The sequence below is a fragment of the Scyliorhinus canicula genome, chromosome 9 (assembly GCF_902713615.1).
Source record: "Scyliorhinus canicula chromosome 9, sScyCan1.1, whole genome shotgun sequence".
NCBI classification, from domain to species: domain Eukaryota; kingdom Metazoa; phylum Chordata; class Chondrichthyes; order Carcharhiniformes; family Scyliorhinidae; genus Scyliorhinus; species Scyliorhinus canicula.
Genome location: NC_052154.1, coordinates 177,348,866 through 177,420,954, shown reverse-complemented (window position 1 = coordinate 177,420,954; position 72,089 = coordinate 177,348,866). Strand labels below are relative to the sequence as shown.

At 47.0% G+C, this 72,089-nt stretch overlaps 1 long non-coding RNA gene across 1 annotated transcript; it reads left to right on the top strand.

The window, feature by feature from the left end:
- Positions 1-16,559: 16,559 nt before the first annotated feature.
- LOC119971022 lies at positions 16,560-61,332 on the top strand. The gene is made up of 5 exons (XR_005461722.1): positions 16,560-16,687; positions 28,868-29,033; positions 48,686-48,855; positions 53,769-53,889; positions 61,115-61,332. It is a non-coding gene; the product is annotated as an uncharacterized LOC119971022 (long non-coding RNA).
- Positions 61,333-72,089: the final 10,757 nt, after the last annotated feature.

Genomic DNA, 72,089 nt, shown 5'->3' with positions numbered 1-72,089 from the left:
AAGCCCGCGGGCCAAGGGTCACGGCAGCTGACGCGCACGATGACGTCAGCCGCGCATGCGCGGATTGGACGGCTCCAACCCGCGCATGCGCGACATCATCGCGCAGATGACGTCATCACGCATATGCGTCAAACCCACGCATGCGCGGGCCGTCATGCCCCTCAGCCGCCCCGTGGACTGATCCTGCAGGGCGGCAGAGGAACAAAGAGTGCGCGGGTTTCAGACCCGCTGCCCGCGATCGGTGGGCACCGATTGCGGGCCCATGCCACCCTTGGCACGGCCTGGTGCGGCTGTGCCAATCGGTGCCATGGTTGTCGGGAACAGCACTTTGCGGCCGTTTTCACGAACGGTGAGAGCAGGTGTGTTTGCGTTCGTGAAAACAGCCGTAAAGGCCTGGGAACCCGGCCCATCGGCTAGGGGAGAATCGCTGTTCGCCGTAAAAAATGGCGAGCAGCGATTCGTGTCGTGGGGCGGCCGTGGGGTGGGGGGGGAGAATAGCGGGAGGTCGGGAAAAATGTCGGGAAGGCCCTCCCGCTATTCTCCGACCCGTCGTGGGCAGCGGAGAATCGTGCCCAAGATCTCTGTTGCATAACACCTGGAAAGTGGGCCCTTGTGCTCCCCATAACCAAAATCTATTAAACCCTGGCCCATACCAATGACAACTGCCAAACAAATAGCCATGAATGACCTAAAGCCAAGGGGAGCCACGAGAATAAGTAATGACATAGCATGAACAAGATTGCACCATTCTATCCCGAATCAATTGGGCAGAGTCACTGCTCTGACTCAAATCATTTTCACATTTAAAGGCCAGGGACAAAGCTCTATGGTCCCCATCGTTCTGGATCGGGTGAGAGAATCTTTCAAATGATTCCACATTACTCTGCCCCAATCACCTAAACAAATATCACCCATGCGATTAAGTAGCCTAACACAGTGTGGGATGCTATTCACGGATGCTAAGCTTCCTTACCACGCTTGGAAAATAACTTTTCTGGGAACACTAGATTTTCTGAAATCGGCCCTGCCATCAGATGGTGATTGGATTTACATCCCGTTCCAGCCTCCACGAACAGGCACCGGAATGCGGCGACTAGGGACTTTTCACAGTAACTTCAATTGAAGCCTACTTGTGACAATAAGCGATTTTCATTTCATTTTAAATTCATTCCAATGGGGGAGGCAGTGGTGTTTTGGCAGGCTACTGTCCCTGGACTTGTCACCAGGGATAATGCTCCAGGGATGCAGAAACCAGGGATAATGCTCGACTGACCCAGGTTTTAATCCCACCATGGTGGATGGTGATATTTGAATTTAATAAGAAACTGGAACTAAATGTTTAATGATGACGAAGAAACCATTGTCGATTGTTGTAGAAGCCGTAGGTTTATAAAACCTGACAGCATGTTTAGCCATCCTATCCACGTGCTTGATGGAAATTAGCGCAACATCCCATAGCATCCCAAAATATTCTCCTGACCCATCAATGGCTGGATGCTTAATGATGATAAGAGAATATTTGTTAATGCCACAAGCATTGATAACTCCTATAATAGGGGGACAATTCAGACTTAAGTGGATGACAAAAAAAAATGATGAAACGCAATTGATTTCTGACAAAAGAATGAGGTCATTAAAAAGACAGGTTAAAAAATACTTTAAAAGGCAGGCCATTTGAGTCTGAAAATGGAGACACAGCATTGACACTGGATAATGGAACAACAGCACAAATATTTGTATCGAAAAGGAAAAAATCCATTTCCTACTGTAAACACTGCAACTGCAGCCAAGTATCTAATCAATAATCAGGCAGAACGAAACAGAAAGGAAAAGGCCAGTAGACAATTACTTTAATAATGATGGAGAATTAGGCCATTCAGCCCATCAGGTCTGCTCCGCCATTCAGTCATGGCTGATGTGTTTCTCATGCCCATTCTATTGCCACTGGACTAGTAATCCAGAGGCACAGGATAATCCCATCACGTCAGATGGTTAAATGTGAATTCAATAAAAGTCTCGAACCAAAAGTTTAACGGTGACCATGAAACCATTGTCGATTGTCGTTAAAAACCCATCTGGTTCACTAATGTCATTCAGGGAAGGAAATCTGCCTTCCTTACCTGGTCTTGCCTACATGGGACTCCAGACCCACAGCAAGGTGGTTGACTCTTAACTGGCCCCCTCTGAAATGGCTTAGAAAGCCACTTGGTTCAAGGGCAATTAGGGATGGGCAACAAATGCTGACTCAGCCAGCGCCATCCACATCAAGAATAAATTTTTTAAAAGTTGGGTACTCCTGTATTTGATATCAAATTGAGTTGTATTAGATTTGGCTGATGTAACATTATCATGACATTTATATGATGGACATTATTATGAAATGTGGCTATATTTTGCACCATAAATTGCACCACTTTAAACAAGATGGCAGAAGGAAATGGCGAAGAGTTGAGTGACGCTCAAGACAAGATTCGCAGGAAGGCCACCACTGTTGGTTGAATTCCAATATCCATTGTCTGCAGGGGTGAAAGGCCGACAAGTTAGCATGGTGCGTACCTCCATGCCTGACCAAGTCCACTGGGCTACATGGTGGCCCCGGTTGGCACTGCGGATCCTGCTCCTGCATGTTCCCCCTGTACCCATCCCCACACCCCATCAGGGCCTGGCACCATGGTGGCATCTGGCCCTGGTGTCCCTGCTGCCTGGAGTACCATCGGCTGTCACTACACTTGCCAGTAGTAGTAGGCTCCGCAGCCCCTGTCCGGCGCACCTCTATACGGGCTATTGTCCTTGGGTGGGCCACGTGATGTCCCGCTGCTGGGTGACAGTTAATGGGGGGGTCTGGTATAGCGGAGGGTGGAGTGCTGGGATGGTGGGGTGGTAGAGTGGAGGCTACAGTGTGGGGCTGGTGGGGTGGGGACACCCACACGGCCGGTGTCACTTTGCAGAACCAGAGGGCAAGGTGAGTGGTCAATAAGGCGAACAACATGGTTCCTTCCTTGCAGACCATGGCAATGGCAGTCTATGCCTGGACACTGCCCAGTCCCGTGGGAGGGTCACCCTGGCCCCATGGCCTGTTTCCAGGTCACCCCTACTCCCCCGGCCCTGGCAGCCCCCCCCCCCCCCCCCCCCCCGTGTCCAGCCCGCCAGCCTACGATCATGCCTTTGAATGTCCTACCTCCTCTTTCTCCCTTGTCAGCCACACTGCCTCTGCATCGAATTTTAAAAGCACAAGAGAACCTCACTGTCGGGAATTCCCCCAGTGTGGGCCCAGAAGCGTGGAGTCCCCAGAGAATTCCGGGTCTGCCCCACTAATGATATGCCAATGGTGTTCACTGTACATGTGGAGTGGACACTGGAGAATTACGATTAGGCGTGAACCCAGCGCCAAAACGGATTCTCCGCCCAATCGCGTTTGCCGATTCTGGCGTCGGCTGACAGAGAATCCCGCCCACAGTCTTTTGAGCACGGTTCTATTCTGGAACCTTCCTGTCCAGGTGTCACATCAACTGGGGACGTAACACAATGTGAAGAGTTGCAGGTTGAAGGGTGAAGTTATAAACTGGTGAATTAATTAGCGAGATATAATGAAACAGAAGATAGTTATCAATTGCAGTAGTTTTATTTGTGCAGCTGTGTACAGCAAGGTTCCCAGGGGTTGATGTGGGTCACTGTTATCCATAATATATCTTAATAACTTTCAGAGTGTTATAATTCGAACATCTGTGTTTGTGAGTGAGACTAAATTGTGTAAACATGCAGGTTTTCTGAAGAAATAGACACAGTTCTAAAAGATCAGCAGAGTTTATTTCATTGGGAAAAATACAAACGATAACCAGGCACTACTTGTTACTGCTTGAAGGACTTATTACGAAATCAAACAAGAAACAGGATGTTGCTGAGGTGCAAGTTTAACAACATATCCAAATCCTTTATTGCAGCATATGCTGATGCTTCCCAAGGCTAATAGATTGTTATCACTTCAAGGTGGATTTACAGTATATGAATCAAATGAATTGACGCTTTAATGAAACAGTGATGATTCATTTGTGAAGTATCATATCCAGCTGTATAAAATGAAACATGGAGCCACTGGATATGTTCCAAAGTAGGGCAACACAGATGGTCCTCAGCCTTAAGTTATCACCCTATAAAGTTCATTTTGTGGTGCATCAATTATCTGCCAGGGTGTAACCATATTCCGGGGTAGGCATAATTGGCATGTAATCATTTTAGACACACTAAATTATTTCGGTGATTATTTAAATGTCAGGTTTGGAATGCAAGTCTTACTCCAAGAGTGTTCAATTGTAGTATTTCTCAACTAGCCTACAGGAACCTGGCAGATTCTGATTTCGACAATGAATAATGAGGTTTTGTAGGAATAAGAGTTGACAGATGGGTGGAATTAAATCAGCCTGTGTAACCCGTGAGTGAGAAAGTTAAGGTTAAAAACTATGATCGCCGATTGACACGATGCATAAGAATACAAATATGGATTTATCAAATTCATTTCTGGACAAAGTTTGATTGACTGAACCACCTTTGCTTTCAGCGAATTTATATTTCAACAAAATGCAACTGACGTTTCATCACCTGAACACATAACTTTGATTCTCTATCCACAGGCTCTGATGGACCTTCGGAGTATTCCCAGCATTATCTGAGTTTATGTCGGATTTCCAGCAACCATGGTATTTTGGTTTGATATTTCAACATTTCACTTGCAAATATACAAGCACATTTTACTGAGAGAGAAGGGGCGGGATTCTCCGTCCCCCCTCCAGGTCGGAAATGGCCGGGGACCGGCGTGAATCCCGCCCCCCGCCACCTCCCGATGTCTCCGGCACCAGAGATTTGGCAGGGGCAGGAATTGTGCCGCGTCTGTCGCCCCCCCCCCCCCCCCACCCCCGGCGATTCTCCGGCCCGCGATAGGCCGAAGTCCCGCCAATGTCATGCCGGTCCCGCCGGCAAGAATCAAACCACCTACCTTACCGGCGGGACCAGGCGGCGCAGGCGGGCTCTGGGGTCCTAGGGAGGGGGCGCAGGGCGATCTGGCCCTGGGGGTTGCCCCCACGGTGGCCTGGCTGGCAATCGGGGCCCACCGATCGACGGGCAGGCCTGTGCCGTGGGGGCACTCTTTTCCTTCCGCATTCGCCATAGTCTTCACAATGGCGGAGACGGAAGTGACCCCCCTCCCCTGCACATGCACGTGGATGACGTCAGCAGCCGCTGACGCTCCGGCGCATGCGTGGACTTCTGCCGGCCTGCCAAGTCCCTTCGGTCCCGGCTGGCATGGCGCCAAAGGGCGTTCCCTCCGGTCGGCAGGGCGCGGGCCTAGCCCCTCATGGTTAGGGCTTGGCCCCTAAAGGTGCGGAGACTTCCACACCTTTGGGACGGCCCGATACCGGAGTGGTTCACGCCACTCCATCCCACCGGTGACTCCATCCCACCGGCTCCAATTTACAGCACGTCCCCACCGGCAATGGGATTCTTCATTCCCACAGCTGACCAGTGGGGTTTTCATTGTGGCCACCCCACGCCGGGAAATTTCATAGAATTTACAGTGCAGAAGGAGGCCATTCAGCCCATCAAGTCTGCACCGGCCCTTACAAAGAGCAACCCACTCAAGCTCACGTATCTACCCTATCCCTGCAAGCCCCGCTTAGCCTTTTTGGACACTAAGGGCAATTTAGTATGGCCAATCCATCTAACCCGCACATCTTTGGATTGTGGGAGGAAACCGGAGCACCCGGAAGAAACCCACGCACACGCGGGGAGGACGTGCAGACTCCGCACAGGCAGTGACCCAAGCCGGGAATCGAACCTGGGACCCTGGAGCTGTGAAGCAATTGTGCTAACCACCATGCTACCGTGCTGCCCAGGGTAGTGGAGAGGATCCCGCCGATGGAGAATCCCACAACTTGAATTTGTTTAAGTAGATCAAGCTATGTTTGTCACAATTTAATGAAAAAATGTCGAAACTGCAGCCAACAGTTGTTTTCCTTGCCAATTTCCTTATTGATTAAATAATAAGTTGCCTAACTATCAGCTCCATGATGACTTGTGAAATTTAACAATACTGTCATTTTTAATATTATCACTCAGGATAAGAAACCAATGAGGGGAAGAGATGCAAATATTTCATTGAGCAGCAGGTTCAATAAAAATAGACACGCTATGCTCCAAATTAAGCTACGATTTAAAAAAAAAACTCAGATTAGGAACTAAAGTCGTGTTTTGTTATCTCTTCATTCCGCTTTCTACATAGTTGATTGAGACAACAGTCTGTTTCACTGAAAAAGGGATTCTGGCGAGGTCAAACAGCTAAAAACATCACTGCAGCTGGGACAGGTGATGGCTCACTGCAGGAGCTCAATTATACAGGTTTTGCTAGATAAATGGAATGTTTGAATAAAAATTGGCAGCAAATGGTTATTCTGCATGACTCGCTCAGTACAACAGTATAATAAAGCAGGAGCAAGACAAGTGGTGTCAGATACATTGTTTGGAACACCACAGGGGTGTGTTGTCTCTGTCTCGTACATCTTAAACCCTGCAATGTACCACCATAAATATTCCCAAGAAAAAAAAGTACAAAAGAAGTTTCTTTCATGAAATGTTAAGTGTAGTGAATTAAAGTATTTAGGTGTATGTATCTTTGGTGTGTGCTATTGTAATTCTGATTTTTAAAAATTTAAGATTGTGGGGTGCGAGTGCCACTGGCTCGGCCAGTGTCCATTGCCCGTCCGTCATTGCCCTTACGAAGGTGGTGGTCAGTTTCCTTCTTGAACAGCAGCAGTCCATGAGGTGTAGGTACACCCAGAGTACGATTAGGGAGGGAGATCCTGGATTTTAACCTAATGACATTAAAGGACTGGTGATATATTTCCAAGTCAGAATGGTGAGTGCATTGGAGGGGATCTTCAAGCTGATAGTGTTCCCATGTGTCTGCTGCCCTTGCCCTTTTAGATGTAAATGCTCATGAGTTTGGAAGGTGCTGTCGAAGGAGCCTGGGTGAGTACCTGCAAAGCATTTTGTAGATGGTACACACTGCTGCTATTGTGCATCGGTGGTGGAGGGAGTGATTGTTTGTGGAAGGGATGCCAATTAAGTGCGCTGCTTTGTCCTGGATGGTGTTGAGCTTCTTGAGTGCTGTTGGAACTTCACTCATCCAGGCAAGTATGGTAGCACAGTGATTAGCACTGTTGCTTCACAGCTCCAGGGTACTAGGTTCAATTCCTGGCTTGGGTTGCTGTCTGTGTCGAGTCTGCACGTTCTCCCCGTGTCTGCGTGGGTTTCCTCTGGGTACTCCGGTTTCATCCTACAAGTTCTGAAAGAAGTGCTGTTGGGTAATTTGGGCATTCTGAATTCTCCCTCTGTGTACCCGAACAGGCGCCGCATTCATTGCAGTGTCAATGTAAGCCTACTGGTGTCAATAAAGATGATTATTATTATAAGTATTGAGTATTCCATCACACTCCTGACTTGTGACTTATAGATAATGGACAAACTTTGGGGACTCAGGAGGTGAGTTACCCATCACAAGATTCATAGCCCCTGACCTCTTGTAGACACAATACTAATATGGCCAATTCAGTTCAGTTTCTGATCAATAGTAACCCCGTCAAAGCTGATAGCGGAGGGATTCAGTGATGATAATGGCGTTGAATGTCAAGGGTGATGGTTAGATTCTTGGAGATGGCCCTTCCTTGGCACTTGTCAGCCCAAGACTGGATATTGTCCAGGGCGCCGGAATGTGGCAACTAGGGGCTTTTCACAGTAACTTCATTTGAAGCCTACTTGTGACAATAAGCAATTTTCATTTCATTTCCTGCTGCATTTGGACATGAACCGCTTCAGTATCTGGGGATTTTTAAATGGTGCTGAACATCGTGAAATCATCAGCAAACATCCTCACTTCTCGCCTTATGATGGGAGGAAGGTTATTGATGAAGCAGCAGATGGTTGAGCCTAGGCACTACCCTGAGGAACTTCTGCAGTCCAGGAGTTGAGCTAATTGACCTCCAACTATCTTTGTTTGTGCCAGGTATGATTTCAACCTGTGGGGAGTCCTCCCCCTGAATCCCGTTGACTCCAGTTTTGCTCGGGTTCCTTGATACCAGATTCAGTAAAATACTGCTTTGATGTCAAGGGCAGTCATGTTCCCTCACCTCTGGAGTTCAGTTCTATTTTCCCTGTTTGAATCAAAGCTGTGATGTGGTCAGGTGCCCCGTGGCCCTGATAGAACCGAAACTGCATGTCTGTGAGCAGGTTTTTGCTGAATACGTGCTGCTTGATAACACTGTTGATGATTCCTTCCATTGCTTCACTGATGATAGAAAGTAGACTGATGGAATGGTCATTTGTCAGGTTGGATTTCTCCTGTTGTTTGTGTTCTGGGCAATTTTCCACATTGCCGGGTAGATGCCAGCGATGTAGCTATACCAGAAAAGCATTCCTTGGAGTGCGGCAACTCCTGGAGCACAAGTCTTCAGTATTCTTGCTAAAATGGTGTCAGGGATCATAGCCTTTGCAGTATCCAGTGTCTTCAGTTGTTTCTGGACATTACATGGAGTGAATCAAATTTGTTGCTGACATCTGTCATGCTGGGGACCGGTGGAGGAGGCTGAGGTAGATCATCCACTCGGCACATCCGGATGAAGATTGTAGTGAATGCTTATCTTTTACACTGATGTGTTGAACTCCCTCATCATCGCAGATGGAGATATTTGTGGAGCCTCCTCATCCAGTGAGTTGTTGAATTGTGCACCGCTATTTTAAAAAATATATATTTTATTGAAGCATTTATATATTTACACATCAAACACAATCACAAAACAAAACAAGCCAACATGACTGCAAATAACCAAATCAGCTAAATACCTAACACCCCACCATCCCGCCCCCCCCCCCCACTCCCCAGCTCCCCTACCACCCCATCACCCCACCCCCTCTCCTCCCCCACCTACCCCCACTGCTGACATATTAACAGTTCTCAAAGAAGTCGATGAACGGCTGCCATCTCTGGGCAAACCCCTCTTTGGGGGCCCTGAGTCCCTCCATTTTAATAATATCTGTCTCTGGGCTACCAGGGAGGCAAAGGCCAAAACATCGGCCTCTCTCACCCCCTGGTCACCCGGGTCTTCTGACAGTCCAAAGATTGCCATTTCCGGACTCGGCACCACCTTCACCTACAGGACCTCCGACATTACACGGTAGCATTGTGGATAGCAAAAATGCTTCACAGCTTCAGGGTCCCAGGTTCGATTCTGGCTTGGGTCACTGTCTGTTCGGAGTCTGCACATCCTCCCCGTGTGTGTGTGGGTTTCCTCCGGGTGCTCTGGTTTCCTCCCACAGTCCAAAGATGTGCGGGTTAGGTGGATTGGCCATGATAAATTGCCCTTAGTGTCCAAAATTGCCCTCAGTGTTGGGTGGGGTTACTGGGTTATGGGGATAGGGTTGAGGTGTTGATCTTGGGTAGGGTGCTCTTTCCAAGAGCTGGTGCAGACTCGATGGGCCGAATGGTCTCCTTCTGCACTGTAAATTCTAAAATTCTATAACATCGGTAAACCCCTGCCTGAATCCCCCAAACTTTGGACAGGCTCAAAACATATGGACATGATTCACGGGCCCACCCGCACACCTCCCACACCTATTTTCCACCCCTTCAAAAAACTTGGCTCATCCTGGCCATCATGATGTGCGCCCTGTGGACCACCTTACACTGAATAAGGCTAAGCAAGGATGTATTCGCCCTCCTCAGAGCCTCATCCCGCAGCCCAGCCTCCAACTCCGTACCCAGCCCTTCCTCCCACTTGTGTTTCAGTACCCCTGTTGGGGCTCCCTCCCAATCCATCAACGCCTTGTAATTTTCTGACACATTATTCTCCCCGACCCCTGTTCTTGACACCATCTTGTCCTGCAGCCTCTGGGATGGCAGGTGAGGAAAGGACAGTACCTGCCTCCGGACAAAATCCCTCACCTGCAAATACCGGAACTCGTTCATGGTGGCAGCTTCAACTCCTCCAACAACCCCTCCAAGCTCGGAAAGCTGCCTGCAACGAATAGATCCCCAAACCGCTCAATCCCCACCTGTTGCCATTCCCGAAACCCCCTATCCAGACTCCCCGGGACAAACCGGCGATTTCCACAAATCAGTGCCCAAACCAAGGCCCCCTCCAGCCTCAGGTGCTGTCCCCACTGTCCCCACACCTTCAGGGCCGCCAACACTACCGGGCTTGTGGAGTACCTGCCTGGTACAGCACCCCCAAACTCGTGTCTTTACAAAAGGCTGCCTCCATCCGCTCCCACGCCAACCCCTCCCACACTACCCACTTCCTCACCCTGGCTACATTTGCCGCCCAATAGTAGTTCATTAAATTCGGAAGCGCAAACCCGTCCCCCCTCGACCTCGCTCCAGCAGCACCAGCAGCGGGGCCTTACCCACCCAAACGAACTCTGAAATTAGCACATTCACCCTCCTGAAAAAAGCCTTCGGAAAGAAGATTGGGAGATTCTGAAACACAAACCAAAACCTCGGGAGAACCGTCATCTTCACCGACTGTACCCGTCCCACCAGCGACAACGGAAGCACACTCCACCTCCTAAAATCCCCCTTCATCTGTTCCACCAACCGAGCCAAATTCAGCTTGTGCAGCTGCACCCACCCCGTGCCACCTGAATACCCAAATATCGAAAGTTCCCCACCACTCTAAACGGCAGCTCCCCAGCCTCTTCTCCTGCCCCCTTGCTTGAATCAGAAAAACCTCGCTCTTCCCCATATTCAATTTTTACCCCGAGAACTGGCCAAATTCCTCCAAAATGATGATAATCCCCCCTAATACCTTCCAACGGGTTTGAAATATAAAGTAGCAAGTCGTCCGTGTTCAGCGAAATGCTATGGTCCACGCCCCCCTGTACTATCCCCTGCCAGCCCCTTGACGCTCTCAGCGCCATTTCCAGTGGCTCTATAGCCAAGGCAAGGAGCAATGAGGAGAGTGATCATCCCCACCTTGTCCCCGATGTAGTCTGAAATATTCCGAGCTCACCGGTCCGTTCACACACTCGCTACCGATTCCCGGTACAACAGCCGGATCTAATCCACAAACCCCTGCCCAAACCCAAACCGCCCCAGTGCCTCCCACAGATAGTCCCACTCCACCCGGTGGGAGGCCTTCTCCGCATCCATGGCGACCACACCACCACACTTCGTCCCTCCGGAGGCATCATTATAACATTCAACAGCTGCCTGATGTTGGCCAACAAATTATCCCCTTAACAAACCCCGTGTGGTCCCCCACTATCATCCCCAGCACACAGTCCTCAATCCTTGAGGCCAAGATCTTGGCCAGTAACTTGGCCTCCACATTTAACAGCGAAATTGGCCTGTAGGACCCACAATGCTTGGGATCCTCGTCCCTCTTTAAAATTAAGGAGATCGAGGCCTGCGACAGTGTCGAGGGGAGAACCCCCTGCTCCCTTGCCTCATTAAACGTCCTTACCAGCAGGGGCCCCAGGTCCCTGTAAATCTTTTGTAAAATTCCACCGAAAACCCTTCTGGGACCAGCGTCTTCCCTGCCTGCATCGCCCCCATATCCTCCAACACTTCCACCAGCCTAATGGGGGCTCCCTGTCTCTCCACCAGGTACTCCTCCACCCTCGGAAACTCCAACCCCTACAAAAAAACACCTTATTCCCCCCCGGCTGGACTTTCCGACTCATTCAGTCTCTTATAACAATCCCCAAACACCCATTCACCCCCACCGGGTCCCAGATCACGTTCCCTCCCCTATCCTTCACTTTCCCAATCTCCCTCACTGCCTCCTGCTTCCTCAATTGATGTGCTAACATCCTACTCGCCTTTTCCCCATATTCATAGACCGCCCCTTTAGCTCTCTTCAACTCCCACTGCCTTATCCATGGATATCAGCCCAAACTCCATCTGTAGTTTCTGCCGTTCCCTCAGTAACCCTGTCTCTGAGGCCTCTGAATACCTCGATTCACCTGCAAAATCTCATCCACTAACCTTGTCATCTCCGCCCGCTCTGTCTTATCCCTGTGTGCCCGTTTCAAAATAAACTCCCCCCTTACTTCTGCCTTCAATGCCGTTCAAAGACACCCTCTACCAGCAACTGCTTAAACATCCTGGCCATGTATAAGACCGCATCCGCTCCCTCACTGCCTTCTGGCAGCCCCACGACCCTCAGGTTCTGTCTCTGGGACCGGTTCTCCAAATCCTCCACCTTCTCTTGCAGCCACTTCTGGATATCCCGCATGACCACCATCTGACTGCCATTGAAGCAAGCTGCTCTTCATGCTCCTCCCACCTTCTCCTTCACCTTCTGGATCGCCTGGCTCTGAGACTCCAATCTCATCTCCACGCAATCAATCCCCGCCTTTATCGGATCCACCGTTCTCCCCAAGTCCTCCAGAGTCCCCTTTCTCTGCTGGGTTAACTTTTCATTCAGGAAGCCCACCAGCTGCTCCATAGACCACTGAGATGCTGGGACCGGTCCCTTACCCTCCGCCATCTTCCTCTGTGTCCCATGCACAGTTTCTCACTCCAACAGCTCCTTTCGCCTAAAACCACTTCTGGTCCACGAATCCATCCACCGATGGAACACACTCTTCTTCCCCCACTCCTGCACATATTTCCATCAACAAGTCCTCTCGTTAGCTGGGGAAATGGTCCACAAGCAGAACTATCAAATGTACGACCACTCACACCATGGCCACCACCGGAATTCAATTGTGCATCACTATTAATGGTTGGATGTAGCAGGACTTCAAAGTTTAGATTTAATTCATTGGTTGTGGGATTGCTTAGCTCTGTCTACTACACACTGCTTATGCTGCTTGGCACCCAAGTAATCCAGTGTTGTAGCTTCTCAACATTGACACCTCTTTTTTTTGGCATGCCTGGTGCTGATTCCAGCACCAAACACAATCTGTAACCCCATGTCCTGGCATCTCCCCCAGTCTAACATTTACCACCAAGCCAGGGAATCAACCCTGGTTCAATGCTTCAGTGTCTGAAGAGTCATGAATGGTGCTGAACATTACGTAATCATCGCTGAACATTCCCACATCTGATTTTGCAACACCCTGGGCTAATGCGCGGTCAATTCAGCCTCACATGTCCCGGAATCGCAACACAATAGAACTAACCAATAATTCATAGAAAAATATTCAAAGCCTTTTTTCCTTGGCTGCCCAATAATTACAATCACCAGGTTTGTAAATTGAAAGGCAATTACCTTTTATAACAAGAACTATAACGAGAAATGCAGCAAATACAATTGGTTAAGTATAATCTAATTCCTAATTCACCACTTTGACTGGCCCCACACTCTACATGCTTATACAAGACTGACAAACACAGAGGGGCGGAGAGGGGTGAAAATAATCAGGATGAAAGTCAAAAGATAACAGTCTTTGTTTCAGATGTTTCTTTCTGGCATCTTTCTCCTCTTCAAACTTTGCTTTCAGTTTGACGTTTTCACTGTAGATTCATTCGGTTCTCTATAGATTCAGCAATACACAGCCTTTCTGGAAAGAGAGAGAGAAAAGAGAGGGAACAGGCCCCAGTCCCTGTGGATATCCAGGATTCAACTCTGCTTTCCTTTGGTCTCTGGAAATCGTCACACTCAGGCTGGATCCAATCCCCACAGGTTACCAGGCAAAAACTGCCTTATGGTCAATTCATTATCTACCAGCCAACCAATCAAACCGAGTCCCACCCCATCTCTCGGGTGTCGAAAAATCTAGGTCTTGAAATCCAAAGCTAGCAGCACCATATACTATGTTGCAACTACTTGAATTCCTCAAACTCTCTGTTGCTTGACTTAATGATACATGTCTATTAAGCATCTATATGTCAAAAATTATAACGGCAAAAGTAAAGAAAGAGGAAATAAGGGAATCAGCAGGAAGGACCCTTACACCTGATGTTGGGAGGAGGGTCATCGATGAAACAGCTGAAGATGGTTGGGCCGAGGGCACTACCCTGAGGAACTCCTGCAGTAATGTCCTGGGGCTGTGATGACTAGCCTCCAACAACCACAATCATCTTCCTTTGTGCCAGATATGACTCCAATCAATGGAGGGTTTTCCTCCTGATTCTCATTGATTGCAGTTTTGCTTGGGCTCCTTGACTTTACACTGGTCAAATCATGCCTTGATGTCAAGGTAAGGTAATGGATGTTATCCATCTGGATTTCACAGGGCATGATGTCCTACATCTAAGAGTAATTCACAAGTTGTTTGTCTATGGGGTGAATAATGAAGTATTGGACTAGATTGATTTGTAGGTGACCAATAGACAGTGGAGAGTGAGGTTGTCACCGATTAAGGGCCTATAGTCAAATATCTTTGTACCTGGCTTTTCAAGATGAACAGGATGGCCTCAAAGTTTCATGAGAAAAAAAGGCCCACCTTATTTTCTGCATTTAGTGTCTGAGTATTATTCAGAAATGTTCAGTCAGGAAGTCTTTTTGTTAGATATAACATTGAAATAAACAACTATGCCTGTTTACATGAATAGAATGTCTTCAAAGGTCACCATCAGTGTCATGAGGTCTTATCTGTGACTTGCACCTTTGATATGAACAAAATAAGGTGCATAAAAGGGAATGATTTTCAAAAGTTCTTCAGTAGATTCAAAAGATTGAACTAGAAACTGAAAGCCACTCATTGTGTATGATATAGATTGATCATATATGCTGCTCATGAATAAAATCTGTTTCATCAAGTGTTTAATGTTTACTGGCTGGACAGCTGGTTTGTGATGCAGAGCAAGGCCAACAATGTGGGTACTATTCCCGGACCGGCTGTGGTGATTCATGAAGGCCCCCACACTCTCAACCTTGCCTCTGTCCTGTGGTGTGGCGATCCTCAGGTTAAATCACCCCCAGTCAGCCCTCGCCCTCAAGGCGAAGCAGCCTATGGTTGGCTGGGACTATGGCGATTTTACATACTAATGTTTATTCTAAAAATGCTATTGTGTGCCACATGGTGGAATTTTAGCGTTCCTCCATTGGTGGGCTTGCAGGAGCTAGTGGGGATGTGCAATAACATTCTTTGCATAGTTTTCCTGCCACACCCCCATTCCGCATGACCTGTTTGCAATTTCATGTGGGGAGGCCGAGGCTCTGGGTTGCCCTCTCTCACTCCAGTTGAGGCCCTTAACAGACACCCTGCCAGGTCTCAATTTGAGTTCGCCGTGAGAAGTTTAGGGGTGGGAGGAAGCCTGGCAGGTCACCCTTCCTCGGCCTTGTGTAGGAAAGGGATGGCGCCTCCCTCAAGGGTCCTCATTTCATATCGGGGGCCCCCCTCGAAGGTCCCCCCATCTATGCTACCATTTCATCAAGACCCCCAAATATCTTCTCCCCCCCCCCCCCCCCCCCCCATTCCCGGCATTGCTTCCTGATGTCAGACATCACAAAACTGCCTAGTTGTGGGACTCTGGGATTAGAACCTGGGGTCCGCATCTAACCCCAGTCCTGGTTACTGCTGCCACAGGCGCTACTGGGACTACAGAGATTTAAATGGCGGTGGGGCTGCCAAGACCAGGTAGCATGGTGGAAAACCGCACACTGGCATTTGAGAAAACTTGCCCACATAGAAGGACCACAGTAGCACAGTGGTTAACACTGCTGCCTCACAGCTCCCGGGTGTCCCGGGTTCACTTCCGGCCTGGGGCGACTGTGTGGAGTTTGAACTTTCTCCCCGTGTCTGCGCGGGTTTCCTCCGGGTGACCCGGTCTCCTCCCACAGTCCAAAGATGTGCAGGTTAGGTGGATTTAAATTGCCCCTTCGTGTCCAAAAGGTTACGTGGGGTTACTGGGTTATGGGGATATGGTGGAGGCATGGACTTGGGTAGGGTGCTCCAAGGGCTGGTGCAGACTCGATGGGCCGAATGGCCTCTTTCTGCACTCATGATTCTATACCAGCAGCTGAGCATTAACAGGTTCATGTTAGAGTTGCTTTTGCTGGTAGTTTCTAAAAATGACAGACTACAAAACTGATATCAAATTTTGCAGATCATGTGAAACTGGGTCAGGCATCCAATTTTGCTCACCAATTCATTGTAATCTCGGAGGATTTGGCAGAATGGGTCAACATGCATACAGGGGTCAGATGAAATCCTGTACAATTGAACATTCCTATTTTTATCATCATTGGGCTGTAGATTATCTATTAAAAGCAAGCAGATTGGAGATGTGTCAGAAGTGCAAAGAATTTGGAACAGAACTCACCTTTAACCAACCTACTTGTCGGGCTAGTAAGAACAGGAGGAAGGATGGTCACCCGAACTGCTTGCAGGAAGTGGGTTTGTCACTCTTATCTCATAGTTTAATGGTCAAACTACCTTTAGCTGCAAATAGCTGAGTTTTCTGTATCTCAGGAAACTCAACAGATTACAAAAGGCTGAGAGGGCTGAACGCTCAGACGCAAATTATGAGTCAGGAGTGTAATGGACTAATCTCTATTTTACTAGATGAGTTCAGCTCCAATAATACTTAAGAAGCTCAACATCATCCAGAGCAAAGCAGCTCGCTTGATTGGCACCCAATACACCACCTTAAATATCCACTCCATACTCCACCAACACACAATGGCAGCACTGTGTGTCATCTACAAGATGCACTGCAAGAACTCACTGTGAAGAGCCCGGAAGCCGACAGGTAGGGTAAAATCAGTTCATTTACGGTCACGAAAGGTCTGCCTATGTTACTAAAAACATACAGAGTAAAGTCACATTGGGACAACCAACATGCCGGACCCAGGTCTGGCCTGCCGACCTTTATGCTATGTTCTTATGAGCACAGTGGTTAGCACAGTTGTTTCACCACGCCAGGGACCTGGGTTCGATTCCCCGCTGGGTCACTGTCTGTGTGGAGTCTGCATGTTCTCCTTGTGTCTGCGTGGGTTTCCTCCGGCTGCTCCGGTTTCCTCTCACAGTCCAAAGATGTGCAGGTTAGGTGGATTGGCCCTACTAAATTGCCCTTAGTGTTTCAAAATGGTGAGGTGGGGTTACTGGGTTAGGGCGATGGGGTGAAGGTGTGGGCTTAAGTGGGATGCTCTTTCCAAGGGCCGGTGCAGACTTGATGGGCCGAATGGTCTCCTTCTGCACTGTAAATTCTATGAGTCTATAACTTTATGAGCCCCACCTGGGTGAGGCCCCCGCCCACTGGGGAAGTTCACATTCCATGAGCCCCACGGTGGGATAAATCAGGGTATACTCAATAGAGTTATTACACTCACCAAGATTCCTTTGACAGCACCTTACAAACCCATGATCTCAACCATTGTAGAAGGACAAAGGCAGCAGAAAGCTGGGGAAACCACCATCTGCTGGACCCCCTCCAAGCTACGTACCATTCTGATTTGGAAATATATCACCATTCCTTCACTGTCCTTGGGTCAAAATCCTGGAACCTCCCTTACAACATCATGTATGTACCTCTACAACGTGGACTGCAGTGGTTCAAAAGGAGACTCACCACTGCCTTCTCAAGTACAATTAGGGATCCACAATAAATGCTGGCCTCACCCTTGGCACACATATCCCAGTAATGAATAAAGAAATTCATGGAACAAAAGTAAAAGAGAGTGACAATGGCAGTTATAAAGGAATAAAACATTGCTCTAGAGTAGGTGTAAATAGCAGAATAAAAGTTAGTGCTGTTTGAAAGGAAAACTTGAGAATAAGATGCAGATTGGCTCTGGGGCCAAGATAAATACAAAATGGAGGACAGAGTTCATGATCTGAAGCCATCGAGTTCAATATTTATCCTGACGGCTGTAATCGGAAGATGAAGTGTTGTTCCTCCAGCTTGCATTGGGCTCCACTGGAACATTGCAGCAGGTCGAAGATCGTAATATGAGCATGATAGGAAGATATCGAATGGCAATGACAAGCGACCAGGAGGTTGGGGGTCATGCTAGCAGACTGAATTGAGGTGTTCCGCAAAGCAGTCACCCAGGCTAATGGGGAATACAAAGGATGTACTCGCCCGCTTTGAGCAGGCCTGTGAGCCACTACTTTGGAAAAGTTAACATCTTCTCCAAACCAAAACAAAGTTGTATTTGTATTTCTCTAATCAACCTGGCAAATTTCAATGTGTGCAAAAGGGATGATTTTCAAAGTTTGCGCTAGTAGTGGGATCCTCAGATGCTGAGAGTAAGCTGTTTTTATGACACTCTGGGCTAGGGCACAGTCAATTCCAGCCCCACTTGACCCAGAGTTGCAATGCAATTTAATTAACCAATAATTCTTAGAAAAATACCTGAAGTCTTTGGCCTTCGGCTACCAATAATTACAGTCACCAGGTTTGTAAGTTTCATTACAATTATTTGTTATTTGCAACAAGAATTGTAATGAAATATTCAGCAAATGCAGCTGATTAACTCTTATCTACTTCCTAACTCCCCCCCCCCTTGATTTGGCACCTACCCTCTATGCACATACACACGGACAGACACACACAAGATATAGATGCTGGTTTAGCACAGTGGGCTAAACAGCTGGCTTGTAACGCAGGACAAGGCCAGCAGCGCGGGTTCAATTCCCGTACCACCATCCCCAAACAGACACCAGAATGTGGCAAGTAGGGGCTTTTCACAGTAACTTCATTGAAGCCTACTTGTGACAATAAGCGATTATTATTATTACAAGACAGACAAAAGGGAGAAGAGGGGTAAAATTCATTTTTGTTTCAGATGGTTATCTTTAAGGTGTTGTTCCTTCAAAGTTAGCTTTTAGATCCAGGTCTCTGTTTGCAGCCTGTAATGGTTTTCAGTGTAGATTCACTCAGGTCTCTGCAGTTTCAGAAATACAACACGAATAGCCCTTCTGGAGAGAGAGATAGGAGAGAAAGGGGTCCTTCCCCCGAGTGTCTAGGATTCAAACTGAACTCCTTGGGTCTCTGAAAATCATTCCACTCAGGCAGAATCCAATCACTACCTTTTACCGGGCAGAATACGGTCTTTTGGCCAATTCATTGGCCACCGGCCAATCAATCAAAACGATTCCCACCCCATCTCTCACGTGCTGAAAAGTCTGGCTCTTGCTGTCCAAAGCTAGCAGCACCACATACTATGTTGCATTTCTTTAATTCCTCATTCTCTCTGCTGCTTGACGAAAAGATACATGTCCATTCAGCATCCATGGATCAAAAATGATAATGACAAAAATAAAGAAAGGGGAAATAAGGGAATCACCAGGAAGGACCCTTACACTGTCCATGTATTTTTTGATGTATGCAGCTCATAAACTCGTAAAGTTGCTCCTGGGGTGTTTTCTTATAAATTTGATTATCAACATTTTTCGATGCTCCTTTACGTGTCTTCTTTCTTCAGGCTGAAACCAATGGCAACAACAATTTAACCACCCACCCCCCCCCTCAACTTCTCAGAAGGGGGACACCATAATAAAAACGGGTGACATGCTCAAATCATAAAATTCAGGTTGGTAAAAGGCCCAGGCGAATGATTTGAGGACCTAGGCCCAAATTCCATCATGGCAGCTGGTGGAACTTAAATTCAATAAATAAATCTGAAATATAAAGCTAGTTTCAGTAACGGTGACCAAGCAATCCTTGCCGAATTTTGTATAGACCCATCTGGTTTAATAATGTGCCCTGGGGAAGGAAGTCTACCACCCTTACCCAGTCTGGCCTGCTCCAGACCCACAATGAGGCGGGATGGCTCTTAATTGCTCTCTGCAATTCTCAGTTCAACAAGGAATGGACAGCAAATCGAGACTTTGCCAACCCTGCCTGCATCCCATGAAGGAGCAAGGAAAAATGTATTTAACGATTAAAGTCTTAATGATTGTTAAATAGGGTGGCATGGTAGCACAGTGGTTAGCATGATTTCTCCACAGCACCAGCGACCCGCTTTCGATTCCCGGCTTGGGTCACTGTCTGTGTAGAGTCTGCACGTTCTCCCCGTGTCTGCATGGGTTTCCTCCGGGTGCTCTGGTTTCCTCCCACAAGTTAAGTGAATTGGACATTCTGAATTCTCACTCTGTGTACCCGAACAGTTTTTCACAATAATTTCATTGCAGTGTTAATGTGAGCCTACTCCATCGAATCATAGAATTTACAGTGCAGAAGGAGGCCATTCGGCCCATCGAGTCTGCACCGGCTCTTTGAAAGAGCACCCTAACCAATCCCACACCCCCACCCTATCCCCATAACCCAGTAACCCGACCCAACACTAAGGGCAATTTTGGACATTAAGGGCAATTTTAGCACGACCAATCCACCGAACCTGCACATCTTTGGACTGTGGGAGGAAACCGGAGCACCCGGAGGAAACCCATTTGTGACACTAATAAAGATTATTATTATTATTTGGATCAGTAAAACATTTCGTATCCTACCCCCATATACACTGGTTCGAACTGTTAATATTTCAATTACGCAACAGGCAGTCATGTAGCAGTGAGCTGCAAAATGTAAATTTCTTTTCAAGTGCAATAAATCTAATTGTTTTCCTTTGTCATTCAGTATTGGTTTTTTAGGCTGACTAGCAAAGAGGAGATGTGCTTCTCACTTTGCCATGACTGCAGGGGCTGACTGCTGCACCAGCTAGTATTTCAGCTCATCCGATTATCTTTTAATAAACGTTTGACCTGGTGAACTCCAGTTGACCTGGCTAGACTCAGCGAGGTTTGATCTGCCGCAGTCACTCCTCTCAGCTCCGCTCCTGATTACCTCGTCCTTCTCTGCTTCTTGCGCAAGCACAAAGCGCATTTGCCACACTGACACGAGATTACTGTCAGTATTACTGTCGCTGCAGCAACATAGCTCCCACTCAGCTCATGTGGGAGATAGAAAAAAAAAGCTGGCAGATTGGAGCTGGAATAGATTTTTCACTGTGCTGCTTCATGCCAGATGGGATTCATTACAGGTTTATTTGGACATGAGCAAAACAGACATCCTCCATCCCTCAGACTGGCTTTGGTGATTAATCTACTGACTGCTGCCTGTATCGCCTGGCAGTGTTCTGTTGTTCCCTGACTATCCTCAGCTGCTACCTACAGGAGCTGAGTACCTCTTTCTTCCCCGTCGGGCATTCCCAAAGTCCCCCATATTCCTCACGGACACTGGGATACAAGAAGAAGCCACATGCTCCTCACGGGTTGTGCTGCTGTCCTTTTATAATTCTTTTTTCCCCTGACAAATTGCTTGTGGATCGCTTTTTCTTGATGTGAAAAGCATCACGTGGGTTTAGAAAAGAAAAAGAAGGCACGTCAGGAAGGAGCTGCTGCAATTCTCTTCATCAGATTCATTCCCCTCATGCAGGTTGGGGTAGCAGAATAAAGATATAAACCTAACTTGCAACATGCCCAAATTCACTGCGAGCTGGATCGAGAACAGCCAAACTCATTTAAATTAGAATCCTTCTGAGCTTCAGAAAGCAGATGCCTGATGCAGATTTTAATTGGAGTTTCAGATGTAAAAGAGCAGTGTGACACGCTGTGTTCATTAGGGATAAACATTTGGATAAATTTGCGCCTGAGGTTCAGATTAGGAGATGCTGCAATTCAGACTCTCTGGAAACCATGTCCAGTGTAAGCATTAATGAGAACATTGCTCAAATGTGCAAGGACTCAGTTGCATAAAACTACAAGATTATCAAGGAACTTAACGTAGATCAGTGTATCCTTTATTAGGACAAGTGTACTGATTTAAATAATGATCATAAAAGCAACGAGGATGCCCAGCGTAATTTTAAAATGCATACAAATCAGGATACATTTATGGCTCGAAACTTCCTCAGGTTGGCAATCTCCGGCAGATTACCATTCTCAACAGATTTGCCCACGATATTTCAAAGCCCTGGTCTTGACCAACCTTCCTCACTCAGGCGGATGAGACGGCAACAGCGATGTGTGCCCCGGTAACATCCGCATGGAGTAACCGAGGAGAAAGAGGAAACAAAACTCAATTTTACAGCTGTAGCTGCTGTAAAGAAAATGAAACGAAAATCGCTTATTGCCAAAAGTAGGCTTCAAATGAAGTTACTGTGAAAAGCCCCTCGTCGCCACAGGAGGTGTTTAAAAGGACAATTTAAATGGAGAAGGTAAGTTTCAAAGGTTAGTGGGTCTATTTAAAAAATAATAAATTTAGAGTATCCAATTCTTTGCTTTTCCAATTAAGGGACAATTTTGAGTGGCCAATTCGCCTACCCTGCATATCTTTTGGGTTGTGAGGGTGAGATCCAAACAGGCACGGGGAGAATGTGAAATGAAATTAAATGAAAATTGCTTATTGTCACAAGTAGGCTTCAAATGAAGTTACTGTGAAAAGTCCCTAGTCACCACATTCCGGCGCCTGTTCGGGGAGGCTGGTACGGGAACTGAACCGTGCTGCTGGCCTGCCTTGGTCTGCTTTAAAACTCCACATGGACAGTGACCCGCGGCCGGGATCGAACCCGGGTCCTCGCCGCCATGAAGCAGCAGTGCTAACCACTGCGCCACCGTGCCACCCTTTTTTCCGTTGTTTTTGAATGTAACAGCATAAATATATAATGGTAGAGAAGCTTCTCTTATTCGCTCCACTTCACTCCTTATTCTGCTGATATATGTTGGCTACAGGGATATATATTGTCCAAGTTATCCTTCAGGTGGAAAGTTTGTGCACTATTGCAAACTATTCAGTCAACCACAACTGAGATTGATATTCCCCTCAGCCTGGTCCAGGGCCAGCGAGAGAAACCAGAGGCCCAGGTGCTTCTGGGCTTTCCGCTGCGTCTGTGCAACAGAACGTTTACAAGCCCAGAGAACAACGGTTGAATGGTTAGGGTTACTCTTGACCAGGTTGTTATTGTAAATGACTGGTCCTCAATTGATTCATTGATTGATATTTATTGTCACATGTACCGAAGTACAGTGAAAAGTATTTTTCTGCGGCCAAGGGAACATACACATTACATACATAGTAGACAAAAGGATAATCAACATAGTACATTGACAATGGTACATCAACAAATAGTGATTGGTTACAGTGCGAAACAAGGCCAAACAAGAGAAGCAATTGAACGAACTGGATAAATAAAGGGAAAATAAATAAAATACAATTAAGTTGAAAGGCTGTGGGTTCAAGTCCGACAAAATTCAAATTCAAAAATCAAAGCTGACAATCCATATAGTACTGAGGGAGTGCCTCATTGTCAGAAGTGATGAACGTACTGCCAAGGTTCCTCTTCCTGTTTAGATCCACACCGATCTTCATCCCCAAGGCCTTTTTCCAAAATATAGACAGGCTAATCGTGGCATTTGTGTGGGGGGTTGGGGGGAGGGGGGGGGGGGGGGGTGCAAGAACCCGAGATTTCCCAAACCGACACTGCAAAGAAGAAAAATTGAAGGGTACTTGGCTTTACAAAACCTACAATACTACCACTAGGCAGCTACGGCAGAAAGAGTGAGGGGATGGGTACAAGAACCCGGCACAGATTGGGTACAAATGGAGGAGGTCTCCTGTAAAGGAACGACCCTCCAAGCCCTGGCCACAGCAGCACTCCCATCCTCCTCAACAAGATACACAATGAGCCCAGTGGTAGCGGCCACGCTGAGAACGTGGACCCAGCTGAGACAACACTTTGGGATAACTAAAATATCCCCCATGGCCCCTATCTGCAGCAATCACAGATTCCCTCCAGCCATGCTGGATACCACCTTCAAAAGATGGAGGCGGGACGGCAGCACACTGACGATCGGTGACTTCTACATAGCTACATAGGGCACAGACTGGCGAGGCTGGACGAACTGACGAGAAAGTGGAAACTAGCTAAAGGACAGGAAATGAGACACCTCCAGATAAAACACTTCCTCCGGAAATAGACAGCAGGGCACCCCGGGGCTCCGGAAACCACATTACGAGAGGACCTGATAGGCACAAGCAGCAAGAAGTGCGGGCTATGTGGGAAAACATGCGGACAGTTACTGGACAGAGCTCAAACACCACTTGACGAGAACAGGGAGGATGAACTGGGAACAGAGGTGGGAAAGGGACTCTGGAGCAAAGCACTAAGCAGAGCTTACTCTACCCACTCCTGCACAAGGCTCAGCCTACTGCAGCTCAAAGTGGTGCACAGAGCGCACCTGACCAGAACCCGAATGAGCAGGTTCTTCCCAGAGGTGGAGGATAAATGTGAACGGTGCCAGAGGGGCCCGGCCAACCATACCCACATGTTCTGGGCTTATCCCAAACTTGCTGGGTTCTGGACAGCCGAGGCAATGTCCAAGATTATGGTGGTGGGGGTGAAGCCATGCCCGATAGTGGAAATCTTTGGGGTATTGGAGCAGCCAGAGTTACACATGGGGAAGGGGGGGGGGGGGGGGGGGGGGGGGAGGTGGGAGGAGAGGAAGACGGAAGGAAGGTGGGGAAACTGCAAAAGAAGAGGGGGGGGGGGGTGGGTTCCCTGAAAATAAAAGCAAAACACAGCCGAAGCCAAGGGGGAGGGGGAGGAAGGGGGGGGGGGGGGGGGGGGGGGGGAAGGGGGAGGGGGAGGAACTGATCCAGAGGGCGGCAAAATGTATATAGGGTCAATTAAATGAAAGACACAATAAACCTTTCTCTTTAATAAAGTAAGGTAACGCGGGTAAGTAAAATGTGATGTATATATGTACAATTGTTTAGAAATATGAGAAGTTCCAATCAAAAGATTTTTTTTTAAAGTTCTGCCTAACAGATGAGATGTTAAACTGAGAGCCAGTCTATTCTTTCAGGATGGAAATAATCCCAGGGCCTGATTCTAATGAAGTGGCAATCAACAGTTATCCATTGCGTAAAGGGTTATGAGGAAAATGTGGGTAAAATGCATTGAAGTGTCCAATCAGACACCATCGTATTGAATGGCGGAGCAGGTTCGATGGGCTGAATGGCCTACTCCTGTTCTGATGTTCCTGTCCCTCAATCAACGTACAGAAGCAGATTATCTTGTCATCAGCACATTATTGCTTATGGGAGTTTACTTGTGTGTAAATTGGCCGCTGTGTTTCCTCCATTGACTGCGCTGCAGAAGTGCTTCATTAGCTGGACAGGACACTTAGACAACTGGTGGTTGTCAAATGTTTTTTAACTCGTTCCAATTTCTCCTTCATCTCGAAACATGAAGGCTAATTTGAGTGCATGCTGACCACATATTGAGACTGGCACCTTCCCAACTTTGTAACACAGCACCACACAATGGATTTACCAGGCCAGCTATTGGGCCCGGAGAGACACTGGTGCACAGAACACTGAATGAAGGTGATGTGGTATTCCTTTAACCCCTGGCTGCTTCCCATAAAATAAAAAGCTTGGCATATCATTTTCTGTGTGTTGAAAACCAAATTCCTGCGGCGGTTACCCAGAAGCTAAAAGTTTCTAATTCTCTTTACTCATTGAATCTTTCTGATGGTGATCCTTTTCATAAATTATCAATGCGCTTTCAACACTTTACTGATCGTGCTGGTGCCGTCTGTTGCTGAATGCAGAGGTCTAGTGCACTCTGCATCCTGAATGTGTGCCCAGAAAGCTGTCGGCAGCCAGAGGTCGTGTAAAACTGTGCAGAAGACTCATTGGGCAGAATTTTCCCATAACTTGTCAAGGTGCACTGCCGAGTTTTCAGATCAGACCTTGAGCCACTCAGAAAAAAAATCAGCGGGCATGGTTTACGCCGTCAGTCTGGCGGGGCGGCACCTAATGGAGTCAACAAGGTCGCTCAACAGAGCTCGGGCCCAATCTTCAAAGGGCGCCTGAAGCAGAACTGACATTAAACCCTCCCCAGCAACCTGCACCTCCACACCACAAAGGGATCGGGGGCTCTCCCCACCCACCACGTGTTATTAAGATCACCCACCCCCCCCCACCCCACAATTGGGCTCCTTCCCTTGGCACTGTGCCCTGGTACAGGTTGGCACAGGCTGACACTGCTAACCTAGCAGTGCCAGCCTGTGCCAGGGCAATACCAGGGGGTAGTGTCCAGGTATGCCCCTCTTCCCCCTGGGGGCTATAGTGGCTTTGACACCCCCAGAGGGAACTCCGGGACTGTTTCTCGCTTTCATAATGCAGTCAGGAACATGGGGCTGGATTTCCTGTTGGTGGGATTCTCAACTTTGCCGGCAGTGCACTCAGGCCCACGGATTTCCCGACGGTGTCGGGTGGCCACAACAGGAAATCCCATTGGCCGGCTGCCTGGACGGAGGACGGGGGGGGGGGGGGTGTGTGGACAGTCTGGGTAATGTTGACATTGAAAAGGAGGAGGTATTGGGTCTTTTAAAAGACATTAAGGTCACCTGACCCCAGAATAATGAGGGAAGCAAGGGAGGAAATTGTAGCGGCCTTAACTGACATCTTTGTATCCTCATTGGCTTTGGGTGAGATCCCAGAGGACTAGAGAATAGCTAAAGCGGGACTGCTGTTTGAGGAAGGTAGCAGGGATAATCCAGGAAACTATAGGCTGGTGAGCCTCACGTTGGTAGTAGGTAATTTATTGGAGAGGATTCTCAGGGACAGGATTTATACCTATTTGGAAACAAATGGACTTGTTAGCGATAAACAGAAAGGTTTTGTGAAGGGAGGTCGTGCCTCACTAACTTGATCAGGTTTTTTGAGGAGGTGACAAAGATGATTGATGAGGGGAGGGCGATGGATGTTGGTTACATGGACTTCAGTAAAGCCTTTGACAAGGTGCCTCATGACAGACTGGTACAAAATGTGAAGTCACACAGGATCAGAGGTGAGGTGGCAAGATGGATACAGAACTGGCTCGGTCACAGAAGGCAAAGGCTGGTAGTAGAAGGGTGTCCTTCTGAATGGTAGGCTGTGACTAGTGGTGTTCCACAGGGATCTGTGCTGGGCCTCTATTGTTTGTAGTATATATAAACGATTTGTAGGAAAATGTAGCTGGTCTAATTAGTAAGTTCGTAGGTGACACAATGTTGCTGGAGTGGCAGATAGTTTTGAGGATTGTCAGAGGATACAGCAATACATAGATAGGTTAGAGACTTGGGCAAAGAAATTGCAAATGGAGTTTAATCCACACAAATGTGAGGTTATACATTTTGGTATGTCTGACAATGAGGGTAAATGTACCGTAAATGGCAAAAATCTTAGGAATATAGAAAGTCAGAGAGATTGGGCATGCAGTTCCACAGATCTTTGAAAGTGGCAACACAAGTGGACAAGGTAGTCAAGAAAGCATATGGAATGCTTGCCTTCATTGGATGGGGCATCGAGTATAAAAACTGGCAAGTCATGCTACAGTTTTATAGAATCTTGGTAAGGCTGCACTTGGAATATTGCGCACAATTCTGGTCTCCACACTACCAGAAGGATCTGAAAGCTTTGGTGAGGGTGCAGAGGAGATTTACCAGGATGTTGCCTGGTCTGGAGGGTGTTAGCTATGCGGAGAGGCTGAATAGACTCAGGCTGTTTTCATCAGAATGTCGGAGGTTGAGGGGTGACCTGATAGAGGTCTACAAAGCTATGAGGGACACGGATAGAATGGATGGGCAGGCACTCTTTCCCAGGGTGGAGGGGTCAGTCACCAGGGGGTATAGGTTTAAGGTCTATGGGGTAAAGTTTAGAGGAGATGTGCGAGGCAGGTTTTTTACACAGAGGGTGGCGAGTGCCAGGAACTTGCTGCCACGGGAGGTTGTGGAAGTAGATACATTAACAGCATTCAAAAGGCATCTCAACAAATGCATGGGTAGAAAGGATATAGAGGAGTAGAGGGATTCCTATACCGGCCTCCCCGAACAGGCGCCGGAATGTGGTGACTAGGTGCTTTTCACAGCAACTTCATTTGAAGCCTACTTGTGACAATAAGCGATTTAATTTCATTTAATTTCAATTCATGTGGCACAAGGAAGTGCTGAGGGCTTTGGTATCAAGACCAAGGCTTAGAGGGCCGAAAAGCCTGTTCCTGTGCTGTTTTGTTCTTTGCTCATGTGGCCTGCGGATTCTTTAATAATATGCAAATTTGGTAAAGTGTTTCTAAATGAGGTTTGTAGGCAGGAAGCTTTCTATGCCACCGGCGAGGAGCAGGGAAAATCCGGAAATAAGAATCTCATTGCACTCTCATCGCCATTCACGTGGACGTGAACGTGGGCATGCAATCTCCCCTATTAAGGGCTCAAAGTCTATTTTAAGGAGGGCCAAACCTTATAGAACATATAGAATATAGAACAGTACAGCACAGAACAGGCCCTTTGGCCCTCGATGTTGTGCCGAGCCATGATCACCCTACTCAAACCCACGTATCCACCCTATACCCGTAACCCAACAACCCCCCCCTTAACCTTACTTTTTAGGACACTACAGGCAATTTAGCATGGCCAATCCACCTAACCCGCACATCTTTGGACTGTGGGAGGAAACCGGAGCACCCGGAGGAAACCCATGCACACACAGGGAGGACGTGCAGACTCCGCACAGACAGTGACCCAGCCAGGAATCGAACCTGGGTCCCTGGAGCTGTGAAGCATTTATGCAAACCACCATGCTACCGTGCTGCCCACTGCACGGTAATGCAATATGTTGGCTGGGATACTAGAGAGAGCTCGGCTACTTACTGTTGAAGCCCTTAAAAACTACCCTTGCCACAAGGACACTGAAGAAGTGGGCCAGAATTTTTTTTAAAAACCCTCAGTGGCCCAAACGTTGCCCTGGAGGCAAAGTTTGAAATGGTTGGGCTTTGAAAAGTAAATTATGATTAGGCTCCAGCCTTGCTTCCATTCCTCTGGAAACACTTTCCGAATTTGTAGGCGCCATCAGCTTGTCGCATTCGATAAATTTATTTGAGCAACCTGTTTTTTCCTTCTCTAATCTTGGTGCTTTTGCCCAATGTTTCTTTCTTTTCAACAGGCAAAAGTACTACTGCCTTGGGAACAGCTCAAATACAAACACATTGTTTTCAATCTCCAGTAAAGTACGGTGAGCATTTTCCAAGCTGCTGCATTTCAGATGAGACATTATAACCCAGCTTCTCTCCCAGGTGGACATGAAAAGTCTCAATGTACTTCTTTCAACAGTAAGTAGCCGAGCTCTCTCTAGTATCCCAGCCAACACTCATCTCTCAACAACCATCACAAAAGCAGATTACCTGGTCATTATCACATTATTGCTTGTGGGACCTTGCTGCCCACAAATTGACCACAATGTTTATTTTTTCTTTATTCATCCTTGGGATATGAGAATTTCTGAGCATCTTTTGCCCATTCCTAATTGCCCTTAAGAAGGTGCAGTGAGTCGCCTCCTTGAACCACTGCAGTCCATGCGTTGAAGCTACATTCTGATCATTTGAGTTTTCTGCAGTGTTGGATACACATCTGAGTGACTTGCTGGACCATTTCAGAGGCAAAGAGAGAGGCAAGCGTATTGCCTTAGGCCTGGAGTCACTTATCGGCCAGACCGAGTAAGAATGGCCGGTTTCCTTCAGAGAAGGGCATTAGTGAACCAGATGGGGTTTTTTCAGACAAAATGCGAGCTTCATGATCGTCATTAATGAGACCAGCATTTTATTCCAGAGGCTGGATTTAATTTGAATTTGAATCACGCCGGCCACTGGTGGGATTTGAAGATTAGCCTGCAGCGCCTCTGGATTACCAGTGACAATACCACAATGCTACCAATCTGTGGCGATTATGGTGATTGTCCCCATCAGGGCAACGCAACAGAAGAGGGTCACCTGGCTTGTGGGACCAATCGGGACTGAGAGCGGGCAATCATCCCAGGGGGTGCAGTCCTGTCTCACATAGGTTTGTAGAAGACACATCGGGACTGGGACAGCTGATGGGTTTCAGCCGTATAGTTTTTTTTTTATTGATAAATACCTTTCGTGTTTCGAATGAAACCAGTGAAGGTGCATCATCACATAATTCCAGATAGTTTCACTTCAAAAAGTACTCCAGTGTCCGCGATTCACTTTTGGACATCCTGAGGGCACAAAAGGTGCCATACAAATGTGAATTCTTTCTTTCTTTTATAAATAGTATTGAAAATGATGTGCCCTGCTTCTGCAATGGGCTGTATAGACAGCATGATGGTATTAATTCCCTGGACCAATTTTACAATGTCTGATGGCTTATTATGCCATAATAAGGCAATCTACTTCAGGCAATTATTTTTTACATTAGCTCTGTCTCTGTTGGGGTTATTCAGTTTGCCTGATTAAGCTTTTTTGAGATTGGTGTTTAAACTCCATTGACCTTCCTCCACCATTTGAAGCAATTTCATTTGTATAGTTTGGTTAGATGACAATTACGAAAGGTTTATTTCTGTCCCGGTGAAAATGACAGTGCTCTGGTTGATTGATCAGTATCTGGAATTGCCGTTGTCTTTTCCACTGTCACCTCATGCCAAAGAATTGACCTTGGTCTGAAAATGTTTTGGTTATGATTGGATTCGCCAACACTAAAAGATTAACATTTCACAGGAAGAGCTATATGCATCTTTTGAGCCTGAATGGAAAGATAATGGGCCGGATTCTCCGTCCAGCGACGCCGGAATCACGAATCCCGAGAACCTGCCGGACCGGGCATGCAGAGGGAGACTGCGGATGAGCAGATGGACTGTGAGGCGCATATGCCAGATGATGGCACACCTGGCACCGCGGGGGTATGGGGGAAGGCACCCACTCCCGGTGACCATGAAGGTGACGGTCGCCCTGAACGTCTGTGCCACGGGTCGTTCCAGTCGTCAAGTCGGGACCTGTCCGGGATCTCGCAGACATCGGCGCACAGGTACATTTGCGCCATCATGGATGCCCTATTTGCACATGCAGACCAGTACATCCAGCACCCTGTGGACTGAACCCACCAGGATGCCCGGGCAGCGGGGTTCACTGCCATCACCGGGATGCCCCGGGTCCAGGGGGTGATCGATGACATGCATGTCATCCTACGGCCAACTGCAGATAACAGGCCGCTCGCTATACACTAACAGAAAGGGCTTCCACTCCATGAATATTCAGCTGGTCTGCGACCAACAGATGTGCATCATGCATGTCTGCACCCGATACCTGGGCAGCGTGCAGACGCATTCATCTTTTCATGCTCGATGATCCCCAACATGTTTGAGGAGCAAACCTCTCCCCCTCTCCCCCCCCCCCCCCCCCCCCCCCCCCAGCTACGGAGCTGGCTGCTGGGCGACAGGAGTTACCCGCTGCGGTCGTGGCTGATGATGCCTACCCAGAGGTCACTGACCGACGTGGAGACCCAATACAATGACGCCCAAACACCAATCAGGGGTGTGGTCGAACGGTGCTTCGGAGTCCTGGAGAAGCTCTTCAGGTGCCTTGATCGCTCTGGAGGGGCCCTCCAGTACAAGGATAGGAGGGTCGCCTGCATCGTGATGGCCTGCTGCGTCCTCCACAATATAGCCCAGCAGAGAGGCGATGTGCTGGAGGAGGATGAGGCTGAAGGGCAGGCCTTGTCCAACGAGGAGGATGCGGAGGAGGTGTCTCTGGCTGGACTGGCCCCATCTCCGGCAGGTCCTGTAAGACACAAGGCGACATGTATAGTTAGACAGTGGGCCAGGGAAGGGGGGAAGATGAAGGGGATGACGGGGGGGTGAGGCGTATGTGCGGGGATTAGGAGGCTGAGGGTGTGAGGGGTGTGGAGGGTGAGGGGTGTGGGGGGGGCCGTGCCCATACATGTGTCATGGGGATCCGCAACTAAGCGGGGTCTCACTTGCTCGCCTGTCGTCTTCCTCCGGGTCGCAATCTCCCTTTCCTCCGGGCCACCAACCATGTCTAGAGCCCTCTACTCGGGACGGTGAGGGGCCGCAGGTCTGGTGGTCCCCCGCCGGTCTTCACCCGCTCTTGGCGGTTGTGCATGTCTCTCAGTGGGGCAAACACAAACAATGACACTGTTAGATGTTCCGACGTATGCAGCCTGGGGGTTGGGTTGATAATGGCATCAGTGGTCAGGGAACCCGGCTATTATGGCTGGCGTGGGTGCTGCCATGTGGGGCAGGGTGAGAGTTTGCCCGTCCCCTGGAGGAGGGCTGGGTTTCGGGTGTGTGTGGGGCAGGGTTAGTGCCAGGGGCAGAGTGCTGCCGACTCGCCCAGGCCATCCTGAAGAGGTTGTGCCGTTTCTTCCTGCACAGGATGCCAGTCCGGACGACTTTGCCCACAATGCTGACCACCTCTGCCACCTGTGCACCCAGGCACGGCGAACGGCGGTGCCTGGTGCCTTTCTCCCGGGCCAGGGGACAGGATCATCTGCCTCGCTTCTACGGCATCCAGGAGGGTGTCCAGCTCAGCATCCCTAAACCATAGCACTGCTCTCCTTCCAGCCATCTTGTTAACTGAGACGGTGTGTGTGGGTCGATGGATCGTTTAAGTGCGGCTGCAGCCTATGAGCCTCATATGCGTCAATCACGGACCTGGTGAATTCGGCGCGGTTTTGCATGGAACCAGTTACGTTCCATGTGGTGATGGTGCTAGCCCATTTAGAGTTGCTGAATCGGTGCACCTGTTGCGCCGTTTTTGCTGTCGTAAAACACCACTGTTTCCACGCTGGCGTCAGCACTTAGTCACAAAAGCGGAGAATCCAATCCCAAACGTTGACGCCAACGCAGAATTCAGGGATTTTCACAACAGCAAACTGGAGCCGAACCTGGACCGATTCAGCAACTGTGGAGGGGCTACCACTGGCACCACTTGAAACACAATCGATTCCAATGAAAAATGTTGCGGGATTTGCCGGGTTCATAATTGTCATTCGGGAGCTGACAAGCTGCAGCCGCATATATACATTACACTCCCCAGATACACTCATCCCAGCCAACAAGATTGCACTGGTTGTGCTTGAGCATGCCCAGAGAGCTGATGGGTCAGCTGGGGCCAAAAGGCACCTGGAGGGGAGGTGGCCTGGGGGGGATACCTTGGCTCTAAGTTCACAATGGACTGTTAGCAATGTTTGCAGCTGCATGGGTGCCTTCCCGGCTGTGGCAATGGTGTTCCATGCCCGTCCACCCCGACCCCACAGCCCAACTTCTTGCTACCCCCAGATATTACATAGAACAGTACAGCACAGAACAGGCCCTTCGGCCCTCGATGTTGTGCCGAGCAATGATCACCCTACTCAAACCCACGTAGCCACCCTATACCCAACAACCCCCCCCTAACCTTACTATTAGGACACTACGGGCAATTTAGCATGGCCAATCCACCTAACCCGCACATCTGTGGACTGTGGGAGGAAACCGGAGCACCCGGAGGAAACCCACGCACACACGGGGAGGACGTGCAGACTCCGCACAGACAGTGACCCAGCCGGGAACCGAACCTGGGACCCTGGAGCTGTGAAGCATTTATGCTAACCACCATGCTACCGTGCTGCCCTTACTCCCCCCGACCATAGCAGAAGCCCCCCGGGCAGTGGCACAACTGTCAGCAAACTATGGCGATGCTGGACACTTTCCGTACCCCCTCTCTCTCCCTCAGCAGCCACGACACCGGTTTCACGATTTTTAAAAACACAAGTGAACTACGCCATCGGGAACTCGGCCCATTGAAGGCGGAGAATCGCAGAGGCCCTGGAGAATTCTGAGTTGTGCCTGCTAATGACATGCAAACGGTGTTTACTGTACATGAGTTCCGGACCGCATTGACGCCGCTGCTGAGGTGACAGAGATTTGCAATTTTAGCGTCGGAACCTATTCGCCGCCCGATCGCTTTCGCGATTTTATAATCTACCAATGGAGAATCCGGCCCGTTATCTTTATTTCTCTCTTTCCCGGATGTTGCCTGACCTTCTGAGTGTTCTACCTTTTCTGTTTCTATTTTACACATATGCCTCATTATAACTCCCTCTTTTGGTCAGGTTTATGACCTTTGTTATTGAAGTTAGGATTACTCTTTCAGGTCATTCTTTAGGTCACGCGAGCATGAGACAGCAGCATTAAATACATATATTTTGCCTCAAAGTGTCACCTATTGCTTTTCCTCTCTGTAACATCTTGGCTAAGGCACAATTTATGATGATACGAGTGATGTAGCTGGAGTCAGTGAGATGGCACACACATCTCCATTATCATTTTGAAAATCAAACATCACTTTGAAACTGAGAAGACATATTTCTTGTTAAAATAGGCATGTCCACTTGGAATCGAAGGATGCATGGACAGCATATACAGTCGCTATCATCTGAAGTACACAAGAATAATGCAGCGAAAATCGGCATCTTCATCTGGTACTGTGTGATATGGAAGCTACTGTTCCGAACAATATAACAATTTGAGAATTTACTTTGCGTAGATCTTCTGACAGGAAGTGAAAAGTGCTGGGAGAATAGAGAGGAGTAACAGTGAACATATTGATTATCACCAGCCTTCGCTAATTTGTAGGTCAATGATACTTCAAATGCACCTGGAAAAGAAAGGGAAAATATTATTTATTTCTGTTGTGTGTACGTCCCTCATCTCGAAGAGCGTAAAACAGGTTTAATTTACCAGACATGAGGGAGTAGACATTTGTCACAGGTCCGTTTTCAGGCACATCGCTCAAGGCGCACAAAGTGGGGGATCTGAGGCGCGATGGAAGTTGAGCCGGTGTAATTATAAGGATATCTGTAAGCATCTGTCACATCTCCAAAGGAAAATTTACCAATTCAAAAGCTAATTGGGCTGGTGGTCCTATCAGGAGCAGCTCTTGTGTATGTCCCGGTGGGTCAGTGAGGGAAGGGGGGAAAGAGGAAAACATGGAGGAGAGATTGGGAGCTGGCAGCTAGGGGCCACATTAAATTCTGGGAGATGTTGGGGGGGGGGGAGGTCAGGGTGAACAACAGGAGGTGATTCAGAGCTTTTTCCGAGTTGTTGCCAGAAGCCCAGCACCAGCAATTTCTGAATTACCATGGACTTATTTGAATTCCAAAAAAATTAAACAGGTCATATACAACCAGTTGGTCCGAACTTTAAAAATAAAGCGTACCTATGAAGCGATAAGGTATTTGGTACTGTTGGAGTTGAAAGCTTCCCTCCATCATAATATAAACATGCACCCCAAGGAACAGAGGGTTACTCAGCAACAGTAGAAAGTTATGGCTGAGGTCTATGAACTGACTCATGAACCATTGACCCAGAGCAGGCCAGGTCCAGATAGTGTAGCCACCTGGGTTGGCCACTTCCTCAAACAAAATGGAAGAACGCAAAGGTTACAAGGAAAAACGGACATTGGCAAAGAGACAAGCAGTTTGCAGAATCCCCTGTATTCTAGCTGCTAAAGAAACCAGACAGCATTGTAACTAACGAGCTGCGCATATTAAGTGAGCGATTCGCAGTGATTCCCAGGCACAATGGACACAACAGTTAACTGCAATCGCTACATTCTATAGAACGTCAGACATCCCGGCGCCAGTGGAGTCTGAAACAAAGGATACAAATAAAGTGAAAGGAACCGCCCAGTGATCGAGGAACAGCCCCGTTATTGGGGAAATTCAAATCAATCGATTGGGAAGAGACCCAATCGATTGCAAGTTTATAGAGGGTCCGCCCAGAAGGACGCAAAGCCCCTGGGACCTATAAAAGTCAGGTCCCAGGACTGATTCTTTTTTCTTGACCAGCCGGCCCTCCCAGCAGAACACCTTTGCAGCAGAAGACCTTGAGAAGGAGAGGCCTGGTCAGCAGCTGCCATCAAGTAAGTGTCATACAACGCACGCTACGAGAGTAGACACTCCTGACCCCTTTAGTCCACACCAACTGGAAGCCTACGGATCCAGGACAAAGCAAGAGGCCATTGTTTCCTGATCCGGCAGTTCCCTTATTCCAGATAAGTATTGGCCTGTTAGCGGTAGGAATAGCCTAGTCTTTTAGTGTTATATGCATAAATGGTAAATAACTGTATTATAATAAACGTGTCATGTTTGAACTTACTAACTGGTGTATTGAGTTATTGGTCTGAACTTGAACTTGAATCTTGTGGCGGTATAACGATACCTGGCGACTCTAGAGCTAAGGAATAAAACAGAGACAAATTGAGTGTAAAGCACACTCACCGAGAACGAGCAACAATAGTTCATATCAGCAAAGAAGCGATGAAAGGGAAATAAACGGGGCATAAATAGGTTCCAAGGGAAAGGATAGTGGGAACAGCAGTTATAACTGGACAGGAAGATCCCAGAATGGAACCTTGGCTCAAAAGACCATAGTATTTAGTTTTCTTTATAAAACATGGAGTAACAGAGTCACAAGACCGCTAATTAGTCTTAACAGGAAGAAAATGCATTAAACATGAAAAGTTGGTTTATGATACAGTACTCCTCTACTCCCCCCTTATCTTCACAAATGTGCTTAGATTTTAAGATTAACATGGATTACAAAGAGCATCCTAAGGTACAATGGTCTCAGCAACATAAAGGTAGCAGGGCAAGTGGATACAGTGGTTAAGAAGGCATAATAATCACTTATTGTCACAAGTAGGCGTCAATGAAGTTACTGTGAAAAGCCCCGAGTCGCCACATTCCAGCACCTGTTCAGGGAGGCTGGAACAGGAGTTGAACCTGCGCTGCTGGCCTTGTTCTGCATTACAAGCCAGCTGTCTTAGGCCACTGTGCTAAACCAACATATGGTATTCTTCCCTTTATTAGGCGAGGCATAGAGTTCAATACCAGGGAGGTTATGCTGGAACTGTATAAAACGTTGGTTAGGCCACAACTAAAGTATTGTATGCAATTCTGGAATCCATATTATTGGAGGCATGTGATAGCACTAGAAAGGGTGCAAAAGGAGATTTGCCAGGATGTTGTCTGGGCTGGAGAATGTTAGTTATGAAAAGAGATTGGATAGATTGGGATTGTTTTCCTTGGAGCAGACTGAGTGGAGACATGACTGAGATTTATACAATTATGAGGGGCATAGATAGAGTAGACAGGAAGAAACCTTTCGCCTTGCTGGAGGGATCACTGACCAGGGAGGCATAGATTTAAGTTAAGGTGCAGGACGTTTAGAGGAGTAGGGAAGAAAAATGTTTTCACCCAGAGGGTAGTGGGAGTCTGGAACTCACTGACTGAAAGGGTAATGGAGGCAGAGACCCTCATAACATTTAATAAGTATTTGGATGTGCACTTCTGATGTCAAGGCATGCAGGTCAATGGGCCAAGTGGTGGAAAGTAGGATTAGAATAGTTTGATGGTTATTTTTGACCGGCACAAAAATGATGGGCTGAAGGGCTTTTTCTGTGCTGTAGACCTCGATGATTCAATGATTACGACTCCAACTATAGGTTTTACCCTTCCTTACACAGAAACCCACTTAATGTTATATCTTCTTTCTCAAGTTTCCCAAGAGAAATCTAAGTCCCTTACAATTCCCCTTCTGTCTGTTTTCTGAACAGTCTGTCGTCATGGAAATTGCCAGTCTCTGTGCAAATGGTACAGAGGGTGCGGATACCTATCAAGATTTTGTATTCAAGGGGAAGATGGCCCCTAGTGTTTCCAAGGAACTGGAAAAAAATTAAATTAAAACTGTTCAAGATGCCAGGTGCTTGCAGATGATGCTAATGTGAAACAGTGGTTTCTCATGCAGATGCTGAACAAAATACAGTGCATTAGCCAAAGGACGCACTGGAGCATTAGCACAAATTCACATAAGCAGTGAGTGTGTTCCTGGGCTGGTAACTGTGGGTGTAATCTCAAGCGTCTCTGCAATGGGTGGACTTTTTATTGGGGAGTGACCCGCGCAGGGGCACATAAGATGAAAAGTTACAGAAACCTGCAATTCGCGGATTGCGATCAATTTCGCGAAGACTGAAGTGACTCAAGAGAAGCCTATTGAGTCAAAAGATGTGAGAGTCACCTCACCAAGTTGAGGAGTCGCAGGCAGGGCAGCAGAGGTTAGCCAGCCACATATAAATAGGGGCATCCAAAAATTGCCGACTGGGGAGCAACCCCATCCCATAGGGGCTGGTTTAGCACAGTGGGCTAAACAGCTGACTTGCAATGCAGAACAAGGCTGCAGTGCGGGTTCAATTCCCGGACTGGCCTCCCCGAACAGGCATCAGAATGTAGCGAATAGGGGCTTTTTACAGCAACTTCATTGAAGCCTGCTTGTGACAATAAGCTATTATTACTATAGTAACCAAACACAGGAAACCATTACCCTGTGAGACAAATTATGCGTGTAACAGCCAAAAAGAAAATTCAAGTGTTGCTGAAAACTCCCAAGGGGGCAAAACAGATGTACCCACTCGGCCACCCCAGAAATTAAAATCCTCCCTGAAGCGACAGGTTCATGAATTTCCTCAGGTATGTCCGGTCCACAAAAATCAGGACAAGTCCAACCCAGCCAATTCCCGCCATTTCAGCTTTCTCTCATTCATCATCAAAGTGATGCAAGGGGTCATCAAAAGTGCTATCAAGCACCACTTACTCAGAAATAACCTGCTCACTTATGCTCATTTTGGGTTTAGCTCCTAACAACATCAAAGCCTTGGACAACTAAGGACAAAGGAGCTGAACTCAAGGGATGAGGTAAGAGTGGCTGCCCTTGATATCAAGGCAGGATTTGACCGAATATGGCATCAAGGAGCTCCAGCAAAACTAGTCCATAAGACCATGCAGGATTCTCCCTTATGGGGACTAAGTCCCCACGCCGGCGGGAGAACCAGCGCCAACCACTCCGGCGTCAACAGCCCCCGAAAATGTGGAATTCTCCACACTTCCACTACGTGGACGCCGGAGGGGTTGGTGCCACTCCAACTGGCGCCGAAGGGACTGCACGAGTTCACGCATGCACCAAAGAGCCGTAGTGATCTCGCGCATGGGTGGAACCGCTGGTGTGATTCCTGCGCATTCGCAGATCAGCCTGTGTATTCTGGCGCATGCGCAGGAGGTTGTCTTCTCCACCCCGGCCATGGCGGAGCCCAACAGGGGCTGGCGCGGAAGTAGGAGTGCCGCCACGGCACAGGCCTGCCCACAGAACGTTGGGCCCCGATCGCGGGCCTGTCACCATGGGGGCATCTCAGTGGGACATCACTGCAGGAGTTCTTCAGTGTGGGGTCCTAAGTCGAACCTCTTCAGTTGTTTCATCAATGGCCTTCCTTCCATCTTAAGATCAGAAGTGGGGATGTTTGCTGATGACAGCACAATGTTCAGCACCATTTGTAACTCCTTAGATACTGCAGCAGTGTATGCAGTGGCAAGTAACATTCACATCACATACATGCCAGGCAATCACCATCTAAAACAAGAGAGAATCAAACTATCGCCCCTTCACATTCAATGGCAGTACCATCACTGAATCCTACTCCCCCCATCCCACTATCAACATGCTGGAGGTTAGGGCAGCATGGTGGCACAGTGGTTAGCATTGCTGCCTCACGGCACCGAGGTCCCAGGTTCAACCCCAGCTCTGGGTCACTGCCCATGTGGAGTTTGCACATTATTCCCATGTTTGCGTGGGTTTCACCCCCACAACACAAAGATGTGCAGGTTAGGTGGATTGGTCACGCTAAATTATCCCTTAATTGGAAAAAAAATGAATTGGGCACTCTAAATTTAAAAAAAGCATGCTGGAGGCTACCATGGGTCAGAGAGTAAACTGGATCAGCCATATATACTATATACTGCGGCTACAAGAGTAGGTCAGAGGCTAGAAATCCTGTGGCAAGTTCACTTCCTAACTCCTAACTTCCACCATACAAGGCACAAATCAGGAGAATGATGGAATACTCTCCACTTGCCTGGGTGAGTGCAGCTCCAACATTCAAAAAGCCTGGCATCATCCAGGACAATGCAGCCCACTTGATTGGCATCCCATCCACCACCTTCAACATTCTCTCCAACTCACCAAGGCTGCTTTGACAGTACCTTCCAAACTCACGACTTCTAACACCTAGAAGGACAAGGTCAGCAACTGCTGGGAACACCACCACCTGGGTGTCCCCCTCCATGTCACTCATCATCCTGACTTGGAAATGCATCAACATTCCTCCACTGTTCGCTGGGTCAATATCCTGCAACTCCCTTCCTAACAGCACTGTGGCTGTCCGTACACTGCATGGACTGTGATGATTCAAGAAGGCAGCTCACCACCACCATTGGAATGGTAATTAGAGATAGGCAATAAAATGCTGGCATATCCAATGAATTACAAAAACATGGAATGTGACTTGGCATTGTGGTACAGGTCACATGGTGATGGTGGCCATCTTGCCATACCTGAAAGATGCATTGAAAGGGGCAGGAAACTGGTATACCCATCGAGAAAAAGTCTTCAACTCAGAGAAAGATAGAGAAAGGCATCTAAAACAGCCACAGTTTCTGCTGTAACCCAACTAGGCAGCTGAAAGTGCCACAAGGACAGATGTATGGAACCTTCTCTCCTCCTTGTAAACCCTGATTCCACCTACTGCAATCACCTTTTAAATTGGCAGTTTGATATTTGAAACCGTCACAACTACAGGGACAATTCTACAATCTCAAGATCTTCACTTCAGACAACGCAACACCTTGGCTTCACCTGTACCAAATATGGACTCATCTTGATTTATGTTTATAAGTATTGTTTTATCTCCATTTGTAATTAATCTTTTTGTGTGTATGTTTTCGTAACTTTATCTCTTCTTAGAAAACTTCGAGAATACTGGAGTTAAATAAACTAACCTTTTAATTTTTAAGTGAAAAGGCTTTGCTGCTGGATTTTTTAAACTGAGTTTATCACTCCCCGTGTTGGAAACTACACACGGGGACACAAGTACATTCTGGGAAACTTTGGGGGCCTTTAAAGTGTCGATGGCAGAGACATCATTAATAAGTTTGCAGATAATCCAAAAAATAGCTGTGCATTTGGCAACGAGGAGGGAAGCTGTAGACTGCAGGAAGTAACCGAAGGATTGGTTAGGTGGGCCGAAGCATGACAAATGGAATTCAATCCAAAGATTTGTGAGGCAGAACATTTTGAGAAGGGGAACAGGGCAAAAGGGTACGCAATAAATGGTGCGAGTCTACATACTGTAGTCGAACAGCGGGAGTCGGAGTGCACCTCCACATATCTCCGAATGTAGCAGGACAGGTAGATGAGGTGGTCAAGAAGGCAGACAAAAATATCCTGCCCTCCATTGTACGAGGCTGAGAGCAGAAGAGCAGAGAGGTTATGCACGAATTATATGAAATATTAGATGGCCCACAGCTGGAATACTGCACACAGTTCTGGTCACTGCATCACATGATGGGATAGCAGGTACAGGGGGTACGGAGGAGACTTACAGGGATGTTTCCAGGAATGGAGAATTTTAACAATGAGGAATGGTTGGATGGGCTGGGATTGTTCTCTTTGGAGCAGAGGGGGCTGACGGGGATAATATTATGATGGGCTGTTACAAAATTTACTCATTTAATGTGGAATCTAAAATGTTAAGATTCTAATTGCTACTTGGTATTAATGGGCATACATAATTGGAAATAAAAATTTGGCATAAAGGTGGAAATATGATTGAAGTATTTGGCCCATAGCCAGAGAGCCAGCTAACACTGAAGACCTTGAGGTAACTTACAGTTGGAAGCGCGCCATACAGCTGGTACTTTTCTAGACATAAACAAGTGTACTTCAAAATGACCATACATTTGCTGAGAAATAAGTTTTGCTGAGGAAACAGAAGTATAATGAAATCTTGTTTTGGATTCAGTTGAGTTTTCTCATCAAAAATGCATATGGGTAGCAGACAGTCAGTCGGCCATCTTTCAGCTTTGGACATAGGTTGAGTCCCAGTTTAGATCAGACTCCCTGGACGGGATTCTCTGATCCTGGGGCTAAGTGTTGACGCCATCATAAACAGGCCCACCTAGGATCAGCGATTCTGCGCCGCACAGGGGGCCAGCATGGCACGGGAGCGACTCACGCAGGTCCAGCTGCCGATACTGGCATCAGAATGGGCGTCGCAGGTCCGTGCATGCATGGCACGGCCGGCGTGAGTTCACGCATGCACGCCATGGCTGGCATGAAGGTTTCCTTCTCCGTGCTGGCCCCGACACAACATGGCAGAGAGCTACACGTGCCCGGTGCGGAGGAACATAGGCCCCCCCCCACTGGGATAAGCCCGCCCGCCGATCGGTAGGTCCCGATCATGGGGACCGCCACCGTGGAGGCCCCCCACCCCCCCCGGAGTCGGATACCCCCTCCACCCACCAGGCCGCCCGCCGCAACATGAACACTAAGGTCCCGCCGGGTAGGACCATACGAGAATGGCGCTGGCGGGACTCGGCCCATCGCGTGTGGAGAATCGTCGGGGGGAGGGCGTGTTTAGCGGTCCCCAACCGGCGCTGTGCCGGCGCCAATGGCACCAATTCTCCGGTCGCCGGAGAATTGGCAGATCGGCGTCAGAGCGGCGTCGCGTGATTCGCGCCCCTGACGATTCTCCGACCCAACGCAGGGTCGGAGAATCCTGCCCCCTGTCTTCTTGAGATAGGGACATATTGAATGAAGCAATCATATTGGATTGTGAGTATAATCTTTTAAAATCAATATTAGTTTGATTATCAAATAATACTGCTGACTGCAGTGGATTCAAAAAAGGATTTATTTTATGACCTTAATGGCATATTATGATTGGCTTTACAGCCCCATGTAAAAGCTGCACGATTAGCTTCAATAAAATAATATTAATATAGCATAAAAGAGGCTAAAGTTTCAAATCTACATTATCTCGAGGACCGACATATTCGCACAACTCGAGGAGTCTCATTTTGAACAAACAAAGAAAAGTACAGCACAGGAGCAGGCCCTTCGGCCCTCCAAGCCTTCACAAATCATGCTGCCCATCTAAAACTAAAATCTTCGACATTTCCGGGGTCCTTATCCCTCCATTGCCATCCTATTCATGTATTTATCAAACGTCACTATCGTCCCTGCTTCCACCACCTCCTCCGGTAGCGAGTTCCAGGCACCCACTACCCTCTGTGCAAAAATCTTGCCTCGTACATCTCCTCTAAACCTTGCCCCTCGCACCTTAAACCTGTGCCCACTGGTAATTGACCCCTCTACACTGGGAAAAAGTCTCTGACCATCCACTCTGTCTATGCCCCTCATAATTTTTAGACCTCTATCAGGTCGCCCCTCCACCTCCGTCATTCCAGTGAGAACAAGCAGAGTTTATTCAACCTCTTGTCATAGCTAATGCCCTCCATACCAGGCAACATTCTGGTAAATCTCTTCTGCACCCTCTCTGAAGCCTCCACACCCTTCTGGTAGTGTGATGACCAGAATTGAACACTATACTCCACGTGTGGCCTAACTAAGCTTCTATACAGCTTATAATCCTACCCGCTGGGATTGGTAAACCTTTGGTCTGCTGTGTGATGTCTGTTCCACCCGAAGATAAATTTGTAAGGTTAGAGACGCCACATGGAAGGATCTTTTATTTGAGGACCCAGTCGAGAATCACTCTGGAGACTGTGCCCATTTAACACTTAGAATTTTTTTTCCGTTGAGATTCTAAGCTGACAGTATGTTCGAGGGAATAAACTCACCTTGCTGGGGGTAAAGACAGTAGAAATATTAACAATGCTTAGATAGAGTGGAGTGGAAGGACCTATTTCCTTTCGCAGTGAGGCCAATAACCAGAAGCATAGATTTAAAGTCATTGGTAAACGGATTAGAGGAAAGTTGAGAAATAATTTTTTCACCCGTGGATGGTGGGATCTGGAACACCGCCTGAAAAATGTTGATGAAACTCTCATCACATTTAAAATATACTCAGACATAGACTTGAAGGGTCATAACCTACAGGGCCACACAGCAAGAGGTGGAAGGTGGAATTTAGCTGGGTAGTCTTGATGCACAATGGGCTGAATGGCCTCCTTCTCTGCCATAAACCTTTCCATGTTTCTGTGCCTAGAATTATCACCGTCTGTTAAAACGATCAAAAATCTGAGCTGTCACAAATGTGCAAGAAGTCCAAGGGAGGAAGTAAAAAATGCTCAACCGTAAAAATCATTGTGAAAGCACTGTAAAGCAAAGTGCAAGGAAGACAGCTTTAGCATATGGTACGAAGAAGGTCACAAAGATGTGGCATTTTGGATGAGTAGCTGTCGATAGATGGAGCATCGCCTGAAATGGATAAAACAAATGCACCTTGAGATCTGAGTTCCATCACTTACCTAAACAGCCCAGAGTGCAGGCAGCCCAGAGTCTGATCCATATTTTTGCTGCAAAATCCCATGAGAAAATCTGCAGTGAGTGAAGTCAAAAGCCCAAAATGCTACCTGCGCGCTGTAGAGAGTCTCAAATAATTTACCCTGGCAAATAAATACTTTCAAATGTGTTCCTTTTCATGTCAGCAGTAAAAAAGCATGAGCTAAATGATGAGAACAGGTGTATAAAACATTGATGATCCTTATGTTCCCTGGCTGCGTACACCCAGTCATAATTGAATATTGTATGAATAGAGGAAACGGAGTTGCAATCAGTGAATCTGAATTACTTCATCGAAGTAAACCATTGAGCAATCTGTAACTAAGGAAATGTTTTGCTGTTAGCCAATGTGCCATCTAGTGTTCTCAACAGGAACTGATGCAAGGCAGGTGCAGGGCAGCAAATATCACAAGTAAAGACCCACAGACAAACATATGAAATAGGAAAAGAAATAGGCCATTTGGCCCCTCGCCATTCAATAAGCTCACGGCTGATCTACTTGTGTTCCGAATTCCACATTCCCCATCTACCTCCATGCAATTAAATGAAATGTAATCACGTCTGTGTAAAGTGCCCCCGATACAATGTGGCTAAACTGTACAGCTCCACTGAAAATGGATGCACGGATCACAGTGCGCGGTTAAACTGTGCCCGTTAATTGAAGTGCAGGCAGCACCCCAGCTTCATGCTGTCTGCCCATTATAATAAATGCTGCATGCAGCCAGTACGACTGCATGTATCACAAGGGCCCAAAATGGCAACGCCCCGGCACCGCTTAAAAACTATCGGCGACTGGGAAAGGGGAGGTGCATTGTGGCTGAAGCAGGCGGTAGGAGTTATGCGGGAGGTGAATCCATCCTGGGACACAGTGAACAGTGGCACTACATAAAAGAAGAAAGGTGCCAAGGTTTTTGAATGCTGCAGGTCTTAGGGGACAAGGTGGAGGTGGAAAGATATCCTGTATCCAGAGCTGTCGGTGCCTGTGTTATCTCCGTCGACAGAACACGCAATTTAAGTTGATCATACTGACACAGTTTGTCTCAACAGCAGCCGGGAAGGGGAGCTGGACAGCAAGAGGGAGGCAAGCACAATGCAATTGTTGAATCCACGGCAAGCGGAACGCATAGACGATATGTAGAAATAAGTGAACAAGGTTTATTGCAATACAATTCCAAAACTCCGCCATTCCCCTAAGGGTCTCCATTCCTGGTCTATAAACAGGCCAGGGTTTTTATACAAGGTTGGGATCTCGTTGTTAAGGGGAAGCCCTGCCCCTTAAAGCAGTAGTCCATATTCCTAGGAGGTCATGGGTAACCGTACGGTCCTGGACCTCCATTGGGGTTATAACATTCTTCCCCCCTCCGGCCACACCCCAAGCCCAGAGCAACGTCCACATCCATGGATAATTGTGCTCCCTCCATGCTCCCTCTAGTGTCTAGCTAGTCTATGTGCATTTACATGAACCCCTTGTGTATTTACAGTGATGCATATCACCACATCCCCCCTTTTTTCATGTTACATATTTTCTATATAGTGTTAAAGAAAATTGAACAAACTAGGTAGATAAGTGATGATATGTACAAATCATGATAACAGTGATCATTAAACAATAAGTCCAAATCATATGTATGAGTCCACAATTCATTAATTATTATGGTCGAGTGTCTTTCTTGTTGGGTTGATGAGGTGGTGATGTTGATGGTGGCATTGCTTTGTAAAAGCTGTCAGTGTCCCTGAGCGTAAGGAACCAAGAAGTGGTCAAATCACTTTGTTGTCTGATTTGGAGTCTATTTTTTCCCCGATACTTGTGGTAGCGATGTATGCAATCTGTGTCGCCCTGCCATGGTATGTCATTGTACTGAGCTGACCAGTAACAGTGTCCCTCATGGGCAAAGTTGTACCAGTCATTGTTCCATTGGCGTTGTTTTTGTCATGCTGGTTGTCGACGTTGTTGCCTTTGGTACGCTTCTTGTTATTGTTTTTGATGTTGTTGTTGTGTTTGGTGGTTTTGTTGTCGTATTTGCTGAGCTCAAGGATCACACTCTGTTGATAATACGAGTCCTTCACACAGTTACTTGTGTCAGTGTGCTTTGTGGCATCTGCTGTTTCCCTGAGCGTGCCATCACTGAGTTTGTGGTGCTCCCCATCTGGAGTCATGTCCGGCTTACTTGAATTAGCTTTGGCTTGCCGATTCTCCCCGCCTGGAGTCTGGTCTGTTTCACCTGAGTCAGTTTTGGCTTGTCAATGCTCCACGTCTGGAGTCTGGTCTGTTTCACCTGAGTCTGTTTTCGCTGAGTTGTAACTATATGGATTTAACAGTCACTCCTGGGTACCATGTTTTGTTATGTCTTGGCGTAGCATAAGCTGCTTCCTTGATGTGCACTCTGACAAAGGAAGGTTCAGACTTGGAGATAGCTTTACCACATTTATTAAACTGTTAACGATTCTCCTACTTGGATTCAACTCTCCTGTTAATCCTGCTACAGCTACTCAGACTGACGAACCAGTCTGCTACAATCCACGTGGTGGGTGTGATGCGTTTCAAATCAACCCTGTGTACTCACTGAGTGTCTCCACTGGAAAGAGAAAGATCATGTATGCTGTGTCCTTTTATATGAGTTGGTGTAATGCCCTCCTGTGGTAGTGTCACCTCTGTGTGGTCATGAATGCCCATTGGTCATGTCCTATCTTACTGGCCTATTGGTTGAATGTCTGTGTGTCATGTCTCTGGTGCTCCCTATAGTGTATAGCTAGTCTCCGTGTATTTACATTAATCCCTTGTGTATTTACAGTAATGCATATCACCACAGTTGGCAGAACGTCCAACTCCATTTCTGAGTCAGAGCTAAGCTCCTCGAATGCCGATGGAGCTGGGGGCAGCAGCGGAAACAGGTGAGGCAGGGGCAGCAGCAAAGATGGCGGATCTAGGACATCCGAATCATTGGCTGGTATGGCTGGAGCATCCAACACGTGGCTTTGGAGGCGACCAATTAAGCGATTAGACTCGTTGCCCTGTGTCCATATTCGGTGGGAAATTGGTCCCGTTTTTGCCAACATGTGTCCAGGATCCAAACAGCTTCATCACCAAAATTCTGGCCATGTACCACGTCTCCTGCGGTGATCCCACGCAGTGGCTTATAGGCGCTTGCATCCGGCTCAGTTGGTCCTGAGCGCAGAGGGCTTTCCTGCCAATATCTTGAAGGTCGAGATTCAAAGATGCGCGGAGGCTGCAACCCAACCACATCTCGGCAGGCGCGATGCCTGTTGTGGCATACGGTGCTGTCCAGTAGCAGAATAAGAACCTGGCCAAGCGGGTCACTCAGAAACCCCGACGTCACCTTCTTCATTCCGACCTTGAAAGTTTGTACTGACTGCTCGGGCAAACCTTTGAAGCCGGATGGAATGGGGCGGTCCTCACGTGCCGAACCCTGCTGCTGGACACGAACACCGCCAATTCCGGACTGGTAAACGCCGTACCATTGTCTGATACCAACACCTCGGGAATGCTGTACATGCTAAAAATGTGCCGGAGTTCCTCTAAAGTGACCCTGGCCATCGTTGCCAGCATCTTGAGGACTTCAATGAGTGGCATTGACAAGGATGAGGAACAGTACGCCCTGAAAGGGGCACCCAAATTCTATATGAAGTCTGGATGAGCACTTCTGTGGTCAGCGTTCAGGTGCAGTGGGAATTCCCGGCTTTGCAGAGAGAATTCTTTTATTTTATAAATCTAGTGTAGACAATTATTTTTCTTTTCCAATTAAGATGCAATTTAGCATGGTCAATTCACCTAATATGCACATCTTTGGGTTGTGGGGGGTGAAACCCACGCAGACACGGGGAGAATGTGCAAACTTCACACGGACAGTGACCCAGGGCCGGGATGTGAGCCCGGGTCCTCAGCGCCGCAGTCCCATTGCTATCCACTGCCCCACATGCCGCTCCAGAATTCTTTTCTAATCTTGCCTTCTGGTGGCCTTTCTTTCCTAGGGTGCAGTGAATTCTGTGAGTGGGGTGGACTCAGCTTCTGCTCACCTTTTCACTATTCAATATCCCAGTGGAGGCACAGAATGGAGTTCGGCTTTTGATTTGCACATGTGAAGGTCCAACCATATAAGCAGCCACCAGTGATGCTTTGAGGATTACCTGATATTTTTTTTTATAAATATTTTTTTATTGAGTTTTCATATTTTATATATGACAAATTACAAGTTATTAGAGAGAGAGAAAAAAAAAAGGGAAAACACAAAAATTTAACATGAATATTTACAGGTAAGCATCTTCATAACATTACCTGATATGTGGTTGGATGTCTCTCGGATATCCTGGCAACACAGGCTATCATTCCTTCTAATTGACATTGATTGAGCCCACGTTACACCATATAATGGGTGGAATATGTACAACTTTACTCCAGGAATGATAAATGCCATAAACATTTGCATGCCCCTCAGGGATTGATTTTTTGAAATGGTAAAAGTCCATTTTAAATAGTAACATGTGCCTATAATACTCATGTCTTCAGGGTTAATTTATTTGTATTATTATTCACAGCTCCAAATGCAGAAATACATAGAAATCCAGGAAATACACACGAGGTGGAAGAAGATAAATGCTGCTGGTGAAAGACTCCAAAGACATTGACAATGGATGGGACAGTTTGATCTGTGGTTCTCTATTGACCGAGAACCCATGAAAGACAGTTCCCTGTGCTTTGATACCAGGTAGGTGTGTCAGGGCCTGCAGAAATAGTTGGAAGCATTTAATGAATATTGACCACAATGAAAATCATGTTGTTATGATCCCAGATGATATCGATACTAGAGGGAAACCTGGCTTGACAATCCTAATTTATTTTTAAACCGCGGAGGGTAGTTACTGAATATATTCACAGAAGTCTGTTGTTATACTGTTGACATAAAGACTAAAACGTTCATTGAGCAAGAAAAATTAACTTTATTACACGAGGCAAAAAAAGGTTGGAAAGATTTCAATACAAACATGAGTAAATGAGTCAAATCATACTATTGCCAGTGAGGCTGGCACTAGCTGGTGCCAGTGAGGATCGGAATAGGAAGATAGTGCAGTTGAATATGTGGCTAAAGAGCTGATGTAGGAGGGAGGGCATAGGAGGGAGGGAGGGTTTCAGATATCTAGATCATTGGGATCTTTCCCAGGGCAGGTAGGACCTGTACAAGAAGGACAGGTTGCACCGAAACTGGAGGGGCACCAATATCATGGCCGGGAGGTTTGCTAGTGTCACATAGGAGGGTTTAAACTCATGTGGCGGTGGGGGTGAAGGGGGTGAGGGCAGGATCCAGAGCAGCAGGACTAAGAGGAAGAGCAGGCAGGGAGAAGTTGCTGAACACATTGGACGAGTGATCACAAGTAGGGTTACATTAACACTGCAATTAAGTTACTGTCATTACCCATTGGCTGTGCCACCACCTTCTGGGTCTGTGTCATATTAGCCAGTGACTGTGCCATCGCCCTCTGGGACTGGACCACCTTCCTCTATCTACACCTCATTGGCCAGCGCCTGGGCAATGCTGCTGACGATCCCAGCCATGTCCCACTGTGACTGGGCCACGCTCAGGAACGCCGCTGCAATTTCCAAGTGGCTCTGTGAGGCGGCAACCCTGTCCTGGGCCTTGACCAGTACCTGCACAGAATGCTCCAGGCCTTGGACATGCTGTTCCACAGCCAAAGCCATTGCCCCTAATGACTCCAACGCAGATGCCACCCATGCGGTGTTGGCCTGGGTGGCATGCACGGTCGGCACTACCTCCTGCTCCTGCACATGGATGGAGTCCTCCAACTGCACCTGCAGGGATCGGATGTTCGCCAACAACCCCTCATTTAGTCCCTGTCTCTGTGACTGCATGCACATGATAGATGGGACCATCCATTCCAGAAGTTTGAAACCCATCTGGACAGCAGCTAGTTCCTGGGGTCATCCCGCACTCCGATCATCTGCCCCCTCGGGTGCCCCCTGATGTGCCGGAGCAGCTGTGTGCACCAGATAGTGTCCCAGGACCCTTTTCACTAACATGCCCAACTGAGGTGAGTGTCTCTGAGACGGTGGAGGTTGTTAGATGGGAAATCAGTGTCATCCTCGGACTCGAGCTCCGGGCTGTCCTGGGTCTCTTTTCGAGGGCTACCTTCCATGATGCTCTCCTTATCACTGTTTGGCACACGGGGGGCTCCGGCTGTGGCACTTGGGGCCGTGGATGGACACGCCCCATCACCAAGACACAAGACAAGGTGCATGATTTCACCGTAGGCCAGGGGGAGTGGGCTTTTTGAGGGTCAGGGTGGGAGTGAGGGTGGGGGTGGAGGTGGGTGTGTGGATGAGTTGAGTGTGGGTGGTATGGGGGTGAGGTTGGGGTGAGGGTGGGGTTGAGGGTGGGAGTAGAGGTGGTGTGGGCATGACTGATACACATGGCATTGGGAACCGCAACTCAGCAGGGTCTCAATTCCGATCTCCACGCCGGCAACTGCGCTTTCCTCTGGGCTGTTGACCACATCCAGGGTCCTCGACTCAGCCACAGTGAGGGGCCGCAGGTCCGGCGGTTCCCCCTCCAGTTTTCTCCCGCTCCCGCCGGTTAAAGGCCGCATTCAACTCGGGGAGGGGGAGGGGAGAGGGGTGGAAACAGAAAACGTCAGTGTTAGCCCGAGGCATGCAGCCCAGGAGGTGGGTTGCTGGTGGCCTCAGTGGCCAGGGCACACGGCTATGGCAGTCGGTATGGTGCCAGCAGGTGGTGCAGGGTGGGGGTTCGGCTGGGTGTGGGGGGGGGGGTGGTTTGATGTGTGGGACAGGGGTTGGAGCTAGGCGCACAGTGTTGCCTACTTACCCTGGTCGCACTGAGGAGGTTGTGCATTTTCGTACGGCGCTGCATGCTGGTCTGGATGGTGTTCAGTTTGGAAAACTGTAAGTCGTGAGGTGCCACATGGATCAGTGCTGAGGCAAGTTACGATCCATATTAATGACTGGGATTGCGGCGGAAGAGTGTGTTGCAGCCAAATTTAGCAACAATACGAAAATAAGTGGGAAAGCATGTACGGTGGAGAAAAAGGAAAGTCTACAAAGAAATATAGAAAGGTTAAGTGAGCGGACAAACATTTGGCAGGTGGAGAACAATATGGGAAAATGTGATGTTGTCCACCTTAGTGAGAAGAGTAGAAAAGCAGGACATTATTTAAATGGCGAGAGAGACCAAAGAATACAGATGTATTGAGAGATCTGTGTGTCCTTGTACATGGATCACAGAAGATTGGCCTGCAGGTACAGCAAGTGAAATGGCAAATTAAATGTTCACCTTCATCTCAAGGTGAATAGGGTGTAAACATAGAGAAGCCTTATTTCAAACGCCCAGGACATTAGTGAGACTGTCCCTAAAATACTGCGCATAGTTCTGGTCTCATTATTTAAGGATGGCCGTCCCTAAAATACTGCGCACAGTTCTGGTCTCGTTATTTAAGGATGGATATACTTGCATCGGAAGCAGCTCAGAGAAAGTTCGCTGGACTGATTCCTGGGATAAAGGTTTTCTTATGAGGAAAAGATGAGCAGGTCGTGCGTCTAATCATTGTGTCATGGTATTGTCCATTAAACACCATAAGACCATAAGACATAAGAGCAGGATTAGGCCACTCAGCCCATCGAGTCTGCTCCGCCATTCAATCATGGCTGATATTTTCTCATCCCCATCTTCCTGCCTTCTCCCCATGACCCCTGATCCCCTTATTAATCAAGAACTTACCTATCTCTGTCTTAAAGATACTCAGTGATTTGGCCCCCACAACCTTCTGCGGCAAAGAGTTCCACAGATTCACCACCCTCTGGCTGAAGAAATTCCTCCTCATCTCTGTTTTAAAGGATTGTCCCTTTAATTTGAGATGGTGTCCTCTGGTTCTAGGTTTTCCTACAAGTGGAAACATCCTCTCCACGTCCACTCTACCCAGGTCTCGCAGTGTTCTGTAAGTTTCAATAAGATTCCCCTCATTCTTCTAAACTCCAACGAGTACAGCCCCAGAGTCCTCAACCATTCCTCATACGGCAAGCTCTTCATTGCAGGGATCATTCTTGTGAACCTCCTCTGGATCCTTTCCAAGGCCAGCACATCCTTCCTTAGGTACGGGGCCCAAAACTGCTCACAATACTCCAAATGGGGTCTGACCAGAGCCTTATACAGTCTCAGAAGTACATCCCTGGTCTTGTATTCTAGCCTTCTTGAATGCTAACATTGCATTTGCCTTCTTAACTGCCGACTGAACCTGCCATTAACCTTAAGAGAATCGTGAACAAGGACTCCCAAGTCACTCTGTACTTCTGATTTCATAAGCATTTTCCCATTTAGGAAATAGTCTATGCCAAAATTCCTCTTCCAAAGGGCATAACCTCACACTTTTCCACATTGTATTTCATTTGCCGCTTCACTGCCCACTCTCCTAGCTTGTCCAAATCCTTCTGCAGCCCCCTTGCTTCCTCAATACTACCTGCCCCTCTACAGATCTTTGTATCATCTGCAAACTTAACAGTGCCTTCAATTCCTTCCTCCAGATCATTAATGTATACTGTGGAAAGTTGTGTCCCAACACAGACCCCTGAGGCACACCACTAGTCACCGGCTGCCATCGTGAAAAATACCCCTTTACCCCCACTCTCTGCCTTCTGCCAGTCAGCCAATCCTCTATCCATGCCAGGATCTTACCATGAACACCATGGGCTCTTAACGTATTTAACAGTCTCCTATTCGGCACTTTGTCAAAAACATTAAGAAATGTTTTTGTCTTATCATATGGCTTCAGTGATGTCATTGTGTGGGTGGAGCTGGGTTGTGGCTCTGGGAGTTGGTTTTATTTTCGCTTTGGTTTGGGCCTGGTTTGTGGCTCTGAGTAATTTTGCTTTCATTTTCACATTTGGCTATACTCAGACAGAGAAGTAACTTGGCTTGTCTGCCTATCTTCATTTTAAATGCTGCTTCCAGACTACTTGATAACTTAAAAGAGATAACTGCTTTCCGGAAAGAATTCAAACCTGCTGTTTGAGGAGGGAAACAGAGTATCAATACCAAGTCTTAAAGACAGTAAGAATGCCTTATGCTGGGCCACACCTTTGAAAAAGGGTTTTGGGATCTTGTTATTAAATTGGAACAGTTAAAGGGGGAATTCATTCAGGGTTATACATAGATTACTGTGGTTGTGTGGGGTATTTATGTTTGTAGTTGATAAAAATGCTTACATTGTGTGTTTATCAAAATGTTAATGAAATTTGTTGAATAAAGCTTGTTTTTTGATGAAAGGGTCCTCAGGCCTCTGTTGAATAACACCTGAAAGGTAGGTCCCTCTGCTCATCGCAACCACAATCAATAAACAGTTGTAGGTCAGGTGAACTCCATGATAACTTTGGAGTTTTCTAAATCCTGGCCCATAACAATTGGACTTTTGAAGAATGAAAGCTGATCTTATTGAAACATGGAAGATTGTGACGGGGCTTTACAGGGTAGATTCCCGTCGCGGAGAATCTGTATCTGGCGGGAACGGTTTCAGAATAAGAAGTCTCCCATTTTGCATGGAGAAAAGGAGGTATTTCCTCTCTTACAGGATCATTAATCTTTGGGGTTCTCTTCCGCAGAGTAAAGGGGAGACTGGTCCATTGGATATATTCGAGGATGATTCAGACATATTTTTGATCTCCAAGGGAGTCATAGATTATGGTGGAGAAGAGAGAAAAGTGGAGTTGAGGCCATAATCAGGTCAGTCCCAGTATTATTGAATGGCAGAGCAGGTTCGGGGGGCTGAATGGCTAGACCTCTCTTGCTTCTATTTCTTACGTTGTTACTGAATCATTTTTGCCATCAATTGGATCTGTCTAAATGATTACTGAGATGTAGGCCCCTGTATATTTTACTGCTTTAAACCATACTTTCAAATTCAATTTGAGGACATTTTCTTCATGAGACGAACTAAACATCTTTATACAAAATGTAAGAAAATCTCTGCTGTTCGTTCATGTGATTTGGGTTTATTGCTGATCCTTCGCTGTCCTACAGTGGCAATGAATCACTGTGAAGCACTGCAGCCCAGGGGTGAAGATCCTTCCACAAAATGTGGAGTTCAAGGATTTTGACCCAGTGACGATGATGGAACTATGATGTATTTCTCAGTTAGGATAGCGTGTGACCTGAAGGCACTGGATGGTGTCCTCAAGCACATGCTGCCTGTCTTTCTCGGCGGTAGACATCACAAAGTGCATTGGTGGGCAATGCATTTTTATATGTCATACTCTGGCCATGAGCCAGCAACCGAGTGAAGAAAACTTTGAGGAGACGGATTAGATGCCGATCAAATAGGCTGCTTTGTGCTTACTGATACTGAACTCTTTACAAGTGAACAGTAATCCATTAAACTGACTTATGCCTTATAAATGGTGGATTCCAGTCTCTGAAAGGTTTCTCGGTATCCTCTGGTGATCGAGTGAAGCGAATTGGCTGAAGACAGTCATTTATAATGGTCAGAACTTCAGAGAGAGGCTGAGATGCATCATTCACTTGGCACTTTTGGCTGAAAATAGCTTACAATGCTTCAGCCTTGCCTTTTGCACTCACTTTCTGTACCACCATCACTCAGAATGGGGATGTTCAAGGAGTTGTTGAATTGTTCACCACCATTCATGACTAATGGAAGTTCAGGTGAGAGCCTGCAATATGAACTTTATTTCTGTCTCCACAGACGCAGTACAAATTTATGAGCGGAAGAGATAGGGTGGACAGGATAATTTTATTCCTCGTGGTGGGGAATTCTAGAATCGGGGACATAGATTCAAGATAAGTGGCAGACGGTGTAGAGGGAACATGAGAAAGACCTTTATTACGCAGAGGATAGTGAGAGTCTGGAATTCACTGAGGACTAGAGGACTAGGCAGGCAGTGCAGGAATCTCCTGTGGCCATTCCCTGTGAAACAGATATACCGCTTTGGATACTGTTGGGAGAATGGCCTCTTTGGGGAAAGCAGCAACAGCCAAATTTGTAGCACCATGGTTGGCCCTGCTGCACAGGGGAGGAGCAAGAAGTGTGGGAAAGCAATAATTACAGGGGATTCAATTGTAAGGGGAATAGATAGGCTTTTCTGTGGCCATAAACATGACTCCTGGATGGTCTGTTGCCTACCTTGTGCTGGGGACAAGGATGTGAAGGAACAGCTACTGCGTGTCCTTGATAAGTATGTACCTGTTCGGCAGGGAGGAAGTGGTCGAGTGAGGGAACCATGGGTTACTAAAGCAGTTGAATCACTTGTCAAGAGGAAGAAGGAGGCTGATGTGAAGATGAGACGTGATGGTTCAGTTGGGTCACTTGAGAGTTACAAGTTAGCTAGGAAGGCTCTAAAGAGAGAGCTAAGAAGAGCCAAGCGAGGACATGAGAAGTCTTTGGCAGGTAGGAGCAAGGATAACCCTAAAGCTTTCTATAGGTATGTCAGGAATAAAAGAATGACTAAGGTAAGAGTAGGACCAGTCAAGGACAGTAGTGGGAAGTTGTGCGTAGAGTCCGAGGAGATAGGAGAGGTGCTAAATGAGTATTTTTTGTCAGTATTCACACTGGAAAAAGACAAAGTTGTCGAGGAGAATACTGAGATACAGGCTACTAGACTAGAAGAGCTTGAGGTTCATAAGGAGGAGGTGTTAGTGATTCTGGAAAGTGTGAAAATAGATAAGTCCCCTGGGCCGGATGGGATTTATCCTAGGATTCTCTGGGAAGCTAGGGAGGAGATTGCTGAGCCTTCGGCTTTGATCTTTAAGTCATCTTTGTCTACAGGAATAGTGCCAGAGGACTGGAGGATAGCAAATGTTGTCCCCTTGTACAAGAAGGGGAGTAGAGATAACCCCGGTAACTATAGACCAGTGAGCCTTACTTCTGTTGTGGGAAAAGTCTTGGAAAGGTTTATAAGAGATAGGATGTATAATCATCTGCAAGGGAATAATTTGATTAGAGATAGTCAACATGGTTTTGTGAAGGGTAGGTCGTGCCTCACAAACCTCATTGAGTTCTTCGAGAAGGTGACCAAACAGGTGGATGAGGGTAAAGCAGTTGATGTGGTGTATATGGATTTCAGTAAAGCGTTTGATAAGGTTCCCCACGGTAGGCTATTGCAGAAAATACAGAGGCATGGGATTCAGGGTGATTTAGAAGTTTGGATCAGAAATTGGCTAGCTGATAGAAGACAAAGAGTGGTGGTTGATGGGAAATACTCTGACTAGTGTCCAGTTACTAGTGGTGTGCCACAAGGATCTGTTTTGGGGCCGTTGCTGTTTGTCATTTTTATAAATGACCTGGAGGAGGGCGTAGAAGGATGGGTGAGGAAATTTGCAGATGACACTAAAGTCGGTGGAGTTGTGGACAGTGCAGAAGGATGTTACAAGTTACAGAGGGACATAGATAAGCTGCAGAGCTGGGCTGACAGGTGGCAAATGGAGTTTAATGCAGAAAAGTGTGAGGTGATTCATTTTGGAAGGAATAACAGGAAGGCAGAGTACTGGGCTAATGGTAAGATTCTTGGTAGTGTGGACGAGCAGAGAGATCTCGGTGTCCATGTCCATAGATCCCTGAAAGTTGCCACCCAGGTTGAGAGGGTTGTTAAGAAGGCGTACGGTGTGTTAGCTTTTATTGGTAGAGGAATTGAGTTTCGGAGCCATGAGGTCATGTTGCAGTTGTACAAAACTCTGGTGCGGGCGCATTTGGAGTATTGTGTGCAGTTCTGGTCGCCACATTATAGGAAGGATGTGGAAGCATTGGAAAGGGTACAGAGGAGATTTACAAGAATGTTACCTGGTATGGAAGGAAGATCATATGAGGAAAGGCTGAAGGACTTGAGGCTGTTTTCGTTAGAGAGAAGAAGGTTAAGAGGGGACTTAATTGAGGCATACAAGATGATCAGAGGATTAGATAAGGTGGACATCGAGAGCCTTTTTCCTTGGATGGTGATGTCCAGCACGAGGGGACATAGCTTTAAATTGAGGGGAGATAGATATAGGACAGATGTCAGCGGTAGGTTCTTTACTCAGAGAGTAGTAAGGACGTGGAATGCCCTGCCTGCAACAGTAGTGGACTCGCCAACATTAAACGCATTCAAATGGTCATTGGGTAGGCATATGGATGATAAGGGAATAGTGTAGAGGGACTTTAGAGGGGTTTCACAGGACGGCGCAACATCGAGGGCTGAAGGGCCTGTACTGCGCTGTAATGTTCTATGTTCTATGTCTCGGAGCTGTTACAGGACCTTCTGGAGGGGGGAAGGTGAACAGCCAATGGTTACTGATTGGTACAAAAAACATAGTTATAAAGAGAGATGAGGTTCTAAAAGCAGAATGTAGGGATTTAGGAACAAAGTTGAAAAGTAGGACTTCAAAAATAGTGATCTCAGGATTACTATCAGAACCATGTGCTAGTCAGAAGAGAAATAGTGGGATATATCAGATAAATTCGCTGCTCAAGAGATGGTGTGGGGAAGGGTTTCAGATTACTGAGACATTGGGACCCATTTTGGAGGAGGTTGGACCACTAAAAACTGGATATGTTACACATGGGCAGGACTGGGACTGATGTCCTATGGAGCTAAAGAAAGTTTGCATGTCTGCTTCTGTGAAAGGGGCTGGTTTTGCACTGTGGGCTAAATAGCTGGCTTGTAATGCAGAACAAGGCCGCAGCGCGGATTCAATTCCCGTACCGGCCTCCGGAACAGGCGCCGGAATCTGGCCATGAGGGGCTTTTCACAGTAAATTCATTGAAGCCTACTTGTGACAATAAGCGATTATTATTATTATTATTATCGACTCTCACAACTTCTACATATGTGCCATCGAGAGCATCCTATCAGGCTGTATCACAGCTTGGTATGGCAACTGCTCGGCCTAAGATCGCAAGAAACTGCAGAGTGTGGGGAACTCAGCCCAACGCATCACACAAGCCTGCCACCCCCACATTGATTCTGTCTACACCTCCAGCTGCCTCAGGAAGGCCGACAGCATTATCAGTGACCCCTCACACCCAGGCTTTGCCTTCTTCCAGACCCTTCCATCAGGCAGAAGATACAGAATTCTGAAGACCCGCACATCCAAACATAGGAACAGCTTCTTTCCCAGTTACTCGACTCCTCAATTACTCTCCCTTGGACTGATCTGTTCCCTGTAAGAACACTATTCACGACACCCTATGCTGCTCTTGCCTGGCCTTGCTCCGCACTGTCACCAATCACTATTTGTTGATGCACCCCTGTGAATGTACTCTATTGATTATTCTTCTGTCTACTATATACGTACTGTGTACGTTCCCTTGGCCACAGAAAAATACTTTTTCACTGCACTTCAGTACATGTGACAATAAATATCAATCAATCAGTCAGGGAACATTTGTCAGAGTGGTTAGGGAGGGTTTAAACTAAAATGGCAGGGGGCTGGGAACCTTTGCAAGGCGTCAGAGGAGGAGGATACACGGACAGGAATAAAAGACAAAAAAGGAAATGGGAAAAGTGATAGGCAGAATCAAACAGGACCACAGTGAAAAATAATGGGAATGGGCGAAAGAATGTTAAAATTCACAATAAACTGGATGAATCAATTGCTTACTTGGATGTAAATGGCTATGATCTAGTTGGGATTATGGAGGCATGACTGCAGGATGACCTGACACAAAACATTCTGGGGTATTCAGTATTTAGGAAGGACAGACAAAAGGGAAAGGTGATGGTGTTACATTGCTGGTTAAAGATTAAATTAACACAATAGTGAGGAAAGGTATCAGCTTCAAAGATGTGGGGCTTGATTCTCCGTTTGGGAGACTAAGTTCCCACGCCGGCATGAAAAAGGTGGTCTTTTACGCCAGGAAACCTGGTGCAAAACGACCACCGATTCCCCGTTTTGCTGGGGCGAGCAGGGAGGCAGCTGCCGATACGGCCCTGAGCATTTCTAGTTCCTTGTCCGCGCATCCGCATGGCGGCAGCCTGCAGCGGTCGCGCCATGCTCCATGGCGGACTCAGCCCACAGGCCCGGACCTCAGCCTGTGGACTCGAACCGCAAACGTAGGGCCCCCCCTTCGGCCTCTCATGTGTTCCGGACCGCCTGTCCACAGTGACCCTAGCTCCAAATGAAGCCACCCCCCCCGACGGATCGGCCCTCCGCTGACTGTGGCAGCGCCGGACTGAGTCCGCAGCCACCACGCGAGGATCCCGGATGGTGTGAGCACACATAACCCACGCCGTCGGGAACTCAGCCGGTCCAGGATGGAACATCGCGGGACGGGCCTCAGGCAATGGCCTGAGGCTGTGGATACTTGGCGCAAGAGTATGCCGCTTTTCAGGAGACGGAGAATACGAAAACCGGCGCGCCCCCGATATTGGCATCCAAACGGATTCTCTGCCCCGTCGTCGAACACGATTTCAGTATCGGAGAGTGGAAAATCCAGCCCCAGAAATCTGTATGAGCAGAGCTAAGAAACACCAAAGGGCAAAAAAAAAAGTGGGGATTGTATTTAGAGCCCCAAATTGCAGTGGTGATGTTGGGAATGGCATCAAACAGGGATTTAGAGATGCATGTGATGAAGGAACAACTGCAATTATGGGGGACTTTAATCTGCATATTGATGGAACAACTCGAATTAGTAACAATACCATAGAGGAGGAAGTCTTGGCTATGTATAGAATGGTTTTCTGGACCAATGCATTGAGGAACCAACTGGAGAACTGGTTAACCTGGTAAAGGTGATGAGGCGGAGGCAGTAGATGTGGTTTATTTTGACTTTCAGAAGGCTTCAACAAAGATCCATATAGGAAATTAGCTTGTAAAATTATCATGCATGTTATTCGGTGTAGTGTATTGAGCTGGATGGAAAACTGGTTGGCGGACAGGAGACAAACAAGAGGAATAAACGGGTCTTTTTTTAAAAGGCAGTCAGTGATTGTGGGGTACCGTAGGAATCAGTGCTGAGATCACAGCGATTAGCAATATATATTAATGATTTAGATCAGTGAACTAAATGTAATATATCTAAATTTGCACATGACACAAAGCTGGGTGGGAGGGTGAGCTGTGAGGAGGATACAGAGATGCCTCGGTGTGATTTGGACAAGTTGAGTGAGTGGGAAAATGCAAGGCCGATGCAGTATAATGTTGATAAATGTGAAGTTATTCACTTTGGTAGCAAATATCGGAAGGCAGATTATTGTCTGAATGGCCATACGTTAGGAAAGGTGAATGTCCAACAAGACCTGGGTGTCCTTGTACACCAGTCACTGAAAGCAAGCATGCAGGTGCAGCAGGTGGTGAAAAAGAAAAACGGTATGCTGAGGATTCGAAGACAAGAGCAGGGATGTCTTGCTGCAATTTTATAGGGCGAGGCCACACTTGGAATATTGTGTGCACTTTGGTCTCCCTATTGTTCTTACTATAGAGGGAGTGCAGCGAAGGTTTACCAGACTGATTCCTGGGATGGTGGAACTAACGTATGAGGAGAGGTTGAGTCGGTTCGGATTATATTATCTGGAGTTTAAAAGAATGGTGGGGGGTGGATCTCATTGAAACCCCAAAAAATCCAAACAGGACTAGACAGGGTCGATGCAAGAAGGATGTTCCCGATGTTGGGGGAATCCAGGACCAGGATTTACATTCTGAGGATACGGTTAAACCATTTAGGACTGAGATGAGGAGAAATTTCTTCACCCAGAGAGTGGGAATCTGTGGAATACGCTACCACAACAAGTAGTTAAGGCCGAAATATTGCATGTTTTCAAGAAGGAGTTTGATATAGCACTCGGAACTAAAGGGATCAAAGGATATGGGGGAGAGTGTGAATAGGTTACTGAGTTGAATGATCAGCCATGACCTTAATTAATGGGAGGGTAGGATTGAATGGCCTTATTGTGTTCCTATTTTCTATGTTTTATGCCAGCATTTTCCCCTCTTACTGTGTCTGCACTAATTTGACTCAATTCAGTTCTGCCTAGGCCGAAAAGAAGACCACAGGGATTCACAATTAACCCTTAGAAAAACTCTCACGGGGTGGATGAGGTTGGGAAGTTCCTGGTGAAAACACTGAGGACCAGGAAGCCCAATAACTTACCCTCCCTTGGTCCTGGGACCTTTGAAACCAGCAATGGTTTCCCCCACCTCTGCCTTGACAATCAAACTTCAATGCTTCATAATGCCTGTGACTCTGCAGCTCACTTGATAAAGCTGCTGAGCCATCAGGGAGCTGACTTAACATGTTTTTAATGTTATGTTGTAAAAATTATCGATGGAATCTTCCTTCTCCATGTGGTGCACTTTCATAATTTAACATTTTAACTATTTATCAACATAGAAGCTATTTAACATTTTAGCTTTTATTACTAACAAGTTGAAAGAAACAATTGCACAGCAGCTAGTTGAGTATAATTGCACCCTGTTGACTGAAATTAGTATCTATTATGATAGTTACCTTGAGTTATAGTTCATGTCAAGTCTTCCTTTTGTCCTCGATTGTGTAGTAAGAGAGCACCACTTTTTCAGCACTTTTTATATGCACCACTTTTTATGTGTTCCATCTATTATGCTCTTAGAAATTTGCAATTTGAAGCAGCTTTTGAGACTTGTTATTTACGTAATTATGGACGTAATGTTTTCTCGAAAAAATGTAACTCTCACTGTCTGCCTTCAAAGTTACGTTTAAAACTACAATAAATCTTCAAAAGGCAAACTTTCCAACTACTTTATTTACAGTTCTATCGTCTATTAGCGATACAAACCAAAAGGCACAAACTTCTTAACTTGTTTGAATTCCCAGCCCCAATGCGTATGAATTTTCTCGCAAAGACCAGGTATGAATTTTGTATAACATAACTGTAAGAAAGATTTATAGAAAGACTTATTCACGATGAAAAATGTTAAAATATGAAAATGCATCTATTACGCCTGCTGACTACAGGGACATTATACAATGAGTGGTACAGATATCTTGGGCCATTTGGGACTCAAATTACAGGTGCAGATATTCCATCATTCAGTGGCAGCCGCTATTTCATTTCGAGCTGGAACAGGGACGGTCGTAGCTTTATCAATTTCATTAGGGGGGAAAAAGCTTCCTATTGAAATGGAAGCCTTTCAAGCACAATCATTTTTTTCCCCCTGTCCAAGCTACAAATGGCTGTACCTTCCAGGAGCTGCAGGTTGATATTTGTCAATTACTCAATGAGTAGGTCAGCTTAAAATTATTCAAATGAGATCCAGCTGTTCAGAATGGCAGACACTCCGCGTCCCTGGAATTGCTGGATTCTTCACCAAACAAGTAGAGAAATTAGACTGATTTTGTTAACGTTCATTCCAAGGTATTCCTCAATTCATTTGTACCTACAGCTTTATTGAGTTAACAAAAACATTTGGAACTTTTCCAACTGTTGACAGTAGTTAAAAACAGTGGACTCAGCAGTTTTTAAACTAAATCTTCACCTGCTTGAAATCTCTCCCTGGCCACCAGTCATTGGGTGACTCCGATTAAGTTAATGGGACCCAGGGGTTCAACTCTCCCAGGCCTCCTGCTGAGGAGGGTCAGACTCTTTCCAGTTTAACTAAACTCCACAGCCCACCAACGCAGCTCATTTTTGAAATTGTTCCCGGATCTTACTTCATTTACACAAGAAGTCTTGCAGCAACACATTTTTCATCTTGGAATACATACAAGCTAGATATACGAGAATGTAACTGAGGGTAAAAGCAAATTGCTGCAGATGCTGGAATCTGAAACAAAAACAGAAAATACTGGACAATCTCATCAGGTCAGACAGCATCTGTGGAGAGAAAAGGGAGTGAACGTTTCGAGTCTGGATGCCTCTTTATCAGGGAGTCTTCATTCCTTCTTAATCGTGGTTTTCCACCCACTGTGGTCGACAGGGCTCTCAACCGTGTCTGACCTGTGGTATTGAAAAATGAAATTAAATGAAAATCACTTATTGTCACGAGTAGGCTTCAATGAGGTTACTGTGAAAAGCCCCTAGTCGCCACATTCCTGCACCAGGGAGGCTGGTATGGGAATTGAACCGCGCTGCTGACCTGCCTTGGTCTTCTTTAAAAGCCAGCGATTCAGCCCAGTGTGCTAAACCAGCCCCTGGTATTATCATAACTGTCAGCATTGCAAGAGTTAAAGTAGTGTTGAGAGTAGCCACTAGAGGAAGCTACAGTTACAACTAAATAAGGCAGTGATGCGAGACCTTAGGCGAGGAGTGTATGCAGGAGTTAACTAGTGAAGGTCAGAAGAGCAGTTAGTGCAACTAAGGTTAGATAATAATTTATACCAGCAGTGAGATTATCAGTAGAAGAGTGTAGTTAGATGATATTGATCAATTATGTATTCTTAAGGACTATGTGTCGAATCCCAGTTTAGTAGTGTAAATAAAATCATAGCTTTGTTTAAGTTAAAGCTATTTTGTGGTCTTTTATGACACTACACCAACCATCCCGAAATAAGCAACTAAAGAACACCACACGACCCATCTCCCTCACCTCTGCCCTCACCTCCTCTCCTTCCCCGAACCAGGATAGGGTCCCCCATGCCCTCACTTTTCACCCCACCAGCCTCCACATTCAAAGAATCATTCTCCGCAAATTCCACCTACTCCAGCATGATTCCTCCCCCAAACACATCTTCCCCTTACTCCCCCGTCAGCACTTCACAGGGACTGTTCCCTACGTGATACCCTGGTCTACTCCTCCATCACCCCCAACACCTCACCCTCTTCCCAGGACACCTTCCCATGCAATTGCAGAAGGCGTAACACCTGCCCCAAACTTACATTACAGCCTTCTGGACTTAAGATTGGGTTCAACAACTTCAGACTGTGAACTCTCTCCTCCACCTACACCCCATTTTTATTTCTACAATTTATTTTCATTTCTTCCAATGATCTGTTATTGCCTCACCATTGTTCCCCTTCACACCATAGAAAGATAAAAAATGTAACTGAGGAATTGCGCAACGCAAAACCAAATTTCCTTGCTTCATAGGCAGTGTTAAGTTGTGGAAACCGGAACCAAACTACAGAAAACATGTGGCCTCCATGTCAATGCTGAATAATTTAAGCATAATAATCTAACTGGCGATGATACTCCAATGTCTATTTAATATTGTACAGATAATGTCCACCCAGGCATGAAAATGCAATTGGGCGGCAGTAATATCTTACATTTCACAGCACGGATTTAACAGCAGACTAAAAACTGTAACAGTGGTGACTTAACAGCAATTAAGCCCAAGGCTGGGGTGGGAAGATGGCTTTGTGTGGGTGAACAGGATAAATCCTTAGCCAAGCTAGAATTTTCAAATTATGGTCTGACAGACAGGACTGAGTTTGCTAAAGGACCCTCAGACCAGCCTGGGACTTAAACACCACTTTTGGTACCGTCACGGCAATGAAAGTCAATTTTTAACATCATGAAGCAGGTACTTTTGGAAATGAGTAAAGGTGACTTGGATTTATATTAGCAACTTCAGCAAAAATTAAACCCCCAGGCGCTTTTTAAATATTATTCTTTCAAGGAATGTGAGCTTTGCCGGCAAGACCAGCTTTCATTGCCCATCCCTAAATACCCTCAAGAAGGCGATGGTGAGCCACGTTCTCGAACCGCTACAGTCCCTGAAGTGTAAGTGAACCCACAGTGCTGTTAGGGAGGGAGTTGCAGGATTTTGACCCAGCGGCACTGAAGGAACGGTGACATAATTACAAGTCAGGATGGTTAGTGGCATAGAGCGAAACTTGCAGGTGGCGGTATTCCAATGCCCTTGTCCTTTTAGATGGTAGTGGTTGTGCATTTGAAAGTTGCTGTCATCGATCATGGAATCATAGAATCCCCACAGTCAGAAGGAGGCCATCCGGCCCATTGATTCTGCACTGGCCCTTGGAAAGTGCATACTTAGGCCTGCATCTCCACCCAATCCTCATAACCCAGTAACCATACCTAACCTTTTGGGCACTGATGGACAATTTATCATGGCCAATCCACCTAACCTGGACTGTGGGAGGAAACCAGAGCACCCGGAGGAAACCCACACAGGCATGGGGAGGAACAAAGAACAAAGAAAAGCACAGCACAGGAACAGGCCCTTCGACCCTCCAAGCCTGTGCCGGCCATGCTGTCCGTCTAACCTAAAACCTTCTCCATTTCCGGGGTCCGTATCCCTTTATTCTCATCCTATTCATGTATTTATCAAGGTGCCCCTTAAATGTCACGAACATTTCTGCTTCCACCACCTCCTCCGGCAGCGAGTTCCAGGCACCCACTACCCCCTGTGTAAAAAAACTTCCCTCGCACATCTCCTCTAAACTTCGTCCCTCGCACCTTAAACCTATGTCCCCTAATAATTGACTCTTCCACTTTGGGGAAAAAGCTTCTGACTATCCATGCCCCTCATTGTTTTGTAGACTTCTATCAGGTCGCCTCTCAACCCGTTGCTCCAGTGAGAACAAACCGGGTTTATCCAAACTCTCCTCATAGCTAATGCCCTCTATACCAGGCGACATCCTGGTAAATCTCTTCTGTACCCTTTCCAAAGCCTCCACACGGACAATCACCCGAGGCTAGAATTGAACCCGGATCCCTGGAGCTGTGAGGAAGCAGTGCTACCCACATCCAGTCTCAGGAGCGTTGGTGAGTTCCTGCAATGTATCTTTTGGATCGTACACATGGCTGTCACTGTTTGTCGGTGATTGAAGGAGTGAATGATTATGGAAGGGATGCAAACCAATGGCTGCCTTTTTTTTTTTCACTTATCCAGCGAGGCGGGAGGTGAGCCAGGGGCCTTTGACATCTGGTCAGAAGTGCCCCGGGGGGACCCATTCCGGGGACTGTGGTAGATGGGGAGTTTGAAGGGACAGTACTCCTGTTATGCTGCAATGGAGGTTTCCTAAGGTCAGATCAGGGAGGATAGTAACCTCGCATGCAGCAGAAGGACAAAAGCTCACCTGGGGCGTGATCTACTGGTTGCATTGAGAGAGAATCATTAACAATATCAACCAACTGGGGAGCTGGGAAGAGAAGCTAGAATTTCAGTGGGAATCGAGTCAAGGAGCAGGATGTGGATTGTCTGAACGAGATGAGCTTGGTGAGGACACCAGGGGAGGCTGGAGCGAAACTAGAGAAAAGATAGGAGTTCAGGGATTGCCTTTCCGAATGCTTGGCCTGGTGAGCTAGAGGATGGGAAGCATGAAGCAGAGGCACCTGATCAGATGGTCACATTGCAAGAAATATGTTAACAAGAAATAGGGGCGATATTCTCCTGTCCACCAGCCATGTGTTCCTGATCAGCAAACCCTCGCCGGCAGCGGGATTCTCTGCTCACGCCACCTGCCAATGGGATTTCCCATTGTGGCCACCCCACGCCGTCAGGAAACCCATAGGTGTGGGTGCACTGTCAGCAGAGCGGAGAATCCCGTCCATGGACTTTTAGACCAGTAATTGACATTTCATTTAGATTATTGAAAACTACAGGCTCATGACTTCCCATTCAGCACTCCTGTACTGTCCATTCATAAAAGACCTCCCCATGAACACATTAGGAGCATAGTAATATAGGAATAGGAATCAGCTCTTCAGCCGGTCAAGCCTGCTCTGCCATTTACGACGATCATGGCGTTATCAGGGAATTAGTACATCAATTCCTTTTTCTTCTATTTTGTGGATTTATTAGGACTCATTTAGTTGATTTCAGTCAGCGACATTTTAAAACATTGTCACTTTGACTATTTTTGATGGGGGAGACTGGGGATGTTTTAGAAGGAAGGGTGGCTACGGACACAGGGAAATGCTAACCATGATGAAGGACACCTGTGTTTGACAAAGACTTTGAACACAATCTAGAACTTGAGGCATAACACTTGAGCGATTGTGCAATCTGAGTCCACCTGATGGGGAATCACCAGAGTGCAGTGATCTAGACGCAGTGGAGCAGTTGTGAAAATTGAAGGTCAGGCAGTTCTGACAAAAAGCAAAGATAGGAAGGCTGGACTATCATGGATACAATGCATTCTCCATGAAGGTTATGCATAATGTAAGAGGGCAGGAAACACTTCCACAGAGAATTAACTTGAGAAGATAAAGTTCATCTTCAGCACAAGGATGCTGCCTACTAAAGAACCAATAATTTCAAATGTGACACTAACCCCACATGAATATGTTGTGGTAAAGACAGGGCCAAAGGTTTCCTCAGTCCTGTCAAAGATATCAAACTCAAAGTGTTATTTCAAGTTTCTCCTGCGACATGAGCACAAATTTGTCAAATTGACCTTCAGACAAGGCATTTTCCAGGCGAAAAATGGAAAGAATTCAGCCAATGGAAATTTCAGACACAAAATAATCTTTTGTACTTTAAAAAATGCCTCGCTGCATGCTTAGAAAGATCAGAGCCTTATCACTCTCATTTAGTACCAATATTGGTTTATAGCATTCTGATTTGTTTTGCACGTCATCAATATCCTTCATTGTTATGCACAATGTTTTGAGACCATCAGCCGTAGGAGCAGAAGTTGGCCATTCGGCCCATCGAGTCTGCTCTGCCATTCAATGAGATCATGACTGACCTGAAATTAGAATGAGATAACTAATTCCACAGATTCACTACCCTCTGTGAAAAGAAACTCGTCTTCATCTCTGTCTCAAACAGGCGGCCCCTTATTCTCGGATTATGCCATCTGATCCCAGACAATCCCACTCAAGAAACAATCTCTCAGTATCTACCCTGTCAAGCCCCCTGAGAATCCTATATGTCTCAATAAAATCGCCTCTCAATCTTCTAAACTCCAATGGGTACAGTCCCAACCTACTCAAACGCTCCTCGTAGGAAAATCCCTCCGCAGGCAGAATCATCCGAGTGAACCTTCTCTGGACTGCCTCCAGTGCCAATATCTCTTTCCTTAGATAAGGGGCCAAAAATTGGTCACAGTATTCCAGTTTGGTGCCTTGTATAGTTTTGGCTCCATTTGGCTTCATTTATACTCCATTCCCTTTGAAATGAAGACCAACATTTCATTTGCTTTCACTATTACCTGCTGAACTTGCATGCTTGCTTATTTTGATTTCTGCATGAGGACCTCCAAATCCCTCTGTGCTGCAGCTTTCTGCGGTCTTTCTCCATTTAAATAATATTCGACCCCTTAATTCTTCCGACTAAAGTGCATAACTTCACATTTTCCTACATTATATTCTATCTGCCAATTTTTGCCCATTCACTGAGCCTTTCTTTTGTAGACTCTTTGTGTCAGCCAGGGGCTGGTTTAGCACACTGGGCTAAATCGTTGGCTTTTAAAGCAGACCAAGGCAGGCCAGCAGCACGGTTCAATTCCTGTACCAGCCTCCCTGAACAGGTGCCGGAATGTGATGACTAGGGGCTTTTCACAGTAACTTCATTGAAGCCTACTCGTGACAATAAGCGATTTTCATTTCATCTCACCACTTTCCTTCTACCTGTCTTTGTATCACTCACAAACTTGACAATACTACATTCACTTCCCTCATCCAAGTCATTAAGATTTTGGAATTTTTGGGAAATCCAAGCATATTCCAACTACAGGTTCCCCTTTATCGATTCTGCTCATCACTACCTCAATTAATTATAATACATTTTTCAGGCACGATTTCCCCTTCATGAAGCCATGCTGACTCTGCTTGATTCTACTGGGAAGAATTTTCCCAAACTTTATCAGAGTGTCTGGCTCTGACTGAAAACTGGTGTGTTTCTCCCCAGGAATATAGCTGAGTTTTCAGACCAGGGGTGGGATTCTCCGCCCCGCCGCGCCACATTTCTGCCCCGACCGGCCGGCGGAATTCTCCGGTATGCTGGCTGGTCAATGGGGTTTCCCGTTGTGGGGCAGCCCCACGCCGTCGGGAAAGCCCCGGGCACCGGCATAACGGAGAATCACGCCGGCGGAGAATCCCGCCCCAGATTTTCTGTCTCTTAGTGCGCAGAAAATCTGAGGGTGTGGTTTAATTTGTCACTCTGGTGGGGTGGGGCCTGATAAAATCTCATACGAACAAAGCTACCCCACCACCCTTTACTTCCTGCCTGCCCTTTTGAAAAGTCACAGAATGTGACAAATGTCACAAAAATCACAAATGAATATTTAGTTCCCAGCTTTATACTGATAATTCATTTATTTTGTGCCGAATACTACGTGCATTTAAATACAGAGACAATAATTTTGCTCTTTTTACCATTTCTCTCCCCACCCTCCTTGACCCAATCTGCTGCTGTTTTTTTCATGTTTTTACACACTCCCTTGCTGTCACACTCTGGGTACCATCTGGGTGTCACAAATAGCTGCCTTGCAATGCTGCCATATCTTTTTGCTTTGTAAGTCTACATATCCCCTCTCCAGAACTACCCGACCCCCTCCAACCCTTCCATTTAGTTTATATTCCTCTCTACATTCCTGGTTATGCTGTTTGCAGCAACACTGGTCCCAGCATGGTTAAGGTATAGACCGCCTCAAGGTTACAGCTCTCACTTTCCCGAGGACTGATGCCAGTGCCCACGGACCGAAACTCACTTCTCCCACACCAGTCTTTGAGCCATGTATTCATCCCTCGAATTTCATGTGTGTAATGCCAATTTGCATTCCACTCAGGTACGGTAGCATGGTGGTTAGCATCAATGCTTCACAGCTCCAGGGTCCCAGGTTCGATTCCCGGCTGGGTCACTGTCTGTGTGGAGTCTGCACGTCCTCCCCGTGTGTGCGTGGGTTTCCTCCGGGTGCTCCTGTTTCCTCCCACAGTCCAAAGATGTGCGGGTTAGGTGGATTGGCCATGCTAAATTGCCCGTAGTGTAAGGTTAATGGGGGGGATTGTTGGGTTATGGGTATACGGGTTACGTGGGTTTAAGTAGGGTGATCATTGTTCGGCACAACATTGAGGGCCGAAGGGCCTGTTCTGTGCTGTACTGTTCTATGTTCTATGTAATAATTCAGAGATTATAACCGTGGAGGTTCTGTGGTTTAATTTAGTGCCTGACTCAAACTCTCCACACAGAACATCTTTCCTATGTTCTACTTATGTTGTTGGTACCTACATGGACCACGACAATGGGATCCTCCCCCTCCCACTGCAGGTTCCTCTCTAGCCCAGAGCAGATGTCCCAAACCCTGGCACCGGGCAGGCAGCACAGCCGTTTGAACCATCACTCATTGCTACAGAAAACAGTGTTAATCCCTCTGAAATGAAAAAAAAAATGAAAATTGCTTATTGTCACAAGTAGGCTTCAATGAAGTTACTGTGAAAAGCCCCTAGTCGCCACATTCTGGCGCCTGTCCGGGGAGGCTGGTACGGGAATCGAACCGTGCTGCTGGCCTGCTTGGTCTGCTTTAAAAGCTAGTGATTTAGCCCAGTATCTCTGATATTCTTATGTGCTCCATCTATTTTAATGACTTCCTGCACCACTGTATCATGGCCATTCAGCCCATCCACCCTGCAATCCCCACTCTCATCCAAAGGTGCTGAGAGAACCTCAAACCTGTTTGACAATTGCAGAGGCTGACACTCCTGTCCTCTGGATCCTCTTACCTGCTTCACCCACAGTCACACCCTCTTGTCCCTGCCCACTTTCCAAACTGGAAGACCCTATATTAAGCCCCTATCTTGACGTGGCTGCCTCCTTAAAATAAAAGGATCCAGGTAACTCTCTCCTTCCCAAAGGTGTTGCAGTGTCTGCAGCTCAGCCTCCAGCTGAATAACTCCGAGCAGAAGTTCATCAAACCACAGACACTTACTGCAGACGGGTTTGCCCTGGGTCACAATGTTATCCAGGAGTTCCCACATGCAGCAGCTTTGACCTGTCCTGCCATCCTTAATGTGTTTTAAATAATTAGTCAATTACATTATTTACTTATTTATTGTGCTTTTTGTATTGTATTAAATAACCACCAAGTTGTGCAGTGTTTTAAACCCGAGGGTGCTTTTCTTACATTAACTCTATTCTTTTTTGGACTACTTGTCTTATCTTACTCCATGAGGCCCTAACTTTCCCTTATTACGGAGGAAGGCTTTTTGCACATTGCCCCTGACACTGAGCAATCAACTAACCAGTTTCTTGTCACTTCACGGTTATCTATTGGACAAGAGGAGTGACAGGTTTAGATAAAGGATCTGGATTGGCGCAGGCTGGGAGGGCCGAAGGGCCTGTTCCTGTGCTGTAATTTTCTTTGAGCAGGTTTCTGCTGTTCCTTGAAGTCTGTCGATGTATTTCAAATGAGTCACTATGAGGACTTGCTGATCTGAGTACATTCTACTTGTTTTTCATCTCTCTCTCTATGGTGAAGTGATTGGTTTCTACACGATACCTTCTGCCACATGACATGATGACTTGATGGCTGAACTTTCTGTCGGCCAAAGTGAGCCATGCTGTGGGTCTGCCTGATAATCCTTCCCCACTCGCAGGTTTCTGCCGTTAAGCCAAAAAGGCACTCTGTCACACGGATGGTTCACATGATGTATGAATTTCAGTATCCGTGTTGTTGCTCGTTCTGGGTGAGTGTGCTTAACACTCAATTTGGCTCTGTTTCATTACTTAGCTCTGGAGTCGCCAGGTATCGTTAAGATACCGCCACAAGTTTCAAGGTCAAGTTCAAAGCAATTAAACCATACACCAATTAGTAAGTTCAAACAAAGGAGTTTATTATAATACAATTATAATCTACTCATGCACACGCTAAGATGATTAAACTATTCCTACCACTAAATAAACCAATACTTATCTTAAAGGGAACTGCCGGATCAGGGGACAAGGCCTCTTGCTCTGCACTGGTCCACAGACTTCAGGTTGGTACGGGTTATAAAGGGGTCAGGAGTGTCTATCTCTGGTAGTGATCGTTGTGAGACACTTACTTGCTGGCGGCTGCTGTCCCAAACCTCTCCTCTATCTCGGTCAAGATCTTCGGTAAAAGGCTGGTCGAGAG